The 72089-nt window shown below is 36.7% G+C and overlaps 6 protein-coding genes across 6 annotated transcripts in view; 3 read left to right on the plus strand and 3 right to left on the minus strand.

Moving 5' to 3' along the window:
* The first annotated feature begins 4798 nt into the window (after window positions 1-4798).
* On the plus strand, window positions 4799-7460 carry LOC139974076 (uncharacterized). The gene has a single exon (XM_071980995.1). The coding sequence runs from the start codon at window positions 4847-4849 to the stop codon at window positions 6737-6739; it is 1893 nt and encodes a 630-aa protein (XP_071837096.1). The 5' UTR covers window positions 4799-4846; the 3' UTR covers window positions 6740-7460.
* A 12232-nt stretch (window positions 7461-19692) lies between these two features.
* Window positions 19693-26418, minus strand: LOC139973016 (fibrinogen-like protein A). The gene is made up of 5 exons (XM_071979361.1): window positions 26215-26418; window positions 25567-25612; window positions 24529-24692; window positions 23832-24099; window positions 19693-22622 (listed from the first exon to the last, which is right to left on the minus strand). Exons 1-5 carry the CDS (start codon window positions 26293-26295, stop codon window positions 22369-22371), a joined length of 813 nt encoding a protein of 270 aa, XP_071835462.1. The 5' UTR covers window positions 26296-26418; the 3' UTR covers window positions 19693-22368.
* A 3907-nt stretch (window positions 26419-30325) lies between these two features.
* LOC139973018 (ficolin-2-like) lies at window positions 30326-32847 on the minus strand. The gene is made up of 3 exons (XM_071979363.1): window positions 32668-32847; window positions 31423-31690; window positions 30326-31011 (listed from the first exon to the last, which is right to left on the minus strand). The coding sequence occupies exons 1-3, from the start codon at window positions 32785-32787 to the stop codon at window positions 30758-30760; spliced, it is 642 nt and encodes a 213-aa protein (XP_071835464.1). The 5' UTR covers window positions 32788-32847; the 3' UTR covers window positions 30326-30757.
* A 5232-nt stretch (window positions 32848-38079) lies between these two features.
* LOC139973012 (uncharacterized) lies at window positions 38080-47206 on the plus strand. Its single transcript, XM_071979358.1, has 10 exons — window positions 38080-38251; window positions 39554-39682; window positions 40940-41047; window positions 41504-41611; window positions 42111-42218; window positions 42624-42725; window positions 44090-44304; window positions 44419-44727; window positions 45091-45352; window positions 46614-47206. Exons 1-10 carry the CDS (start codon window positions 38185-38187, stop codon window positions 46919-46921), a joined length of 1716 nt encoding a protein of 571 aa, XP_071835459.1. The 5' UTR covers window positions 38080-38184; the 3' UTR covers window positions 46922-47206.
* Window positions 47207-57773: 10567 nt separating this feature from the next.
* Window positions 57774-64864, plus strand: LOC139973022 (uncharacterized). Its single transcript, XM_071979368.1, has one exon. It carries the CDS (start codon window positions 59594-59596, stop codon window positions 62696-62698), a length of 3105 nt encoding a protein of 1034 aa, XP_071835469.1. The 5' UTR covers window positions 57774-59593; the 3' UTR covers window positions 62699-64864.
* A 6637-nt stretch (window positions 64865-71501) lies between these two features.
* LOC139973023 (fibrinogen-like protein A) overlaps window positions 71502-72089 on the minus strand; it is a 5910-nt gene continuing 5322 nt past the window's right edge. The window contains exon 5 of the mRNA XM_071979369.1: window positions 71502-72089. This exon is cut by the window's right edge and continues 1258 nt beyond it. The gene's annotated coding sequence lies outside the window, so the exon portion shown is untranslated.

The raw sequence follows: 72089 nt of genomic DNA on the forward strand, positions 1-72089 counted from the left end.
AATAATGAGATTACGTTATCCGTCGTCGTTTTTGGTCTTGATGCACAAGATCACTGTTCACATGGTCCTGTCGAGCATGTGCATTTGGAACCATCAGGAGAATGAGTATAGCTTATGACGGTTTTAAAAACAAAAAATTAAATTTACCGATTTTAAAATTTGTACCAGGTGATGAACGTAAGCTATGAGGAAACAGAGATCAAGCGCCGTACCCAATTCGCTCCGGTATCACTATGTACATGAAACTGGGTTTTAACATGCATGCCTGGCGAGAGGAGGGTGATAATCAAGGTAAAATATGGGAACCGGGAGAGTATGGAGGGGCCCGGTAAAACATGGGATGAAGAATAATATATTCTCCTTTTCATATATGCTATGAAGTTAAAAGGGGGGGGGGACAGGTGGCATAATAATGTTTCCATGGGCCCGCGATCTGACTTCCAACCCCCTGACCATCAAGTGTACACTTAAAGAACTAAGGCTGTGTTAAAAATGTTTCCATCGATATCTCTGTCTGTAAAGACTGTTTAATACTGCACGAAGTTTAAATTCTTCCTGAATGAAGTGTCTCAGTACGTCGCTACTTTTGAAAGTGGTGGCGGTATATATAAAGAGTCGTGACAAACTGTATTCATATCCAACAAACCCAAGATATATCCTATACGGTACCGTACAGTGCACTTACAGTAACAGCCTCTCTACGTAACATCGTGATCAGAGACGGCGGAAAAGGGGGTGGGAGATAGGGTGGGCGATGAATTTAGCCACAACACCTATGTCATTTGTATTTTTTTAAATCAATATATTTTAGTTGAAATTTTCAAGAATAAACAAAAAACATCGAACGTTGAAGAATGTAGACGAAAGTTTGAAATAAAGTAGTCGCCATTCTGAGATAAGCGCTGCCAAAATAATAGTTTCTTTTTGTAAGAAATCAAGCAAAAAGTCGTAAAACGTGACAAATATTGAACCATTTTGAAAAGCAAAGCCAGAAATTTCGGTTTGTTACAGGTTGAACTTTCAAGAAGAGAGTGAGGTTAAGAAAAAATAGTAGACATTTTGAGATAAAATATAGAAGTTTCCATGTTTCCATCTGAGCTACCGTAGCATATACAAAAGTAAAATTCGTCTGGCAAAGATATCGAAACTGACCACCGGTTACATTTTCCCTACAACCCCCCCCCGCACCCTTACCCCCACCCTAGCACTTTTCGATAGCTTCTACTTACCCCCCAGTTTAGTTGTTGCTCCAGTTATCTCTTGACTGCGAGAATATTGGTCTCTACCACTTCCACCCTTCCCCCTCCCCCTTCCTGCTCCATCGTCCAGGGTCAAGTTCATATGGCTACATTGTTCATGTAAGCACTGGTTATGGTGTCACACCCACACACCAAAGTGTGCACAATTCAAACAATCCATTCTGGGGCATTACAGTGTACCACATCGCCCCTGGAGGACTTCACACAGGATGAATCCAAAACCGGTACTCGCCACTACATGTACTAGTTACCTCGTAGAGTCCACACTTATACACCCGTTTACAGTAACTTTTCATTTTTCATTACAAAATTTAAAACATTTCCTTAGGGGAATTCCAACATTCTTGGTGCAATTTGGTTGGAATCAAATAAAGGGAGTATCCGGAGTATATTTATGGATCAACCTGAGAGCTTTCCATAGGCCTTTTCAGTTGTCATCATTCTGGTCATGAAATTTCCTTAATTAAGTTGTATTTCCAAGACAATTCGATGAAAATCACTTGTATTGCAATCGTGATAATCCCTATACACTTCCCGTGTAAAGATGCTGATTGTCAAATACAAATTTAGTACATCATGGGTAATATAAACTCCATTGGCAAAGAAAACATGTTAGACAGCATCACCGGACGCGGAAGGATATTCTTGCTGTGGAAAGAATAAACCGCATTTGAGTGATATTCTGCTGTAACCCGCTTTAATATGACTCACTGTAACGCTTCTATATAGATACACATCTGTACAATGCAGCTTCGCAGTCCATTTCAGAAATGCAGCTCTTCGAATCAACCAACACATGTGATAAAATATGGTCTATAAAATATTACCTCGGAAATATGGTAAACAACCAAACCAAGGGGCACAGTTTCTCGTCATGTCAGGTGAGATCGCAGGTGACCTTCCGAAAGTCTCGTCACCATGCTAACACACAGGTGGTTGTGTAACTGCCAACCGTTGAACTACAGTGATTGGTGATTTCATACGTAATTCCTCGTAGCAATTTCCCGTGTCGTAGCGTAGGCCTACTTGGCAGGAACAGAAATGACTCTTCAAGTTACTAACATCCATCAGAGAGCGAGATCAAAGGTCGAATACCGAAAGAGCTGTTGTTAACCGTTGTGGAGCCAAAACGCTATTGTTGAAGAAGGCCAGAATATTCTATTCGACTATCCAGTTCAATATCTGTGCTGTAAACTTACTACCTGTGGCAGAGGTTTTCATCGGTGTGTAATAAACTCGCAATTAAGAAATAACACAGGCATATAGCCAACAGGCACAATGGTCATTGTTTCGAGAATCTTCCTAGAACTAGGTTACAGACTTGAAAAACTGAAGAAGAGGATATACCTGGCTGATGACTAGGGCAAAAGGAAAAAGCCCAGAATTATCCAAGCATGTGTATTGTTTGTGATTTGTTGCGGTTCGGTATGGGCTAACGTGTCCACTGGATATCATACAGGATGCAGCCGTATAATTTATTCAATCAACACAAATCTCGTTCTTCGCGTCTTTACAGTGGGTTGATATTTAAAGTCACTAAATGGAAGTATACTATGCATGTATGTGGAAGCTGTGAACCGGTTATGGGTTACTTGATGTTTAACATGTAATAATATAATCGTTTAAGGAGTTGTTTGAAATGTTCTCGGAATAAACTACAGTTTGGTTTAGCTGTAATCATCAACTCAGTATTTGGAGCAAACCGTGACAGAATGTTTCACTGCTATCACCACGCAGTTTAATGGAATTTAATGGTCATTAACGCTCCGACTGGACCGCTAGGCCTGCTAGTAAATTCACGAGCGTCATAGATTCCAATTCCTCCTTCCGTTTTGTAACTATACAGAGTATAAACCTACAAGAAATCAGTTCATTGGAGGCAAAAAAAAACAGAACTTTGGAATCATAAGACTACCAGTGTTTACTTATCATTGTATAACGTTCCCGGTTAGTGCCAAATGAAGCTTAATTGCTTACTTAAGGTTTAAGACTTTGAGAGGAACACTGCTTTGCTTTTATCTCTACTGATATAACTTCCTATAAATTGTGTGACTTATTGTTACTTATACACAGAAGTTATAGTTCCGCGGTTAAGTACGTGTGGGTGTATCCAGTATCGTCTGCTGTCTTTCTGTTCGAATTATGGATTATTACATCAACTTATTTTGTCAATTTTGGATACTGTTGTTTGAATGATTTCACGTTTTAACAATACATATTTCCCAAGTTGCAAGTTCCAACGAAAACTGGGAGGTTATAGTTAATGAGTGGTAACGATAACGATATAAAGCATACCATACGCATCATATTTCAGTGTATCAAAGTGGATATATAGTAAAGTGTTTTTCTTATAAATATGAAGTCGATTTCGCTTCATTGGCATTGCAATGTTACCATTCTGTTCCTTTTGTTGAATATATTCTCGTTCGGTGGATGCATGGTCAACGAAACGATTTGTCTACAGCAGTGGGACTGTAAATGGCGAACTGATTTTCCATATACCCGCACGGAGGGGCAATGTTCATACCTTCTGCCCGGATATTACCCTATAGACGGGCCCTCTTCTTCAGCCCCGGAAGGAAGCAGATGTAATTTAAATGTCGATTGCAAAAGGGGAGACGTTAACTCCACTGAGATGTTTGAATGTATACATCTCCTTACTGCACAGTCGCTTGTGGAATCTCTGCGTCTTTACCGTTGTAACAATTTGGAACTTAAAAATGGAGATCTCGAATTTTTAACATCTATGATAGAATTTAATATATCATACGCTGTCATAAAGGAGATGCAAGATGAAGTATTTTACAAAACAACCAACCTTGTTACCGTAGACGTCTATCAGGACTACGAAGCAGGAGTTAGCATATCGGAATATCCCCGGGCATTTATAGGTCCTGTGCCTCAAAGCACGAGCGAAATTAACAACACTTTCCTGCCAAATTTGAGACATTTGATACTTTCTAGCTTTAATTTTTCAACGGGGATTCCAGAGAATGCTTTTCAACACCTTGGTGCTTTGGAAACTTTAGAATTTGAGTTTGTTACCCTCCAAAACAGCGATTTTCAAAGTATGCAAAATTTGACAGAACTTGCACACCTTAAAATTTACGACAGTCAAAATATAGACTCGCTGCCACCACGTATCTCGACTTTCATGTCGAATCTCCAACATTTTGAATTCTCTATGACTAATATTTCTAATATAACTGTTCAACAGTTAGAATCATTCCATAAGCTGGAAACACTCATATTGGACAATAACTTGCTTGTAGATATAGACTTGTTGGCATTTCAACATTTGACAAATCTGAGGAGTCTATCTTTAGCTGGAAACCGACAACTACAGATAATTCCTTTCTTTGATAGACTAACCCAACTTGAAAAAACTTGATCTCAGCAACTGTGCAGTATCTAATCTTTCTCTTGAAGTATTTTCAAATCTCGACAATTTAAAACATTTGAGTTTAAAGAAGAACAAACTAAAGCAAATTCCACCCCTTTTCACGAATTTTCCAAGTATAACCGGAACTATTACATTAAAAAATGTTGAAATCGTTGATTTATCAGACAATGAGATCAGCAGCATTATGACATACACATTCAGTAACTTAGAAAATCTGAAATCTATAAATTTGTATAAAAATTACATTACGGAAGTCCATTATAGGACATTTTATAATTTAAAATCACTCGAAAAAGTGTCTCTGGAATTCAATGCCATTCAAAATATTCATAGAGAAGCATTTTACGGAATAAGTACCTTGAAATACTTGAATTTAGAGGGTAATATGTTAAGAAATTTCCCAAAGCTTTCCAATGTTAATTGGGAGGTTGACCTTCATCATAACCTTCCACGAGATCCCTTTTCAACGGACATACGAAGTAATCCACTCCAATGTAACTGTGACATGTTTAAGGATGTGTTTACTCGTGTTGGTCGAGATAAGTGGGAATTGCAATATTACTACGATATTATCTGGCCTGGCAATTACTTTTTGACAAACCAACTTTTCGTTCAAGCGAAATTTCTCGAATGCCAGACAAAACGATACGGAAAGGATAAAATAGACCTAATGCTACATGATCCAGAGAGGTGGTTCTCCTATGTTTCGTCAATTGATTTATGTCCCCATCTTTGCCGGTGCCTCAGCCAATGTTCAAACGGTCATTTCTATGCTGTGTGTCAACATGCTAATCTGACTTCAATACCAAACGGATTAGGCTCGTGGGTCAATACTCTCTCTCTTGAAGGAAATATGATTACCCAATTAGATTCGACATCATTTTCCAATATGCCTGACCTTATCAACGTTGACTTGGGAGACAATCGAATTTCTTCCATAGAGGACGGCACCTTTCATAACTTGCATAGTTTACACGAAGTATCTCTACGTGGTAATAACCTTACTGTGATTCGTTCCAATACGTTCAACATCTCCTCGTCTCGGTTGAAACACCTTGATATATCGTCAAACAATATTGCTGACATCGATCGTGACAGTTTTCTAAGCGTTTCTTCTTTGGAAGATTTAAAACTTGACAATAACAAATTAGAGACAATTTCTCAAGGAGTCTTTGATAATCTACACAATTTATCGATGTTAACGATTAGCGACAACCCATTCAACTGCACTTGTGATTTGCTGTATTTAACAGATTGGTATGTAAAAGTAGCGTTTGTTCCCGAAAGGAGTTTCTCTAGCGATATTGCAGAAATAGGATGTGCTCCATTTTTGAACGAAACTGAACTTTACGATTGGATGCAAAAGCAAACGGTGACCTGTAACCCGGTGATTCCCCCTTCTGACAGACCGAAACCAGTCCAACATCCTGGAGCAAGCTCGGTTATAGTTATTCTTGTTGGGGTTTGTGCTGCTGCAATTACTTCACTTGTTTTAGGTTTCATCTACAAGTTTCGGTTGGAAATATTAGTCCTCATATACACAAAGACAGGTGTGAAAATATTTGACAGAAATGATAGTAACGGGGAAGAAGAGAAAACATTTGACGCTTTTATATCTTTCAGTAGCATGGATAGGCAGTTTGTTCTAGAAGAATTCATCCCGAGACTGGAAAGTGAAGAAAACAAACGAAAACTTTGTATTCATCATAGAGATTTCGTCGTAGGTGAATGTATCGCAACCAATATTATTAATGCTATAGAGAATAGTAACAAGATTTTAATACTGTGTTCTAAAAATTACTTGGAGAGTGAGTGGTGTTCTTATGAGTTTAAGACATCACACCATCAGGCATTGAGTGATCGCAGTCGTAGAGTTGTTCTCATCATGGAAGATGTCAAGAAATCAACATTGGATAAGGAAATCAAAGCTTACATTTCAACTAATACTTATTTAGAAAAGAAAGATCCATTATTTTGGTCAAAATTACTATATTCTGTGCCAGCAGCTAAGCGTGGCAATATCGACACATCGAAAGAAATTAATGCGAATAATGTCTCTTCTGAAACATGTGTTTAGACCGATTACTGAGTATTTATTCCTTTCAGATATGATATGAGAAGTGAGAAGAAAATGCCACATATTATAATTGAAGGGTGGCTCAGTTGGTAAACCGTAGGGCTTGTAAACCAGCCTAGGTCACTGATTCGAATCCGATTCTAGCTACAACTATCTCTGCTCATTTCCATTGTATTATCCGTTGTTAATTTACTTGACATGTGCATGAAAATATAAATATCCATATAATGTAGATTGAGTTTAGTTATAGTCTAACCAACATCGAATATGGTGTTTCAGCTTTGCGTTCTCATATGACAAAACATGAAGGACTTATCAATGGCAACAGGTTTCAGATTTCTTCCTTGTCAACCAAACCTGGATATGGATCAGATACAATATTTATGATAGGAATTATTAAACAATGGAAGTGACGTAAAATTTAGAGGAACTGCTTTCGTTATCACATTTGTGGTAAGGAACCATATATGGCGCAATCAACACTTTAAAGTATACTTTATCTGTTTATTATCGTTTTGTCTGCAATTTTGTCTAAACTTATCGAGTAGTGCTCAGAATGTTAAAGATTAGATATTCTATCACATTCCAACAAATGAAGGTAAATCAAATTTTCAATAATTGTTCATGGACATTTCGTAGCTCCGACACGTAATTCAGTATAAATGACATATGCAAAGCAAATTGTTAATATATAGATTTTGTTTGGGTTTGCTAATTAATACCTTATAAGTAGTAATCTTATAATCTAATATTATAATCTAATCTTATAATCTTATAGCAGCCCGTATATATATATATATATATATATATATATACCAAGCAGTTGCCATCCACGTCACTGTACCAGAAATATTCCGTACAGTCAAGCGTTGCGCATCCGACGCATTTGCTCCTCTGAAGTCGATTTTGATTCACGCACTAAAGAACTGTCACAACACCTCCTAAACAGACAGTATTTTCGGGGTACTATTGAAAATGCCATCAAAAAGGCTAAAAGCAAACCCCGTACCGAAACATTGACGTACAAAACCCGTCAAACTAGTTCCAAAAGGGTACCATTGGTTACTGAATTCCACCCTGGTCTCCCACCACTGGCTAATATCATTCAGAAGACTTTTCACCTACTTCAAGGCACCGAACGCCTGAAATCAGTATTCCCAGAGTTACCTGTCATCGCTTTTAAAAGACCCAGCAACCTACGGGATATCTTAGTTCGGGCATCCTTTCGGGATGACACCCCATTAGGGGAAATCAAAACAGAAACTACAGGATCATCGCCCTGTACACAAAATTGCAAAACGTGCCTACTTGTCGATTCGACCGGGGCCTTTCAGAGCAACCAAACCAAACGCACGTTCCAAATTCGGCACAAAATTAACTGCCTATCCAAAAATGTCATTTACCTCATCTACTGCAATATTTGTAACTTACAATACATTGGAGAGTCAAAAAACACTCTTAGAATGAGAATGACACAACATAGATCGGCGATCAAAACTAAAAAGATCTACCAACCTGTTGCAAATCACTTCAATCTCCAAAATCATTCAATTGAGAATTTGCGTGTTATTGCCATTGACCAGAACGATTCTTGGACAGATAAATCTAGGAAAGCGAAAGAAAATTTCTGGGAACTAAACTTAAAGACCACGGCACCATTCGGTTTAAACATCAGAATCGATTTGCCGTCCCAGATAAACCAAAACAATTCCTTTACAATTACGACGGAATCGGATTAAAATAATCCGACGCGGATTAAAATAATCCGAATTTCTAAAACTTCTGCTCAATTCAGCAGAAATCAGTAAGTCGCTTTGCCTTTACAACTATGCCGACATCTTCTCTATAAAATAGTTTCAATTCCTGCTACTCCTTGTCACTTTCGGTGATCATGCACTGAAGAAGAGCTAGTTTTGCTCGAAAGCTCTGCAAAAACCAAACATTGGCTGTTTTACTTCCAATCACTTACCTAATTCAATTATTGTATCTCACTCGAGATCCAGCCTTTCTCTAAATGCAGCATAGTTGTTTAACAGTTTTTCCCGTTATTCCTATATATATATATATATATATATATATATATATATATGTATATATACATATATATATAAATATATATATATATATATATATATATATATATATATATATATATATATATATATATATTACGCACCTGCGCACCTGCGTGTAAGCTATATTCACGAAGAGATTGATATACTCCAACTAGACATTATATAAGGTCAAATTGGCTTTTTCTCTTTATGGATTGGCTGTGGTTTAATCGAATATATATATATATATATATATATATATATATATATATAGCCTGATATGTCGAAATATAATATTTTAGTAAATATAAACTTTAGTAAATATGAATATACATGTTTGTACGTTAACAGTGTACAAACCTTTCGTAAGTGGTATCGTGTCAAACAGTTTTCTGTTCATTCTCGGCTTTGATTGGTAAATTATTTAGTAGTCCTAGCCTAAGTCTAAATTAAAGGAGATTGGCAAACCATAACAGATTGTTTCAAAATCTAGTCGCTACGGATCAAATCCGTATCGTTTATCTCGATTTTAACAGCTAACCACATGTACATAATTCATGAAATTTACCATAAGATCCTGACCATCTTCCCACTGTAAAAAAAAAACCGCACTCTCAGGTTGAGCTGTAAGGTAGATCCAATTCATTTTTACGAACCATGTAAGCAGTGGCGTAGCTAGAGTGCGGGTAGGGGTATAGGGGTGGGATGGGGTCGTCTATAGCAATATTCAGGGACGAAACGGGAACGCCTAAAAAGTTGCACATGCACAAAAAGCATATACTCTGGCAATTGTAGTTAAACTAATGGAAATGATAGTAACATTTTGCATCTATATTTTGCATTTTACATTTTGGCAAAAATTATGATATGGGAGAGTTCTTTTCATCTTCTTAGAACGAGCCCCAACAGGAACGTCGGCAAAGTTGCATACCCATCCACCCCCCCCCCCTCACCTTGCCCCTCTAAATTCCAACTTGAAACAAAGGGTAGAACCTATAATGGTGTTATAAAAATAACATATCAATGTAAGTGCTAATTAATCTTAATTTCTCTAACTCTTAAAAAGGGGACACATATTTTGCTTTGCCCCCTCACACCATGAAGACTGTCAACGCACCTGCGTGTAAGCTATATTCACGAGGAGATTGATATACTCCAACTAGACATTATATAAGGTCAAATTGGCTTTTTCTCTTTATGGATTGGCTGTGGTTTAATCGAATCACAGAAATTTATGTTCACGACGCATGTACATATTTTAATTTCATATTAAGTTTTATTTTAATTTATCAATCGTGGATCTTTCTTCTACTTGTGAACGTAATATGGTGCCAAAGGAATATTATAATTCAATCATACTATGCAACTGCTTTAACATGTCATGCCATGTGTTATAAACAAGAAAACCTACATTGTTAAACACACATTTTTTCATCATTTACCACAGTTACCTCTTTTTATTGTGGTTCCTAATGTTTCACCAACACATGTTTTAACTTAATGTTTACTACGTTGTCTAAATTGTAATATTATTACAACATTAACAAATGGGGAGTTTGAGTTACGGATGAGGGGGGGGGGCTGGGTATTGAAGTTGCTTAGGTTTCGTTGTGGTTTAGATTTTCGTGAAACATTGCAGTTGCATAAAACGTTGCAGTTGCATAATTCAAAATGGTGTCTAGATGAAAGAGTTGGTGTCAGACGCAGTAAATAACCTATTCCCCAACCGTTCAATCCATCGGCCCCCTCTGCCACCCCCACCCCCTTGTTCATCCACAAATGGTATACCACCGATATTAGCATTCTACATATTTCACTGTTGTCAGAACTACAAACAGAATTACGTATCTACTTTTAACACTGTGATGACGCTTTAGGAGTGAAGTGACCGTTACCAAAGGGGGTTTTATGTCAGATACTCTGTAGTATAATAGAGCGATAAAATTCAGTCTATAAGTAGACCTAAATTTGTAAGAATTGACTCTGAGGCAAGCACCGAATTCATATCTCGAACTAGAGATAGTTTTGTTAGTGTGTGGTGAGTATTGTGAGTGTATTGTAACTTGTCGGGAATTAAGTAGTCTAATGTCACGGTGCATAACTATTGCAATGTGTTTCTGTATGGAGCACACCAATTCCTTACTTCTGTCGGCGTGAAAAGTGTTGAGGGTTTTGAGAGGATGTGTCACGGCATGTTAAGTATCCGCTGGTAAATATAGACCTGACATAAACACTCATCTATTGGTGAGTAACTGAACAGGAAAATCTCACGGAAGAAGGTCTACATGTCTTCCTACACCGCAAAGGAAATTGAGTAAGATAATGAAAAGAACAGAACTGAGACACGACGTCTGTCACGTATGATATATGTCCATATAGAATACCACTGTTTCTATACTCGCAAAACGACTCGCATACATTTCTTGTAATCGTCATGTGCTGGGCTTGAAATTTATTCCCGTTCAGAGTTGTTGGTTGACTCAATGTATGATAATGGATAATGAATTGACAGCACCTCATATCAGCAATGAGAGGGCGAATATCCTTCATAAATGAACCACAAGGTACCGGTAAGTTTTAAACTTGCAATAGCCAACCACCCTATTTTAACGTTTTCAATGGAATACCTTCATTTCCCGTGTTATATATAAGTTATAGCTTAATGTACGATAGATCTCCCCGAGAGGGCCAACCAATTAATTTCTACAGGTTTGGAATGGGTTAAAATACTTTATTAATAGGAATGCATTGGATACCGTGTTCGACGTGGGTAAACTTGTACGACCGATGTATAATTATACTAAACGTATACTTCAAATGTCCGGTAAAAATACTACAAGATTACATGTTCAATGCATACTATGGGACGTACACATTTTCGCCTGGATTATTTAAGAAACGAGAATAAAAAACAAATCGTGTGGTTCTACTCCCTTTCCAAGTGATTCGCTAAACTCACATGACGTAACATCATCAGGATTGTACGAGCTCATTCTCAATTTAAGGGGTGGGGGTGGGTGGGGTGGTTGGCTTTGTGAATTGATTAAATTGTTTGGTTTTCGTACCGACGCTCTTTCTTGGGTAACTTTTCATAAAAGATAGTATCATATACAGTTTACAACATAGGCTACCCCTAGTAACTTCGATATGTTATTACCTGTCAATTATACATTTTAAATGTGGTAATGGAAAAGTTTGCATATTATTACCTTTTCAACTGTGTGGATAGATCCAATCGCTTCGAATATATTTGTAGATATATATTATGCGTGACTATCTGGACGAAACGTCTGCGTACCGTAAAAAAGTACTTATCCAGGTACCGCACTCAGCTCCTCCCGATTCAGAAAATAGTGTTTTGACACTAAATAGTATAGCTATAAGTTTGAGCAAGTATGAAAATCAGCAATGGAAATAGGAAGCGTGAGTCGCACGTGGTCAATCCTTACGTTTTGTTTATGTTTTCTTATGCGATGCTTTATTGGTACCGTGCCGTTATATGGTAATATATTACTGTAGGTATTTCCCCGATGCTAGCACCCCCCCCCCACATCCCAACACCCTCCTCCGCAAACCCATGTAACCGTTAACGAATTCTGGTTGCCTTATCGTAATAATACTCGACAGCAATGACGACCTTATTGGCATGCTTGTTTCCATGATAAAGTGGTTGTCAAATGTTTAATATGTAGTTTATGAACTCAAGCCGTCTACAAACATTTGATATAGTTTAATTGTCCATTTGACAAGGTTTATGAACTTCCTTAGTTTTATAGTACTATAGAAATGTCAGCATTAATAATCATTAACAGTCTCCCATCAAACGTACAGGGCATATAATGAATGATAAGTTAAATTAAATGGAATTTATCATAATAGATGTCTGTGTATGACATACACAATTCTATTTATTTAATGCCATGACGTCACTCAAGTGATCGTGAGGCACAGCCATGTTTACTTACACTATTAAAAAGAAGAATATTTTTCTTTATCAAAATTTCCAGTGGACGCAGATTTGACCCAGGGCTGTACCGCTGTGAATCCCTCACCCATGCACAATCCATTACAATCTAAAACAGAGTGAATTAAATTCATAATGACAATAACTTTTATCATAAACTATCATGTTATACACGCCCGACAGCTGCTTGTTAATTGGAAAATTCATAGCATATATTAACAAGTTTTGTAGTTTCGCACATATCTTTCTGGCTTCAGATTTGCAGTCGTTTCTCCAATTATCCTTCAAGTTTTGTTTAATTATGATGTGATTGCATATCCAAGGAATATGAAGTTTGTTATTAGCAAGTGGCTGATTTATTAAGAAAATATCTGTGACAGTCATGAAGTGTATACGTCGCCTTTTTGACAGCATAGTTTTACAGCTTTATATCGGCCATTTGCATTACTTCTATATACTGTGAACTCTTCAAGGGAGGAATGACCCTTTAAACATCTGAAGCACATCAATGACATTGGCTGGACTACTTATTCTAAGAAATCGTTTCATCAGGTACAACACAACATTCAACCGAAATACATAAGAACTTATACGAATTAAACGGCTACTTTGCATTACACTATTGTCAAGGACAAATGATGTAGAATGATATTCAAGGGTGCTCTGCTATTTGAATCTAAGAGAACATGTTTTGGCTTAATTAACACAATTTACCATGTAACACAATGAAGTAGGATTTAGGTTGGGATGAGGAGCCGACATCATAATCTATTTATAATAGCGTTAAAGGAGCATTATGGAGGTTTAACATATTTTACAGCTGAATATCTTGAAAAACGGAACATCAATATAGAAACATTACTAGCACTCATTTCTCTTTGTGTATTAGAATATGGCGTATGAAAATTAAAATTATGACTAAAGATATACCCTTGCAGCGATAGCATACCACATTAATGGAGTACACATCTGCACAAAAGGTTAACCTTTTCTTTAAGGTAATGCATAAAACTAAGTTTTGTAGCAACTGTGTTGGTACGTGTTCAGACATTATCGTTATCTTCCTTTGATTTGAAGTTAAACTGGTGTGAAATATAAGAATTGGAGATGTAAAGATCGTTAGAAATGAATGATTAAAAGAGATTAATCGCCGGGGAAGGTTGTTAGAGTGAGTGCTTGATAGGGTTCCAACCCAACATCATGTCAATTGAACCACCAAAGTGCGATATGGAATATGATGATATAACCGGACCCAGCATAGCTAACACATGTCATGTGTTTGTTATATACCGGTAGGCCTATGCATACTCTTGCTGTAGTATCAACTGCATTTTGCGGTCTCTTTCAAGACCTTGGCTAACTTACGTAAAGCGAGGCCTATACGCTCGTGCTGTGAAATTAGTCCTGCGCCCTCACGTCCTCTGAAGTTCATACCGAGGAAAACTGGTAGTATCTGTTCCCTTCCTCGGCACCTGATACTCAAAGCTAGTACAGTAACTACTGGTGCCAACTGTAACACGTGTTACCGTGTTATGAACACAAAGTAAACATTACTGATACACGATTGTGGGACATTGACAGTAGTTGTTGTACCAACCATTTAGTGGCCTTTTTCGTTCTCGGCATGACGAACTGGAGTAATATAAAGAGAGGTGTGAACTGGAATCAAGCGGTACGGTACCTCACTTACTTCATCTCGTAGGCCTTTTCATCTTAAAATAAAATAAAACTGTTAGCAAACTGCTTATCCACTAGAGAGCCTGTGTAATAGAATGTGTAAAAGTAAGTTGGCCTGACGTTTCGATCCTAGCAGGATCTTCTTCAGAGGCTAAATGACAAGTTACAGTAACAGAGGGGACAAAAACACGCACAGAATACAGACAGGTTAATGAGCACGGTGAACACAATGAGATGGATGAAAGGGGATTATAAGTAGAAAGCAACAGGAGAAGAGGAGAGGAAGGAGATAAACTGTGGAGGGACAAAGAGAGGATTAAAGGCACAGGGTAAGGAATAAACTGGAAAGGGACAAAGACAGAAAGGTGTGAAGAAAAATGGAGGGGAAGAGAGCTGTGAGAAGAAGAGTGAAAGGGGGGGGGGGAGGGAGAAAGGGGAGAAGGAGTAGGGAACAGAGGAAAGTTAGTCATGTCCTTCCTGAATGTTCAGCCCATGAGGTTGAATGGTACGAAGGCGTTGCATCCAGAGCCTCTCTCTGCTGATTCGTACTGGGTCAGGACGGCTACCTAAGGATTCAATCCCCTGTAGGGACATGTCGTTAATGGTATGGTTGGGAAGGTTAAAATGTTCTCCAACTGGGGTCTCAGTCTTTATGGTGTTGACTGTGGATCTGTGACCGTAGAATCGCTTCTTGAGGGTGGTTTTGGTTTCGCCAACATACTGGATGCCGCAAACTCTACAAGAGATCAGATAGATGACATTGGTGGTAGTGCAAGTGATGTGACCCTTAGTCTTGTGTGTGAGTTGCATGCTGTGGCTGGTGATGGAATTGGATTCAACAATGTGGTGGCTGCAGACGATGCATCTCGAAGTACGATCACATTTGAAGGTACCATGCTGAATGGGTGTGGGGTTAGAAGTTAGAGGTGGAACAGCAGCACGTACAAGAAGGTCTCGTAGGTTGCGTGGTCGTCTGTAGGCGATGATGGGTTTTTCAGGGACGGCTCGTTGGAGTCTATCTGAAGTGAGGAGAATGTTGTGGTTGTTAGAGGTGATTTTCTGAAGGGGAGGAAGATTTGGGTGGAAAGTAACAACCAGGGGCAGCTTGTTGTCGCAATCTCGTCCCTTTTTGTCCTTCACTGCCAAAGTAGATGATCTGGAAAGGGAGCGGACTCTCTGAATGGCTTCACGCACCCTTCTGGCACTATGGCCCCTGGCAATAAGGTGTTTTTCCAAAGCATCTGTATGGCGAATGAAAGAGGAATTGTTAGAGCAAATGCGACGAAGACGAAGGGCTTGACTGTAGGCAATTCCAGACTTGCAGTGACGGGGATGGCAGCTTGAAGAATGGAGATACTGGTGTGTGTCTGTGGGCTTGGTGTATAAGTCTGTAGAGAGAGAACCGTGTTCCTTGCGAACAGTCACATCGAGAAAGTTAACCTGTTGGTGAGAGTAATCAGAGGTGAATTTGATGGTGCTGTGGAAAGAATTGATGTGATGGATGAAGGTGAGCAGGCTATCCTCATCACTGGTCCAAATGAAGAAGATGTCATCAATGTAGCGCCACCAGATAAGGGGACGGCAGGGAGCCGTACTGAGCATGCGTTCTTCAAGGCTAGACATAAACAGACATGCAAAGGAAGGAGCCATCCTGGTTCCCATGGCAGTCCCGTGTCTTTGAAGGTAATGCTTGTCCATGAACGTGAAGTTGTTTTTGGTGAGAACCTGTTGCATGAGAGCTTTGATGTCAGAGATGGGTGGACAAGGGTGGACCTTCTTAGACAGGGCTGCACACGTGGCTGCGATACCTTCAGCATGAGGGATGTTAGTGTACAGAGAAGTGACGTCGAAAGTACCGATGATGGCTGTACTGGGGATTTGGTTTTTGATATCAGTGCAGACCTTAGGCTTCTCTCCAAAGGACTCAACTTCTGTCCTACTCCTCCAGCATTTGACCAAGCGGAACTGAGTCAAGATCTTACTCATTTCTTTCGCAGAATTCGCCTTCGTGAGTTTTTCCTAGATGATCCTCCAACTGAACGGGAACTCTTCTGCAAGAAAAGTTCTTGGATGCCTCCTAAGAACAGAGTCCCTGTTTTAGAAGCCTACACACAGGTCGTCAGCTCTGAGACTAACCAGTCAAACTCTCCTCTCTGCAGAACACACGACAACCTTCCAAGAGATGAGCGTACAGCACTCTCCTCACTGATGTCTCGCAGTGACATTATCATCAAGCCAGCCGACAAAGGTTCTGCAGTTGTCATCCAGGATCGACAGGATTACATCAAGGAAGCCATGCGTCATCTCTCCAACAGTGATATTTACACTCTTCTTGATTCTGATCCCACAGATATTTTCTCCCAGCAGATAAAACAGACCATCACTGATATGTACCAGCGGAACCAGATCTCTAAGAAGGCTTTTTCTTTCCTTTCTCCCACAGACTGTAAGGCAGCCAGGTTTTATCTCCTGCCCAAAATTCACAAGCCTGGTAACCCTGGTAGGCCTATCATCTCGGGCAATGGGTCCCCCACAGAGAAGATATCCTTGTTTGTGGACCACTTCATTAAACCTCTTGTTCCTCAGATTAATTCTTATATCCATGACACTCCAGATTTCCTCAGGAAACTTGAAGATATCAAAAACCAAATCCCCAGTACAGCCATCATCGGTACTTTCGACGTCACTTCTCTGTACACTAACATCCCTCATGCTGAAGGTATCGCAGCCACGTGTGCAGCCCTGTCTAAGAAGGTCCACCCTTGTCCACCCATCTCTGACATCAAAGCTCTCATGCAACAGGTTCTCACCAAAAACAACTTCACGTTCATGGACAAGCATTACCTTCAAAGACACGGGACTGCCATGGGAACCAGGATGGCTCCTTCCTTTGCATGTCTGTTTATGTCTAGCCTTGAAGAACGCATGCCCAGTACGGCTCCCTGCCGTCCCCTTATCTGGTGGCGCTACATTGATGACATCTTCTTCATTTGGACCAGTGATGAGGATAGCCTGCTCACCTTCATCCATCACATCAATTCTTTCCACAGCACCATCAAATTCACCTCTGATTACTCTCACCAACAGGTTAACTTTCTCGATGTGACTGTTCGCAAGGAACACGGTTCTCTCTCTACAGACTTATACACCAAGCCCACAGACACACACCAGTATCTCCATTCTTCAAGCTGCCATCCCCGTCACTGCAAGTCTGGAATTGCCTACAGTCAAGCCCTTCGTCTTCGTCGCATTTGCTCTAACAATTCCTCTTTCATTCGCCATACAGATGCTTTGGAAAAACACCTTATTGCCAGGGGCCATAGTGCCAGAAGGGTGCGTGAAGCCATTCAGAGAGTCCGCTCCCTTTCCAGATCATCTACTTTGGCAGTGAAGGACAAAAAGGGACGAGATTGCGACAACAAGCTGCCCCTGGTTGTTACTTTCCACCCAAATCTTCCTCCCCTTCAGAAAATCACCTCTAACAACCACAACATTCTCCTCACTTCAGATAGACTCCAACGAGCCGTCCCTGAAAAACCCATCATCGCCTACAGACGACCACGCAACCTACGAGACCTTCTTGTACGTGCTGCTGTTCCACCTCTAACTTCTAACCCCACACCCATTCAGCATGGTACCTTCAAATGTGATCGTACTTCGAGATGCATCGTCTGCAGCCACCACATTGTTGAATCCAATTCCATCACCAGCCACAGCATGCAACTCACACACAAGACTAAGGGTCACATCACTTGCACTACCACCAATGTCATCTATCTGATCTCTTGTAGAGTTTGCGGCATCCAGTATGTTGGCGAAACCAAAACCACCCTCAAGAAGCGATTCTACGGTCACAGATCCACAGTCAACACCATAAAGACTGAGACCCCAGTTGGAGAACATTTTAACCTTCCCAACCATACCATTAACGACATGTCCCTACAGGGGATTGAATCCTTAGGTAGCCGTCCTGACCCAGTACGAATCAGCAGAGAGAGGCTCTGGATGCAACGCCTTCGTACCATTCAACCTCATGGGCTGAACATTCAGGAAGGACATGACTAACTTTCCTCTGTTCCCTACTCCTTCTCCCCTTTCTCCCTCCCCCCCCCCTTTCACTCTTCTTCTCACAGCTCTCTTCCCCTCCATTTTTCTTCACACCTTTCTGTCTTTGTCCCTTTCCAGTTTATTCCTTACCCTGTGCCTTTAATCCTCTCTTTGTCCCTCCACAGTTTATCTCCTTCCTCTCCTCTTCTCCTGTTGCTTTCTACTTATAATCCCCTTTCATCCATCTCATTGTGTTCACCGTGCTCATTAACCTGTCTGTATTCTGTGCGTGTTTTTGTCCCCTCTGTTACTGTAACTTGTCATTTAGCCTCTGAAGAAGATCCTGCTAGGATCGAAACGTCAGGCCAACTTACTTTTACACAGCCTTTTCATCTTGTTAGACTCCATGTCTAGACGCGCAGTTCTTTGCCTTACATGGGAACAAGTTAACAGCTTTGCAGTTGTTACTGTAGCACCTATCTCACATGTTACCGTGTTACGAACACAACGTAGTCATTACTGATGCACGGTTGTGGGACATGAACAGTAGTTGCTGTACCAGGTATGAGTATCCGCTGTTCTAGGGGACTCGTCTTTCAACATATGACAATGATCACACAGTCACAGTCTCGATGTAAAGGGGACTGGGGTTGAGAGTGAATCAATAAAGTAGTTTCGTTTTTCGTGCTCAGGTTCTTTCTTGGCTGACTTTTCTTTGGAATGCATAGCTCAATGTAAACACGCCCTCGCTAAATAGTTGTAGAGCAATTGGATTATTTAACGTTAAGGACATAATCGAAATTCATGTAGTAGGATATTAGCAACGTCTTGACCAATATTATATCTTGAGTTGTGATGTTACTTGTATGACACTGACCAAGCCATGTATTTGGATCAAACGCAGTCTAAAAAACTGGACATAGAGTTAACTTAGTAATTATCTTCTTATCAACTGTCTTATTCAGGTAAGGAAAAACGTGTGTTATTCACTAATTAAATGCTAAGTTTCAGTTGCCAGTTGATAATTTCAAGTGTATTCCTAACTCAGCCGATTCTCATGGCTCGTGGCTAATCGGTTAAAACTGGTAAAGGTGTGTACCAATTAATCAGTTAAATCTGATGTGGGTTATAATTCTTAACATGTGTTACATTTATGACCAGTTACCACTGAGTAGGACTCACAAACAGAAAATACTAAACACACAATCCTATGCATAATGATTGACTATAATTTCGCCAATAATTTCGTCCAAATATATCATATGAAATATATCAGAATAAAATGCAGGTTTAAATCATAATTTGAACACTTATCTCTCTTCATAGATCGATATATCATGTACATAGTTATAAAACAAAATATCTTTTATCCCAAAAAGTGTAAATTTACAATGAAAATATGCTGATGCCACCACTTATTTCATAGATTCTCAAATTATCAGTCATTTTGCCAACATAAAAATCCTTTCTCAATGTACGAAACTTCCTGTATTACCTTGACATGAGATAAGTTTCTTCTACAAGACACTTAAAATATCCGCTTATATATATACTTAAACCAACAGAAATCAAGATAAAAGTTTCCTTAACAAGTATAACCTAGTTTGGGAGGAAATGAAGCCTTCACTCAACTCAGGACAGATCGTTTCCTCATTAATTCTTTCCAATTGCCTTTCAATTTCCTTTGTATGGAACACTGTCTCAATTCACAAAAGAGTTAACTTCTAAGAATATGCCGAGAGTTTTCCTGGATTTAGAAAAAAATGTCTGAAACGCAAAGATTCCTGAAAAGTTACGGTTGGTGTAATAAACGAATGGAATTAAGTGAAAGAGCAAAGTTTCCTCAATAGGTACTGAAGGATCAGAGAGAGTGCAATTTGGGGTGGGAGGGGGGGGGGGGGTGTAGGGCGGATTCGGTAGTTGTTTCTTGAGGAGACAAGTCTCAAGATAACTTGAACTCTCCCAACAATTTCGTGTAACAACTGTCTTAATTTCGTAATAAAAGGTAAATTTAAATAACAAAATGGCACTTTTCCATCATCAAAATGTATGGGGAAAGGTACTTTTCGTTACCAAACAAACAGCACTCCTAATGTATGGAAAGGGGTACTTTTTAGACTTTGCCGCTGTGAACTGGTGCAGGGCCAAAAGTAATCGAGTGTGTTGTCGTACACTGTGAAACGACAACGTACTGCATATTTCTTATATGAAACTAAACCTCTAATAAAAATAAGATATTAAATAATTAAGTCTTCCCGTGTTAACAATTTATTCTAGCAATTTACGAATCAAATATATCATGACCTTAACACCAAATGTTTTTTTTTTCAAAAACTCTGAGATAAATGTTTCAACCTCGAGTCCATCTTTGTGTCAACAGAACATAAGTACGGTCTCATTTTAATTTAAGTCATTCTACATACATTTGTTTCTATCAAATGTAATATTTAACAAACACTCATATACAATCCATAATACGTTTTCTTATATCAAAATTGTTAGCAATAGGTGTAGGTGGAACAAAATAATTGTACTAAACAAAATTGATAAAATGATATTTATGAAGTCATTGATCCTGAGGCAATATTTCCACAAAGTGCAAAAAAGATCGTAGTCTTATTTGCTTCTACAATTTAATACGCAATCTTATATCCAGAATGGGCACGAGTTAAGGCCAGGCGAGAGGGGATAATAGGTGACCCAGGGCTCGGGGTCAATGAGGATATCCACGGGACGAATTTGAAAATGGATCAAAGTTTATGAAAAATAATGTATGCTGATTGTCATAATATAATCTCGGGAATATGATGGTGCAAGTAAACTAGCTGTAATTAAATCAGCGCGTTCCTCCGCTGGGGAATGAAGTTCGATTACAAAACAAACTATTAATATACTTATAAAACTAAATGCATAACGGAAAACACTGCAATTTTAGATAACGATAAAGGGCAAATAATATGTTATGTCTACTAGAAACGGGGTTCAAACAAGTGGCCACTGGGTTACAAGCACATCGCTTCACAAATTCAGCTATCCAGCCATTAGATGGTGACTCCCTAATATAGCATGATATATTTAAACAGAATTTCTAATGTAATATCTCCCCTGCATCTTTTCGCATGAATCCGACAGAAACTTAGGCGTGATGCCTTGTTAAACGGTAGCAATGTACTGTGGCTCCTGACTTGCACCCACATCAAAGAACTGGCTGTGGGGATTTCAAACAACTAAGGGTTGGATAGCCCAGTTGGTTGTGCGCTGTGTCTGTTATCCAAACGCCACTGGTTCGAATCCAGTTCTAGCAATAAAAATTTCTTTGCTTCTTTGTAATATTTGTTTTAATGATTTCAATATTTCGGTTATTATTGCTTGTATAAGCCCTATAGACGTTTACGCTCATAAATCAGTTTAGCAGCGTACAGCATCAGCATACTACGTGTTTGTCAAGCAGGAATGATAAGAGGGGAGGCTGGGGTAAAGAAGAGATCATGGTATGTTTCGTTAACTTAGTGAGTAAGCACCGGATTAGGGGTGGGGAAGTGAGTGTAGAAGATACCCCATGGCCTAACGATACTAACTTAAGCATGCCGAATATTAATTGGATCATTGCAATCATAATATCAACAGTACAGTATTATTAACCACATATAGTGCTACTAGATTTATTCAGAATGAGAAATGAAAACGAAATATAAATATTGATTACGTTGATTAAGGGCAACGTTGTGATATATATGAAGGAAAAATGCACCAGAGATTTGGTAATGTACCATATGTGAGGAGAAGCCCGAGTATTGCTAGTTAATAACATAAAGGACATCAGGTACAAATCAATATCGCAATTAAAAGGGATCGAAGAAAGAAAAGGGGCGGTGGTGGGGTGAAGTTTAAAGAGGTCTAACTTTCATTTCGGTGAATTTCAGATTACAGTTTCCCCCCGGAAGGCCAGTCCATTCAATACAAGCATCCCACCAGTCACCAGTGCGAAAGAAATAGCGAGAGTTGAGATCACATTCGTCGCATCGGTTGTACCACCAGGCACTACCCTGCGACAAGGCACAAGGACCACTAAGGTCATTGTCATTATCATTATCGTACGTTGTGAAGGACATATTTCTGTGAATTGCAAATGAGTCTGCGCCTGTACAAAAACCAAATATGAAAACCAAATTAATAAGAATTAATAAAGTAAATAAAACTAGGTATAATTAAGTTAGTAAGAAACGTGATCAATCTATGTACAGAGAGACGTGCAAATGTATTCAAAGTATATTTGCCAAATTCAATCTAATAAAATGGTAAATTGTATAACTTTCTGCAAATTGTTATTCCGGTGGCAGAAACTAATATGGAAAAGAGAAATATGCCACACTGATAATTGAAAACTACATTTCAATTGTTTTGGTCCCAAACTCAAGATATGGTTAATTGAATGAAACCTGTTTCGCCTGGCAAAACCCTCGATTCTTCTCCGGAGTTTATCGAAGTTTGAAGGTTTGTGATGTCATCATTGCAAATGTGCTTCAAAATATTTACTTTTTTGTTTTATCGTATTTTTCTTGATTTGTCCTTGAAAAGTGATTCATTTAAAGAATGTGTTTGGCTGTTAATATTCTCTGTATTTAGAATTTCATTAAAATGCAACTTTTTTTTGTAACATTATTTTCCTCTGTGAATTAGTGAGTTAATGATTGTAAAAGGGAAAAAGACATTTCAGCTGAATTGCCGTGGTGACATCATGTACTCTGTTGATGCCAGTTTTATCCACAAAATATCACCAAAGTCGAAAACAAAAATCGTATCTTCGTCACAAAATGTGCTACATGGATCTGGTTTTTACCTAAAGAGGCAGACAATGTCAATAGTTGTATTACTCAATCAACATAAGCCACTGAAATAACCCAAGAACATCATTCCAAATAAAGTTCACCTGTCCGAATATTAATATAAATGAACCTGTATTGCAGATTTGCTTCTTAAAGGATGCGCGAGTCGGCTAAATTTTCTATTGTTTTCAGTCTAACCAATCATGTTGAGTTGTTGACCAGTAATAACTAAACAATCCAGATTGTCAAGTAGTATAGATTATTTCATAAGACTTATACAATTGAACGAACACAATTTATTTCTCTGCAGTAATCTTACTCCCTGTGATCAAATAAGCATATAAGTATTTAAATAATTCGAAACTAGGAGTACAAATCAAAGCAATTAATTTCTTATATTCGATAAAACTAGTTTGTTGAAACTTTTAACATATTATGAAATGATATAACGTTAGGGTCATGGTGAAGGGGTTTCCTATCATTGTTTGAGTTAATAAATTCTATAAGAAGCACAAAATACTAACATGTACTTTCAGGTAAGTGTTGTCCGAGCTCAACCAGTCTGTATTTACTGCTCTCGTCACTGATTCGGAATCGATCGTACTTTGCAAAGTAAGGAACGCCGTGTTGGTTATTCATATCAATCCGAATCTCATATATCTTTTGATTCGTCAAGAGAGAGATTTTGTCGTTACCTAACCAAAATTCCCCGTTCAGAAAACCGAATCCATGTTTGTAATCGTACCACTTACGGAAGAAATCTACGGATCCGTCTACTCGACGCTGGATTACCTGTCAAATGGGATTCATTGAGAAGGCGGTTGAATAAAAGTGAAACTTTAAGCTACATTTTAAGTACAGTTGTTATTTTGCATCATTGCCTGTCACCCGATATAAAGTCAGACATCAGTAAGGTCACCAACAGCTGACTGCTCCTCAAACTCTTTATTCCACAGGGTATTAAATCCAGCCTGGGGGTGAACAATCTTTTAGGAGTGAATCCCACCTCTTCCCATAAGCTCCCGACTCCTCTGCAATACCCACCAAAACCTTTAAAGTTTATAGCCGTAAGATAAACACATGTTTTACGTTAACTATCACGATATATACACTGTCAAATCTTTGGTTGAAATTACATGAATTGTATAACTACATATATTGCTGGTTCCGCTAGCGGTATTGACAAACAAAATAGAAAAAAATTCTCAAACTGGAACTTACAGTCCAACCCCCTCCATCTATCGAGTTGTTACAAAATACACGGAAAGGTTCTAGAGCATCGTCCGGCTGAATAAGATAAACTCCAGACTTCATAGTATAAAATCTTGATGAGAACTTCATGAGATAGTCACGGACTTCAGAACAATCTCTCGGGTAATCGCTTCCTGGTTGGTGAGAATTTAATGTGATTGCGTCAGCTGATCAAAGACTGAAGTGAGTAATTCACAAATACCCTTTGTTTATTAACATTATTGAATGAAATTCGACGTAAATATACCACGGATTTTATATTCAGTTTTTACATTTTATTGTGTCCTCTAATTTATAGACTATTCATGAGGTTTTAATCTATCTTCGTGTCGACTGGTTTTTCTACTTCTTCGAAAATGACAAAATTTATAAACACTATACTAGCATTGTTTGAATTATTATTATTCACCATGTTAACCTGTGGTACAATAGCTTCAAATAGGTTCTATATTGACTCAAATGCCTACCGCATATAATAAAATAAGCACAAAAGTTGAACAAAAGACAACTTTTATTCAGAGTTCCTAGTTAGTTTCTGAATACCGGTGTAAGGTACATGCTGTCTTCATAGTTTTGTTGCATTACAGTGTTCAAAGTTTCATTATACTGTGTCACCGGGTGGATTTCATTGAATTTTGGTAACAATAAATCACCCTTGTTTTGTATTCAAATTAAGCCCAAATAATATGTTTCTTGTAAGTCGGTGGATCGCTAATGTTGCTACAACTTTCAAATGACGTAACCATAATTAAACGAGAGTATAAAATGTAAACATTTTCATTAAATATTACCTAATCTTGGTCTGGTGGTTGTTAGGAATGAAAAACGTTTATGACTTAATTATGACTTAATTAGAAACAAAACAAGATATCTCATTTGCACATTATACGCAGGAAGGAAGAATATGATTTTCTGATTCATTTCTCGTTTTCGGTAAAGGATGTGATTCAGAATAAAACTCATTATAACCAACGAAATACTTAATATAGATTTAATCACAATACTAACCAGTACTGACAGTTAGATCCCCATCTTCAGCCATTTCCACATTTCTCTATATGCATGGAATTCAACAGTGAAAAACAAAACTAATATTAATCAAAAATGTTCGTCAGTAAATGTTAGTTTCCAAAAACATAAACCAAAAAATGTTCAGCTTCTAGTCAAATTTGTTTTCTTGATATCAGCCAAATGAAAGCTTCTCTCTAATGGCATGGTGACTTTACTCTATGACTTGTAATGTTTCAGACAACTTCTGATGTGTCCTAGGATAGTATAACTAATCGGGTCGAGAATTACTCAGAAGAAGATTGGAATTTAATCAAAATAACCATTTTCCTGCATTTTGTTCTACCAATTAAAGGTTGATAAGGAATCACAAAAGAATTTCATTCAAACCTTTAATCGCCGAGACAGATTTTCAAATTAATATCAATCACAAGTTGTCAGAACTTAGCATCACCGTTGCGGTTATTGATCTATCAGCCAATTGGGTTGTTGTTTACAGCTTTTAACTCTAAGCTATAGAATACGTCCATCACCTCCTACGCCCCCTTCCGTTCCTCCCTATTTACTTTTTCCCGCCCCACATCCCCTCTTTCCCACAAAACGCAATTGAGTAAATTGTTTTTCACCCTTAAGACTTATTTGACTTACCCTTTGCCGTTGGCACTCGCAACTAGTATTATGAATCAGCAAAATGCCCAAAACGTAAACGAAAACTCGATGAAACGCCATGATTGTAGTCAGCTATCTTCTAGCAATCCAAATGCTATAGGGATTCTAAGAGCATCGAATTTAAATACCGTAGCTTTAATTGTAGGGATTACTTCTAATGTCTTTAACAGAGAACTGTCTTTCCATGAAAATGGTATTATATCTATTGATTGTAGTAAAAACTGCTGACCTGTTTAAACGGAACATTTAAAAAAAAAACAAGGAATGACAGGAAATTACACGCGGACGGATATAGTTGTAATAGAGAGAGTTGGAGAAACATAAACTAGACAACTCTGTTAGTGGTCGAAAACAGACAAAGAGAGGGCGCCACCCAGAGAAGTTGATACAGTAATTCTAAGCTGACAGCAGAGCATTTCAGTAATTAGCTCAAAACAGCAGATAATATTGAAACCTGGCAAACAAGAAGGGGAAATATTGGGCATCTTATCCATTATTCAATCTGTGTTACAATGTATTAAGATGAGTGACTATAGGAGAGATTTATATTTAAAGTTGTAATTCTCGAAAACAATATCAATTTACCTATAGTCATGCTTGAGGGGTATATGGTACGTACGAGTGAGAGAGGGAGGAACATGAATTATTTTTGGGATTCGTCTTCTCTACCAATGGCCACAATAGTGACGTTAATGGGAATAAAATGATTTTTTTGCTACGTATAAAACAATTATCTTTCTTTCACGCTTAGCTAGCCAGATGAACAATTCGTTAGCAAGGAAACAGACAACATACTTGGTGATATCATAGAAACTCAAGTTTGGAGAAAATGTCCTTGAAAACGTGAAACATCTATCAAATTTTGAAGATGACATTCAGATGATACGATTCCATGACTTCATCATTTCGTCTAAAGTAGTCGTGTTGTTTGAAAGAGTGACGCCCTAAACTAATTCGAATCGCAGCTATAATGTAGCAGTGCTTATTGGATGAGATTCGGGACCGAATTTGTCCCCTTTCAGTGGTTCTTGTTTATAATCAAAATTATAATGTAAACGCCATTGGATGTGAGTAAGAAGCTAGATCTGATATCTCAATTGCAGGAACTTTGAACGACTTCCTGAACCCCATCAATCGGAAGTTGTCTGATCATTTACAGATATATTCGTAATAACAAATATAACAAAGAGCCCTCCATAAAGTACAGTTAATAATAAGAAAAGCACCTGAAGGATTACAAAGAAAAAGTGATTGAGATAAAGATCGTTTCCTCATAGAAATGATTATAGATATGGATCATAATTGACAAATAAATAGTATTGTTTTAGAAAAAAAATATTGGAATCTTCGTGTGCAATACTTGGCAGTGGAATGAAAAGTACAAAATTCTGATCATGTCATTTACATATTCTACTGTGTACTTTGCAAAGAGGGTAATTATGTAGGTGAAACAGGTTCTCTGTTCGGCTTACGTTTTCAATAATCACAAAAAAAAAGTTCATTTGTGATAATTTTGCAGGATGTCCGAAAATTTCAATCTTCATTTACATTCTTTTAGAACCTAAAATGTATTTTAATTGTCTCTAACTAGAAATCCATAACTGAACGTAAATCTCTCGTATTAAGTTACACACCACCGGCCTCAACAAAGACTTGGTACCCCTAAATAACTACCAGTTCCACTAACGTTTGTAATCCATTCTTCCTATTCTTTGCTTCTTAATCCGCTTCCTGTATAGCCATGGGTTATTTGGTTATATTTCCAGCAATGTTACTTTCACTTATCTTGCGTCATACTTTCATTGTGTTAGTTTATTAATAATTATTATTATTATTTAGCCTAATGTTTGGGAGGAAATGAAGCCTTCACTCAACTCAGGACAGTTCGTTCCCTTATCAATTCGTTCCACTTGCCTTTAAATTTCTTGTTGTGGAACGCTGTCTCAAACCATCCAAGAGTTAACTTCTAATAATGTGCAGCGGAGAGGTTTTCCTGGATTTATAAAAAAATATCTGGACCGCATAGCTTCCTGAAAAGTTACGATATGTGTAATAAGTGCGCATCAGTGTGTGGAATTAAGTGAAGGAGCAAAGTTTCCTTAATAGATACTCAAAGATCAGAGAGGACTAGAGATGGGTGCAATCTGGGGAGGGAGGGGGGCGGAATCGAAAGTCTTAAGATTACCTTAATTCTGTTATTAAAATGGACCCTCTGTACATTCTGTACGACAAATTTCACTATTTGGATGTATTGTAATCAGGCGGCGTGACTGTCTACTTTTTTATTTAGCATTTCACCGATTTTAAAAGGACAATTTCGTGTTACAACTGTTTGAATTTCGTAACGAAAGGTCAATTTAATAACACAAAGGCACTTTTTCATTAAGAAAATGTATGGGGAAAGATACTTTTCGTTAAAAAATACAGCACTCCTAATTTATGAAAAGGGGTACTTTTGAGACTTTGCCGTTGTGAACTGGTGAATGGTCAAAAGTAATTGAGTGTGTTGCCGTACCTGAAGTCGATTCACACAGAGATTACAGTAACTACTGTAAATCTTAAAACTTTGTACCACAGTAGAAACTGGATCGTGCTGATAAATATGATAAATCGGTAGTATGTGCTAGTAGATTAACAGCAAGAACTGAGGATAAGTGTAATCCCAACAAATGATTCAAAATGGATTGGTTGGGACTACACATATCCTTAGTTCTTACTGTAATATGAATAACACATGCTATCGTGTTATAGTAGATCAAGTTTATACTTTGGTACAAAACATTAAGATTTACAGTAGGTAGCTGTGTTCTATGTGTGTACCGGGTGCCTGGATATGTATTATATGGAAATAAACCTCTTATAACAATAAGGAATTAAAGAATGAACTTTTCCCATGTTAACAATTTATTCTAGCAATTGGAAAATCAAATAAATCATGAGCTTAACACAAAATGTTTGTCGAAAAATTCGGAGGTAAATGATTCAATCTTCATGTTTGTGTTAATAGAACATAAATATGGTCTCATTTTGATATAAGTTATTCTACATGCTTTTTGTCTATCAAATATAATATTTAACAGACACTCATATCCAATCAACGATTCCAAAATAAGTTATTTTATATCAAAATTGTTAGCAATAGGAGTCGGTGGAACCACATAATTGTACTAAACAAAACTGATGAAATGATATTTATGAAGTCATTGATCCTAAGGTAATATTTCCACAAAGTGCAAAGAGGATGGTAGTCTCAGTTTTTTTTTTACAATTTGAAACGCAATCTTATACCCTGAATAAGCACGAGATAAGACCTGACGAGAGGGGATAATTGGTTTCCCCAAGGCACGGAGTCAATGAGGAGATCCACTGAGAAGGATTTGGAAATTTACCGAAGAAATTTAGAAAGTATAATGTATTGTGATTTTTCATAGTAAAATCAAGGGGAAAATGAAATGTGCAAGCAAACTATCTGTAATTATGTAGCCACTTTCCTACTCTAGGGAATGATTTATTTTATAAAACATATTTATAAAAGACAAACTGACTGAAATTTTAGACAATGGATATGCAAAGAATGTTTGTATGGCTACTAGGAACGGGGTTGTGGCCGCTGGATTACAAGCACACCGCTTCAAAAATTCAGTTTCCAGCCCTTAGATGGTGAGCTCCCTATATGACCATGCAATATATACAATTACTATATATTTAAAGCCGAATTTCTCTTGAAATATCTCCCTTGCCTCTTTTTCGGTCGTGTCCGACAGAAACTTAGGCGTGATCCCTTGTTAAACGGTAGCAACATACTGCGGCTTCTGACTGGCACCCACATCAAAGAACTGGCTGTGGGCATTTCAAACAACTAAGGGCTGGATAGCCCAGTTGGTACTGCGCTGTGTCTGTTATCCAAACGCCACTGGTTCGAAGCCAGTTCTAGCCATGACAATTTCTTTGCTCCTTTTTAATATTTTGTTGTAGTGATTCAGTACTTATAAACGATTATCCTTGCTTGTATAAGCTCTATAGTTGATTACTGTAATAAGTTTAGCAGCGTACAACAACATCAGACTTATTGGTGTTTGCCAAGCAGAACAGAAATGACACAGGGAGGAGGTAGAGAAGAGACCATGGTATGTTTCGTTACCTTAATGAGAAAGCACCGGATTAGGGGTGGGGAAGTGGGTGTAGAAGATACCCCATGGCCTCACGAAACTTAAGCATGCCGTATATTGGTTGGATCTTTGCAATCATAATATCAACTTCAGTATAGTATTATTGATCACAGTGCTACTAAATTAATACAGAAAGAAAACCAATATGCAATGTAAAATATTAAAGTTGATCCATGTATTTGTTTTGATATATATGGAGAAAAAGAAAGAGAAAGGCACCACAGAGTTTGGTGAAGTACCATATGTGAGAAGAAGCCCGAGTATTGCTCGGTAGTAGCATAAAGAACACTGTCAGGTACAATCAATTTTTAGCCCAAAAAGGAATGAAAAAAGGGGCCGTGGTGGGGTGTAGTTTAAAGAGGTCTAACTTTCATTTCGGTAAATTTCAGATTACAGTTTCCCCCAGGAAGGCCAGTCCATTCAATACAAGCATCCACAAAGTCACCAGTGCGAAAGAAATAGCGAGAGTTGAGATCACATTCGTCGCATCGGTTGTACCACCAGGCACTGCCCTGTGACAAGGCACAATTACCAGTACCGTGTTTGTCATTATCGTTGTCGGTAGTTGTGAAGGACATATTTCTGTGAATTGCAAATGAGTCTGTGCCTGTAACCAAATATGAAAAAAAGAATTAAACCGATAACCAAACAAGGTATAGGTACGTGATCAATCTGTGTGCAGAGAGAATTGCATATATTTATTGAAAATATATATTTAAGTTTAATCTTATACAAAAATTAATTGTAAAATATTCTTTATATTGTTATTCCTGTGCCAGAAATCAATATGGAAAAGAGAAATATGCCACACTGGTAGTTGAAAACCACCTCTTAGTTTTTGTTGTCCCAACCTCAATTCTATAAGACATTGTTTCATTCTTATTGTTTACCGATTTCTCAATTCCTATTCTTATCGATATATTAATTATTCCGTCGTTCTCAATTGCATATTTAAATAAAACGAAAATACTTAAGCATATATATTTTGAAAAGGTATTGAGTAGAACAAAATACTAACATGTACTTTCCGGCAAGTATTGTCCGAGCTCAACCAGTCTGTATTTACTGCTCTCGTCACTGATTCGGAATCGATCATATATGGCAAAGTAAGGAACGTCGTGTTGGTTATTCATATCAATCCGAATCTCATACTTCTTTTGATTCGTCAAGAGAGAGATTTTGTCGTTACCTAACCAAAATTCCCCGTTCAGAAAACCAAATCCATGTTTGTAATCGTACCACTCACGGAAGAAATCTACGGACCCGTCAACGCGACGCTGGATTATCTGTCGAATGCGATTTATTTGAGAAGGCGGTTGAATAAAAGTGAAAACTTAAAGCTGCAATTTAAGTATACGGTTGCAACTTTGCATCACTTTTACTCGTTGTTGAAATAAATAACTTATGTATAAATTCTTGCGTACTTTAAACGGGTTTACAGCATAGGAAAATGTTTTGCCGTCTGACCCGTGCTTTCGTTTGAGTTTAGTCTGACCAGTGCTTTAGTTTGAGTTGTTCTTACATTTTCCTACTTATGGTTTACATTTGTAAGGAGTTTTTTCTTGATTCGCTCCTTGAGATCATTAATCGTTATGGCATACACTCTCAAGGGATAGAGGCAGTGGTTGGTCAGAGACTACAGCCATGGAGCGCGGGTCAATGAGGAAGCCTTATTTTCAGAATGGAATGGAATCATCAGCTATTTAGGAAATGACGTCATCAGCAAGTTTCATGAAAGGAGCATTCTCTGCGGGAATTTAGCATATTTATTCAAAAAGTCAATATCTTAAATGGAAAGGCGCAGGTGAGGTGGTTTATACAAACAGCCTTCTGATAAAAACTATGTTCCCTATCTTCCCCAAAATCCTATTCACAAGGACTCATTTTGTTTAATCCACGTTAGTACTTGTCAATGTCCCGTAGATAACTCTTTCTGAGTTTAGCAGATTATCACAAATGAATATATGAAATATTTAAATGCAGAAACTCACATTTCGACGGGTTAACAGAGTTTTTAGGGACATAGACAGGGATTCTAACTGTAGACTTCACAGACCCACTCACAGACCCACACACAGACCCACTCTCAGACCCACACACAAACCCACTCTCAGACCCACTCTCTCTCATGTCAGCATGTGGCTTGATCAAACTAATTTTGATAAAACTATATCAGTTTAACTGCATATATTGCTGGTTCCGCTAGTGTGATTTCCTTCTAATTGACGAACAAAATATAGAGAAATTCTTCAACTTAACTTACAGTCCAACCCCCTCCATCAATCGAGTTGTTACAATATACACGGAAAGGTTCTAGAGCATCGTCCGGCTGAATAAGATAAACTCCAGACTTCTTAGTAGAAAATCTTGATGAGAACTTCATGAGATAGTCACGGACTTCAGAACAATCTCTCGGGTACTCGCTTCCTGGTAATTGAAAAATGACGTGATTGCGTAAGCTGATCAATGACTGAAATGAGTAATTCACGAATAATCTTTGTTTATATTAACATTATTGAGTCAAATTTGACATAAATACTCCTTGGATTTTATATTCAGTTTTTATATATAATACACAGACTATTATAGACTATAAAGACTAGTTTCTGAATACCTGTATAAGGTACATGCTGTATACATATGCATATGTTCGTTGCATTACATTGTTCAATGTCTCATATACTGTGTCACTGGGTAGATATCATTGAATTTTGGTAACATTAAATAACATTAAATGTTTTTGCCTTGAAATTATTGTTGTGATTTTCTTTTATAAAACACTACTTCGATAGGGGTAACAATCTCTGCCTACCTACCCATATACATCCCCATGTCTTTCCCAGTCCTACATTAATGTGTGTTGAACCCGTTTAGTATACGATCAAAGCATTGACCACAGATCTCGTTAAAATTATATTCATCTAAAATTATATCGAATCCACAATTACTGACTTCTCAAAATCTCAGTGTAGCCAAAAATATATGTGTCTTGTAAGTCGGTGGATCGCTAAAGATGATACAACTCTCTTCTAGCAATTCAAATGCTATAGCGATTCTAAGAGCATCGAATTTAAATACGTTAAGCGGCCTTTCAGCTGTATTCGAATACCGTAGCTTTAATTGTAGGGATTACTTCTGTCTTTAACAGACACTGTCTTTCTATGAAAATGTTATCATATCTATTGATTGAAGTAAAAACTGCTGACCTGTTTACAAGGGCATTTATAAAGAATGTAATGACAGGAAATCACGCGAAGACGGATTAGTTGTAAATAGTTGGGGGACTTAAACTACACAACTCTGTTAGCGGTCGAATGCAGACAAAGAGAGGGCGCCACGCGAACAAGTTTGTACGGTTATTTTAAGCTGACAAAAAATTGGGCATCTTATCCATTATTCAATCTGTGTTACAATTGTATTAAGATGAGTGACTAGGAGATTTTATATGAAAGGTTGTATTTCTCGAAAATAATATCAATTTACCAATAGTGTTGCTTGAGAGGGATATGGTACGTAAGTGTTAGAGAGGGAGGGACAGGACTTATTTGTGGGATTCATATTTTTTACCACTGGCCACAAAAGTGACGTTAATGGGAAGAAAAGGAACATGATGTTTTGCTACATACAAAACTATTTCTTGTTGGTTCACGTTACGATAATTAAAGTCTAACTTTGTACGGTCGACTAAATTTTACTACGCTACAATTTATTTATAATTGCTTCTTGTTATACTGTCAACCAGATATCTTGATTTGTATGTAGGTATGTATGTATTTTAGAACCTTCTGCTAGCAGAAACTCGCGTAGAAGCCTCATTGGCTTATCAAAGCCGCAAGCTGACCGACGTCAGTCTCTTAGATTCGTTCGTTTAACGTCCAATGATGATGAATTTTCAAATGTCAACAACTCTGTAACTGGACCACATACATTAATCTTGGAGTGACTCGAACCGGGGACCTTATGATTGGAAGGCACCGACGTTAACCACTGAGCTAACACTTTTAGTTTCGGCCCAAGGCCTCTTATCATTCGCTTTACCAGATAAAATTGTTCACGAGTTCTTACAAGCACCAGCTATCCTGAGGGAAACTTCGGAAGGAACCAGCTACTAAATGGTTCGATACAACTTTCGCCCCTATACTCAGGTCGGCTGATCGATTTGCACGTCACAACCGCTGCGGACATCTACCAGAGTTTCCTCTTGCCTCTTCCTGTCCAAGAATATATAGTTCACCATTATTCGGGTTTTGGCATTCTTGTTCTTCCTCTGCTCCACCGGACGAGCCGCTTTCGAGGCGCTTCACCGAGCCACTCCACGAGCCGCTCCATCGGACGAGCCGATTTCACGCGTAGCTTGCCAGATGAAACAGTTCATTAGCAATGAAATAGACAACATACTTGGTAATATCATCATAACGCATGTTTGGGTAAATGTCATTGATGACATTTAGATGATATGATTTAATGACTTTATCCTTTCTACAGTAGTCGTGTTTTTTTTGAAGGATAACGCTCTATATTAATTCAAATAGAAATGTTATAATGTTGCAGTGCTTATTGGATGTCATATCGAGTGAGATTTTGGGAGCGGATTCCCCCCCCCCCTCCAGTGGTAGTATCTATATATATATATATATATCTATATATATATATATATATCTTTATATATATATAGAGATATATATATATATATATATATATATCTCGAACTCGATAATCTTGTTCATATACGGTACTTTTCTTTCTACATCTAGAGATCAACATGATATATATATATATATATATATATATATATATATATATATATATATATATATATATATATATATATATAGGTCAATTGTTATATTGACAATTGGACATATTCTTCTAGGAGCAGGGATACGGTGGAGTGTGGGGCGTCACCGTTTGAAAATGTGATCATAAAGACCTATAAATGCAATTATGATAAAGCATACAGTTTACTGATTTAACTTTGGACACTCACTCACCCTTTGTCACCCTCGCGCACCCCTCACCCCCTTCTCCTCCTATTACATCTCCTCTCCCCTTCTCACCCTCTTACATTTCCCTCTTCCTCGAACTCGATAATCTTGTTCATATACGGTACTTTTATTTCTACATCTTCTACTATACGTATAAGCAATAATACAACCGTCATCTTGTATGCAATTCAGAAAAGGTTATATAAGAAAGCCTGTCGTTAAACACTGGCAGCAATAATTGATTTATTAAACGTAACGTTAAGTTTGACTTGACAAGACTCTTCGACCGATGAGCCGAGAATTATGTCGTCTTATATGTTTACAAGAGGAACAATTAAAAATCAGTAATCGCACAAAATGAACTAAATTCAGGCTATGATTTTTATGAGGTCGTAATAACCTTGAAGCGAGCGACCCTTTTTTTTTTAATAATGTAGAATTTTGAAGCCGTGGTTGCTTCTAGCAAGATAATGATAATTTGATAATGATAATTTGTACACAATGAACAGTTTAAAGACACACTTCTCAGAAATGTTTGTTTCAATTGGCCATTCAAGTGATTCAACAAGCAATTCATAAACTCAACATGATACGGTATAAAACGGGGGAGGTTTCCTGTATCTCTTTACATTATTACATTTTTTCAATATTATTATTATTATCACCACAATCATGGTAAATCTACTTTGAGGTAAATATATCTATTCTTAGAATTTTGTTATTATGTTTCCATATTGATATTTTAATCGTCATATGGCTTTATCAATGCTTTCATATAGGCCTATTATTAATAAAAATGAGCAAGGTTCAGTCGTGTTAATTATGGCCTATACACGGTATAGAAAGCGAATTTGGAAGGAAAATGTAAAGAGTTCTTTCAGAGACAAAATAATCTTTCTTGATGATTAATTTTGAAAGTGTCTAAATGGTTGTATTATAGGACTAATGATTTCACTTTTTAATGTAATATTTCCTCGTAGACGTGTATATTCCAGAAAATATTATTAAAAGTTATCGTGTCCTCATATACTTGTAACGGACATACTTTATTATGTGCAAATCAAGATTTATTTTCAATATTTTATCCCGTCACTGAACATTTATGTTAATTATATTGTTTACAATGTTATCTACATAAAAAGAACAGCGAATCAAATTTTATGAGATGCAGGTCCATTTACAGATTTACATGTATAAATTGAAGGTAACAGTGTACATTGCGCATATAGGGAATGGTTAACCACCCACCCCACCACCACGGACTCCCATGGGGTTTATGCGAGACCTGGATATGAGTATAAAAATTAATTAGTAGACAGAATACTGCCTTAATGGAAAACACTTTCTTCACCTTTTCCTTAGCTTATTCTTATACGCGGAGCTTTGCTCCATAATCGTTGTAAAACCGACATCATTGGTTGCGTATACCGTATAGTTTGTAGGTTATGATGTACATACATGAATATTGTCCTATACTTGCGTATCTGTCTCGACGCTTGAGATTAGTCTTAGGAGGAATCGTCCTATCTTTAATGGAACACAAACCCACAAACATTATCTTAAGTCTGTAATGCTTTCATAGGACAGAAAGCATATGCAATGAACCACTTCTGAACCACTGGGTCCGGGCGTACCGATTTACCGCTGCAGCATTGGTCCTGTGCGCCGGAAGCATTAGGCCCAGAAGGCGCCGATTTCCTCTTGATTGCGAAAGGTGAGTACGAGGCGCCAAGTGTGCCACATCTTTAAAGCAAACCTCCCCCCCCCCCCCCTGTCTGGTAGATCACTGAAAATGTAGCAGTATTGTGTATGGGAGGGATATCGTGGTTTAAATATCGTATCAATTCGGAATATATAAACATTTATTTATATATATATATATATATATATATATATATGTATGTATATATATATATACATATATATATATATATATATATATATATATATATATATATGTGTGTGTAGAAAAACCAGAGAAATAATAGAGAAATAAAATATATATATATATATATATATGTATATATATTATAACGAAAATCCATGTTTACTCCTAAAGAAAATATATTTAGAGAAAACCAGAGAAATAAGATATGACGCATCATTGACAAATAAGGAGTAACGTTTTAGAAACTATATTTACCTACGTCAGCAATACTTGGCAGTCGAATGAAAAGTACAAAATGTAACACAATGAAAGTATGATGCTAATTAAGTGAAATTTGCATTGATGGAATTAGAACGAATTAAAATAAAATTATATTATTTTCTTCATTGGTGGCGATTTGTAGTAGCTGGTAAACAGCAAAAGGGTAAACGAAAAAGGGCGAAACGAAATAAAAACTAACGCTGTCACTAAACTGCATTTGTGTGGGACTACCAATATAACTATAATATACTGAAATCTAAAGATTCAAACTTATAAACCTTGTACCAAAACGCATGGCGCTAACTTCCAGTTTTTATTTTCTCTGTAACATTTTCAAAATAAAAATAAGATATTATATTTCTAACATTTATAAGTAAGTGTTACATTTTAATAATGATAAACGTATATTTGTATCACTCAATATTCATATATATCCATCGTAACTATAAAACATTATGCATATTCATCGCTTTGGCGGCCATATTTGAAACGTAACCTAATGGTTCTGGGTTGCTATGAGTTACAGGTATACATAAAGTATATTCACACTTGACAATCAGTTCAGTTGTCTTGATGTGATTCTTAGCTTGCATCGTCTGTTTTCCAACTATTTACTTCGTAGATTTGAGACGTCTCGGAAGGAATCATGAAGCCGTTCACAATAATTGCCGCCGTGGTTTGCGGAATTTATTTACTGCTCGAATGGACCGAGGGTAAGCTACATCTATTAACGTTTCAACTCCATCTTTTCCCAACAAAACAGGCTGTTTCAAAGATTAATTCAGGATGATGCGTAACATGATTATTTTATTTTTTTAATAGATCTGTCATAAAATATGTACAAAAAGTATGATGGCAATAACACTAGCAAAGTTGATGACGATTAGACTTTTCTTATCTTGGAACTCTAAATAAATAAGTGTCTTTTACAAGTTGTTATCGGTTCAGTGAAATCAAAATTAAGTTATCCATTGTATGCCATGTTGTTATTGACGTAATTTCGATATATATTATATTTCTGTTTTTGAGTAATGCTGCAACAAAATGGAGGTTTAGAATTCTATGAAGGAGTAGATGATACATTTCTGTCGCTGTTTAGTCGCTGTATACTGAACATAGCAATTGTAAATTGTAAAATAAATCCCGCTACATTATTTCCACATCAATTTCAGAAAATTGTCATAATTTTCAAGCATTTGGGGGTTTGATATTGACGTCAAATGTTCACCTAAGGCAATAAACAACAGCATGAAACATTAAACATAGACATAACTTTTCAAAAATCATCATATTTGCTAAGCCTTTCAATGTGTTTCTTTCAAGACACAAATATATATCTAATCGACAGTTTAAGCAACATGTGATATAATACGTTACCTCATATGCTAAACGTGACTAGATGCGCTTATTTGTGACAGTAGGTTATTAATCGTAACCAAGCTATACCGTTTTGTTAGTGTGAAAGCATTAAGTTTAGTTTGTTTTAGAAGTCTACAATATAGTTCTAAATAATTCAGCGATCTGAACAAACTAAGATCTCTGAAATTTATTAAATTTACTCGTGTTTATAAAATACAGATTATTTTAATAAATATCTTCAAAAATGCTTTGACTTAAAAAAAATGAATTTATTGACGTAAAAGAAGGTTAATATGTTTCACAATCATTCATACATGGGAGGCTAAACATATCGTTTTAACAAATTTACTGAATGTCACTCATAGCAATATATGCTAGCGTCAAAAAATACACCATAAATTTTGCAAACAGCAAGAACTTTTATAATCAACTAGCATATTTTCTCAGGACAATACCTATCGAGAAAAATAAATATAGGTAACAAGGAGGAAAGGAATCATATCTTTCATGAATTTATCCCTTGTGTTATATATATATATATATATATATATATATATATATATATATATATATATATATATATATATATATATATATATATATATATATATATATATATATATATTCTAAATACGTCATTATTATTCCTCTTCAAGGAAAGACTTGCTATTACACAACAACAATTGACGAGAATGGCGCTGTAAAGTGGATCAAAGACAAAGGAGATTGTGATGTCATCAAATTTGGGGGTGTTAAGACAACCGCAACACCAAAATCATTCACAGGTGAGGGTGTTTATCTGAGCATAAATATTAAACTATTTTATGATGACTGGGAGCCATGGCAGAGTTGAAACTGTACATATATGATATTATATTTACTTTTATTGTCAAGTAAAAGCATCAAGTATATAGATGTTAACATTCATTGGATTCTGTTATTCTTTCATGTTAAAGATGGCATTTTTATAATCGGTAAGTGACACCCTAGACATAACAGACGAGTTGTGTGGAATGATTTTAATAAACCTGCCCAAAATACCATATTAACATTTTTCTATAATTTCACTTAATACGCTTACATCTTAGGACTCATCTCTGAACACAGAACAAAGCTTTAATTTCCTACCAATGAACAAAAGGCTTCTATAACGATTCAGCAGTATTGAAAGGAAGTTGTATGGTTCTTAAAGCATAAATAACATAAATATATCATAAGAAATGAGCCGAACTTAATAAAGTTAAGATTCAATGCATTATAAGGCTTCCCGGATTTATATGAATATCGGCATTTCATGTATAAATGTAATGCGCTTATACCTTTAGCAATCTCTCTTTAACTTTTGAACAATTATCGTGTTCATACACAACAATTGTCCTTCAAATATTGTTTGCTTTCTGACGAACAAGTTTTTAAACTTTTCAAACAAACATTATTGAATGAACAAATTAAATATATATAGTAAGCTACTTTATAGTTTCAAATCAAATATTTTTATTGGTTCCATATTACTGTGTTGCTTCAATTTGCTAATTATCAGCCAGCATGTATTATCTGAAGGTAAATTGAAATACTTTTTTTTTAGTAACCAATGCGATGGTTGTTCTACTGTGAAATAAACATGCGTATGAATAGAAAGATGATGCCAGAAAGGTTTACATTTTTAAGTCAGGCAAACATATTTCCAAAATGATTCTTACGAAAATTATTTGATAACATTTCTTGTACCGGGTTGCGCGTCATAAACTAGTTTTACTAAATTATATTTCAAGCGAATTACAGCAAGGATTCTGAGGATGGGAGCTGAGTAGGATGTACTCCGATAAACATAAATTCAGCCAAATATCAATTAAAGAGGGAAAAAGTACAAATGTGCAGGTTTATCTAAAGAATGCTCATTTCTTATTGACCCAAATTATTCTTAAAAGGCTCTTGATAGAAATATATAGTTATACAACAGTCTACTTGACTACGGTCAAATAAGGTACTAACCAAATGAAATCAAACGTAGATCATATATTTGTCTTCAACACATTCTTCAGGCAAAGGAATTTCACCAACTACTGAGGATATCTTGACCTCTTCAACTGCACAAACATCAGAGGATATGCCATCCACAGAAGCTGTTGGCAGCACAAGCAATCCACCAGGTGGGTATACATACTTTTCCATATTAGGAGTTTATCTGTTGTAATCATGTATGCATACATGTACCATCCATGGAAGCTGTTGGTAGTTAAAATACACTACCAAGTGGGTAAACGTACATTTCCATATTAGAAGTCAATCTGTTGTAACCATGCATGCATACATATACCATCTACAGAAACTGTTGGTACCACTAATGCAAAGTACTTTATTGAGGAGAGGAGGGGTGTGGGATGTACTCCGAAGAACATTAATTAAGACAAAATTTTAGATAAAAAGGGAATAAAGTACAAACTTTTAGGGTTATCCCAAAGAAATCTCATTCCTTATTGACCCAAATTATTCTTAAAAAGATCTAGTTAGTAAGATATTGTGATGTATCTTGACTCCGTCAAATAAGGTACTAACCAAATGAAATCAAACTTAGATCATATATTTGTCTTCAACATATTCTTCAGACAAAGGAATTTCACCAACTACTGAGAATATCTTGACATCTTCTACTGCACAAACATCAGAGGAAACATCATCCACAGAAGCTGTTGGTAGCACTAATAATCCACCAGGTGGGTATACGTACTTTTACTAATTACGAGGTTATCTGCTGTAACCATGTATGCATACATATACCATCTACAGAAGCTGTTGGTAGCACTAATACACTACCGAGTGGGTATATTTACTTTAGCATATTAGGAGGTTATCTGTTGTAATCATGTATGCATACATTTACCATTTACTGAAGCTGTTGGTAGTACTAATGCAAAGTACTTGCTCTTAATTAGATTTTCAAGTGAATTACAACAAGGGTATTGAGGAGGGGAGGGTGTGGGATGTACTCCGATAAACATAAATTAAGCCAAATTTCAGATAAAAAGGGAACAAAGTACAAACTTTTAGTGTTATCCCAAAGAAATCCCATTCCTTATTGACCCAAATTATTCTTAAAAGGATCTAGTTAGTAAGATATAGTTATGTATCAGTCTACTTGACTACGGTCAAATAAGGTAGTAACCAAATGAAATCAAACTTAGATCATATATTTGTCTTAAGCATATTCTTCAGGCAAAGGAATTTCACCAACTACTGAGAATATCTTGACCTCTTCTAATGCACAAACATCAGAGGATACATCATCCACAGAAGCTGTTGGTAGCACTAATAATCCACCAGGTGGGTTATCGTACATTTGTATATTTATAAGTTATCTGTTGTAACCATGCATGCATACATATACCATCTACAGAAACTGTTGGTAGCACTTATGCAAATGTACTTGTCCTTAATTAGATTTTCAAGTGAAATATAACAAGAGTATTGAGGAGGGGTGGGGTGTGGGATGTACTCCGATAAACATAAATTAAGCCAACATTTTAACTAAAGAGGGAACAAAGTACAAACTTTAAGGGCTATCCCAAAGAAATATCATTTCTTATTGACCCAAATTATTCTTAAAAAGCTCTTGTTAGAAAGATATTGTTATATAATAGTCTACTTGACTACGGTCAAATAAGTTACAAACCTAATGAACACAAACTTAGATCATATATTTCTCTTCAACATATTCCTCATGCAAAGGAATTACAACAACTACTGAGGATATCTTGGCCTCTTCAACTGCACAAACATCAGAGGATATACCTTCCACAGAAGCTGTTGGTAGCACTAATAATCCACCAGGTGGGTATACGTACTTTTGCATATTTGTAAGTTATCTGTTGTAACCATGCATGCAAGCCATACATATATCATCCACAGAAGCTGTTGGTAGCACTAATAATCCACCAGGTGGGTATATTTTCTATTGCGTATTAGAAGGTTATATGTTGTAACCATGCATGCATACATATACCATCTACATAAGCTGTTGGTAGCCCTAATACACTACCAAGTGGGTATATGTACTTAAGTATATTAGGAGGTACTAGCTTGTAAACATGCATATATACAAACGTCCATGCCCATAAGAGTGGTATTGCTTTAAGAATTCGTTTCGTCCGACAACATAGTTTAGTTTAGTAGAAAAAAGGGATGTTTAATAACCACCTTGCATAACATTTAACTTGTAAAGCGCTATCTTGTATTTTGTTCATATAAAACTTACATCGAATATTTGATCAGTAGTATTTTTTTTTTGGAGATTGCATACAACCGCAACTTATTATAAAGAATAAGCATTTAACAATAACAACTGGATTTCTCATTTGGCATAGGAACGGGAGAATCTACTGAGACTACTTTGATCTCTCCCTACCTTTGTTACAGACGTTCTAAAAAGCAATAATAAAAATGGGTCAGACTTACCATCTTCGGTATTGGCGACAAAAAGATTTGTATATATGTGGTGTAACAATCAAATGTCGGCGTGGACGCAGAAGCTTTCCATAAGTTATGACGTTATGAGTCCAAATAGCTGTATTTTGTGATGTTTGTTCTTCTATTGTTCCCATAAATCCCATACCATTGGAGCAAATAAAACTCTCAACAAATACTTAAATAGTGATAATTAATCCAAAAAATCCGTAGACTGTCAATAGACTTCTATCACAGTTTGGTAATTCGTTGGGAATGTGTATTTGCTGTTGGTTGTTCAGGCAAAATCATACCAATAATTACTACAGTAAAAATATGGGCAAACCAAATGGCAATCACCTACATCATAGAAGACAAAGCCCCATAGACATCACTAAATGTTACAAACCATGGTTGTGATAACACAGACTCAAAACTGTGTAAGTAGCAAGTAATGGTTGGGCATTTACGCTACAACTGAATATTTAATTTGTTTTAAATTTTATTTGTAATTTTGCCCCAAATTATTCAGGCAACTTGCCAAAACTTTTAACTGTTAAACTATGAGTGAATTTGTTACATTGTAGGTCTATACCACTGTGTCCTTTTCAGTAATCTTAATAATATTTGAAATAATATCGTTGTTACTATTTTTATGTAAATCTTACCACATTTCTGATAGGGAATAACACATGAATTGCAATTCAAAATTAAAATTGTATTTAAAGATAGTCTACGTTTGTGCTGCCTAGGTACATCGATCCCTACATGTCCTAAGAACATGATCAACGCAACCTGCAGTTGCCAGGGAACATGTGAAGATCCCAACGGACAATCAGCTTGTAACAGACACTGTTTGGGTAGTGAGGGTTGCACCTGTCCAGTTGGTTTCTTACAGCAAGGAAGTGACTGTACCAATGCGAGTGAATGCGTGTGTATCGTTACAGAGGCCAACTTGTTTATAACAGTGAGTATTTGCATGACTGATCTCAATATCACGTGACTATTCAAACGAAGCCACAGAAACAAATTATCGTTTGATATAAATGCCTTGTTTCTTTTTGCATCAATTCAATGCTAGAATGGAGAAGCATCCGTTAACAATGACTGCACACGAAAGTGCTCTTGTAGCAATAACCAACTGACCTGTGCAGACTACATATGTATTACCAATGCTGTGTGTGATGTCAGAGATGGAGTACGAAAGTGTTATTGTAATGAGGGATACGAAGGTGACGGTGAAACTTGTGTATCCTTGTCGTATAAAGACTGCCAGGATGTTTATGACGCTGGATATAGACAAGATGGCGTTTATACAATCATGCCTACTGGATGGCATGGTTTACCGTTCAACGTATCTTGTAAAATGGAAAACGGTGGAGGATGGACCGTAAGTCTTGATTTACAAAATAGGAATGTTTCAACTACGTTTCTGTGAGATATTATGATTTAGTCTATTGTAGACGGTAATGGAAGTTCGAGTTTCTGTTTTCGGTTTGGTTGCACTTTATAATTCCTTACCAGGAAATGAATATATTAAAAATACTTTTGTAGATGCAAATTTTGACAATCCTAAAAATGTCCTCCCCTGTAAAGAAAAACTAAACAAAGAAAGTCTTAAGTTTGTCATACTGAAACATTATTTTATAAAAATATAGTCTTGCGGTTTTTCTTGAATTGTGTGTGTGTTGGCATGCTTTAACTACTCCAATAACTATCTTTATTTCATTATTTTTATCCGCTATCTTTTCAGGTGCTTCAACGACGTACCGATGGCTCTACTAGTTTTTATCAAAACTGGACTGCGTACAAAGAAGGGTTTGGTGACAGCAAGAACTTATGGTTAGGAAATGAAAAGCTTCATTACTTGACGAACCAAAGGAACTACAAGCTTCGCTTTGACATCACTACTTCTAGTGGATCGGCTAAATATGCTGAATATGCGGAATTTCAAATCGAGTCTGAAAGCAACAACTACAAAATGAATAAACTGGGCAGTCACAGTGGATATACAGGTTTGTTGGAAGTTGGATATTTGCGTCTTGCCTAGTATAATATGTCAAGTTAAAGTTACTGGTATGTTCACAATAAACTTCCTGAGAAAATGGTCGTCACAGTTATAGCACTTCTTATTACCTACAAAATATGTACGAAGTACACTTCATCAGAAACCCTCAAAAAGAGGGTTGGGTGTAACATCCCCCCACCCCCCCCCCCCACACACACACACACTTAACATGTTCTCCGGTTGTATCGACGAGATTATGATATTGTTTAAAATCGATTTCAGGTTATGTAGGATCATTCGCACGCATTAATTAGAAGGCAAAAAAGCGATGGAAACAGAACAAGTGATGAAGTAATACAAAATACCATATTGCTGTTTATTTGTCTCTCCCTATCAATCATCTCAATTTAGTGGCAATTGATATGAAGAAACCTTTTTATGTTTGCCAATTTGGTTTTATAATCTTGAAAGAGCAAATAAGGTGTTGCCTCTCCCAGGCTGGACCGTTTCCTTAACCTCCCATTGGATACTGTTGGTATCTTTGACAAAATATTGAAGTAGTCTGACTAGTCGATGAACAAGAATGTATTCTGAATGAGAAAGCATCAATCTAAGAACAGGAAATATTACGGAAGAGAAATACGACCATATATCTTCACAGAACTAGTAAAAGAGAAATAAATTATTGAGGGCTTGCAGTGAACATATTCCACTAGCAGAATAAATATTTCTTATAACATATGTGAAATAATTATAGCAAGAAGAGCCGTACACCGTGTTTCAAGACAAGAACAACCTGAGACATAGAATGAAATTTAAAAATGTGAATATAATAACTAAAAACTATTTAATAGAAAGCCCATGATTTAGGTCTCCGTTCGGACCAAATACCATATTTACTCATTTAATCATAATATTTAATATCAATAGACAATAGTTTCATTTAATATGCAAGATTACAGAATTTATATTAATATACATCAGTTAATTTCAATCAAGATCAATGATCCTCTTACAGTCACATCCATTTAGAGGGTAAACTAATACAACAGTGCATGAGATATCTATTGATCGCGAAATTATCCCATTAACTATAAGAAACATTTCAATTCAATATGCATACCCCACCCCCTCCCCCCTTCATTCTAGTTTACTATATTACTCATTTCATGACCCAACAAAATTTTCTGCAATTTATTACGATACTTACGCTATTGTTTAATGGCCAAGTATTAACCACTGATGGTTCTTGCTGTTTTTCTTCACAGGTTATTATTTCAATCATAGCAGAGGAAAACAATTCAGCACGCATGACCGAGACAATGACGGATGTGGTAAATTCAACTGCGCAGAGAAGCACATAAGTGGCTGGTGGCACTCGAATAAGTGGTGCTCTTCTTGTCGTAGTAATGGCTGTTGCCATCAATTCCAGTACAGCAGCCGATGCAAGTCAACTTGTACGGCTCACAACCTCAACGGTGTATACAATGGAGGCAACGGGGAAGGAATCTTCTCTAGTTGTAAAACTTACTGCAACATCCAATATGTTGAGATGAAAATTCTACCATCCTCTTGAGTTGATGACGGATAGTCTTTCTTGTGATTTCTCTCGAAACCATTGTAAAATGAACAGATATTATTCGTTATGAGAAAGACAAAGCAACTGGACGAAACGAGCCATTGGTAGTATCCATGGAAAACAAATGTATCATCTTCGAGGATTGAAACCTCTCAAGAAAACTTTAATTAGGAGATTAAATGTTCAAATATGAGTGTCAGATTTAAAAAAAATAATAGTATTCTTTTATCTTCAGACACATTGCTGAATATTCCTTTATTTGAAATAATTTCCTAAACTGATCATGTTTTTCAATTGTTTTTTTTTCTTCTTTTCATTGTATTTATTTACAATACCGTAACAGATAATACAAAAGAATCAGCAAAAAGACTTACATAAAAAAGCTTACATAAAGAAATCATAAGAGTCGTTAAGGTTACACAAATTGTTGTTTTGCTTAGAAATGAAATAGTGAAGGTCAAGTCGAAAGCGAAACTTAAAATAAAATTCGTGCGTATCTGGGATTTTGTTATTCAACCTACAAGTGTAAATATATTTTTAGCATGCAAAATTAAAAAGTTCACAGCATTAGCCATATCATCAAAATCACCAAAACAAATATTGGTTAAGTTCAAAGTATAATTAATTTTAATGCAATTTGAATTCACTGCCTCCAGAAGCACTCAACGTGACTACAATTATGTAACAAATGTATTAGTGTTTTCATCGGCATTCTTGCAAAATGAAGAGAGTGGAGAATTGACCATTTTCAGTTTATAAAGCAAGCTATTTATGCCTTAAATACGATGTAGGAAACGCAATTGTAAATATGATACTTTGGGGTCATTCACAGCCGTATACGGAAGCCTAAAAATCTTATTCCAATCTATTTCAATGGAAAATTTATAGCTTGCCATTTCATACAAGACGACGGGGGCGTGCAGAGACCGGTAGTTAGCTTCCCTATTATAAACATTTGTGGTTATTTTATGTGTGCGAATGCACATATAAAAGTTATTTTCACTCATTGGGAGCAAATAAGAATCATGGTACCCCCTCCCATGACCAGGAATGGCGTGAACAATCCCAAAGTATGAAGTAAAAGGAAAATTTCTTATATTTATTTTCGCTTGAAACGTGTTACATGGAATTACCGAGCCATCGTTTTAATGACATCTTTCAAATGAATTTGTCTGTGATTTAAAAGATTATAATGGAAATCACTTCCTTGTTAACCAATATATGAATGTTGTTTAAAATGATTTCATTGCCGTAATTACTATCTGGATGATAAAAATTAAACTCAGCCCAAGCCTCACACACTTCTCTGCAAAAAAAAGAAATACGTGAAACTGCCTCCTTATTGAAATAAAATTTGAAAAGAAAAGCACCACCGAACTGTTTTAGGTACAAATTAACAAATATTTTCCAGTTTCCTATTTGTTCCTATTTGTGGGTGGGGGGGGGGGCTAAATACCGTTTTACCCAGCTACATGGAGTTTAGATTTTTAATGAAAGATTCAATATCTGTTATATCAAAGCCACCATTAACTTTCTTATTAATAAGGGTGCTACGTTTCATCTAATAAGGTTTATTGTTCCAAATAAAAGTATACACAATTATATTAACCTCTTAAATGAAACTAAGAGGAGGATAAGGTAGAACACTAAAAAGAAAAACAAGTTGCGAAATGGCCAAACTCTTAATTACAGTTATTTTACCAGTTGTCATGTTTTGACAACATTCCAAGTAAATGTTTTAGCCTGGATAATTTGGGAAGATAATTCAACGAAAAGAAATCTTCGTTGTTTGTAGTAAATGTGACATCAACATATTTCACGGGACCAGGATTAACATTAAAACCATACTCAAGAAAATAACGGGGAAACCTTGAAACCAAAGCACCCAATGCAAAAAGAATGATTTGCTCAACTTAACTTTTAAACCCGAAGCGACAGACAAATTATTAAGAATGTTAACAACCTCTACAAGAGAAGCGCGAGAACCATCGAAAAATAAAACAGTATCATCGGCATATTGTAAAATTCTAATTTCAGAGTTATTAATATAGATATGCCTTTGATAGGACAGCTGGTTTTAACCATGAACGTGAGAAATTCTGAACATAAAATAAAGAGGTAAGGACTGAGTAAACAACCTGTCTTACACCTCGAGAAATACTAAAATACTGAGAGAGATGACCATTGTTAATAACACAAGATGTAACGTTCCCACAATAGGTTCTAACCCACCTAATACATTTTGGACCAAAATTGAAGAATTTTAAACTTTGATAAAGAAACTCCCATGTCCAAACAATCAAAAGCCTTTTCCAAATCTAGAAAAAGAAGAGTACCTGAAATATTGTTAGAATAACAATGATCAATGAGGTATAAAACTAGTCTAATGTTCTCACCAATGAAACGTCCCTTTAAGAATCCAGTTTGCTCCTCACTAATAATGTAATTTAAAATACGCTTCATGCGGGTTGCCAGAAATTTTGCATCGATCTTGTAGTCAGTATTTAAAATTGCTATAGGCCTCCAATTTTCAAAAATTGTAAATCTTTTGAAGGCTTTGGAATAAAAGAGATTATTGCCCTGTCCTGTTCATCGGCTAAGTGTGTATACAACTGAAAACAAAATTAAGAGAATTAACAACAAAATCACCTAAAATATCCCAAAAATGTACATAAAATTCAACTGATAATCCATCAGAACCAGGGGTTTTATTCTTTTGCATGGACCCAATAGCCTCTTTACATTCATTGATGGTAAAAAGACCCTCGCACAAACAACTCTAATCATCGGTAAGACTGTTGTGATCAATACAAACATCATCAAAATACGAGACAGGAGAAATATTAGGACACTTAGTTTAAAGTTTACGATAAAAGCTAACAGCTTCACTTTAAATATCCTGACAATTTGAAACAATACGACCATCTTCATTGTAAAGCTCTAATAGGTTATTATTTACCATGTTGTCACGTTCAAGATTAAGATAATACTTTGAATTTTTAGCACCATATTCACACCATCTAGCACTAGAACAAATAACCATACCCTGAAATTTATAATCATATAAAATATCTTAATTGTTTCGCAGATCTGCTAGAGTCATATTTAAACGTTCAGATGGACATATAGTGATTAAATTTTCAAACCTGGCAATCTCATTTACGAGATAGTATTCATACCTGTTACGCTCTTTCGCACGAATGGAAAAATAACGCATACTAAAAGAACGGATGTTCACCTTAACAGCTTCCCAGAGAAGGGAATCATTCAAATAGGATATGAAGTAGTTTTGTTAATAATATCAATAATAGAATTAAAATGGCACAAATCTGCTAAAAGTGAAACATTTAACTTCCAGTAGCCACGGCCCCTTGGCTCGATTTTACAATTAATAGTAAGAGTAACGCTAGAATGGTCGGACCTAAAAATAGAAACAATGTCAGCTGCACTCACAGATTGAACAATGTGTCGAGAACACCAAAATAAATCGAGTCGACAGTGAATAGAATTATCAACAGAAGAATGCTAGTTGAAAAGACGGGCGTTAGGATTACGATCACGCCAAACATCAACAAGATCATGATTTTCTGCTATCTGAAGCATAGTTTGACGGGCATTAAAATGAGTTCTTTGCAACCCTCCAAATTTATCATGAGTTAAATTACCTACCAAATTAAAATCACCGCCCAAATAATCGATGTACAATCAAATGCTGTCGAATGTTGTGCAATATTACTAACTTAAAATGGGTCATCCTTGTTTGGAACATAAACATTAATTACAGAATAAATCTGATCGTAAACATTTAAATCAATTATAATATACCTTCCATTTTCATCGACCCTAGTTCTTATAATAATAATATTGAGTTTCGGGTTGAAAAATAAACCAACACCTCTACTGTTATTATCCCCATGGGAAAGATAAAGATTACCACCCCATTCTTTTGACCAAGAGTTAACATCACAAGGGACAGAGTGACTCTCTTGTGGTAAAATAACGTCAAAACGACGTAAATAAATAAATAACTTTTTTTTCTATCCATATAGTTACGTAACCTACGAGCATTAAACGAAACCAATTTTACTTCAACCATTATGTACGTCTACTTATAAGATAAAGTTAAACTAATTTTGCTGGCCACAAAAATTATAAAGTTACGACAGATACAGCGGTATAAAGCAAAGAGAAAAAGAAGAGTTCTAAACCCCAAACAGCCATCAGATCTGACCTTGAGATAAAGGCTGGCTTGGAGCAGGGGCGGGTCAACGTCGAAAAACAGCAGAGTACTGAGATTACCAGGAAGATACATCGGGCCCATAGTGCTGGAGAAAACTAGACAACTACATCCTGGCAATTAGGAGAAGTTAAATGGTTTACCATTTTGATCACGCTATTGTCCTAACAAGAAATCGAAGTTTAATGCCTTCCGAGTATAATTGCGAAACACGATCACTCCATTTCCGCTTCTCCAGTATATCAGCATGGGTGAGATCGTCGGTGATAAAATAATCCATATCGATGAGCGAGGTTCTCTGCTTCCGTAGAATAGTAAGTTTATCTTGGAATGTGGTAAGTCGCACCAAAATATATCTAGGTCGTTGCTGGTTTAGGACGGGAAGCACCATCACGATGAGCTCTAAGAACTTCAGCATCTTGAAGGCCGGCAGTACGAAATACTCCCTTATTAGAAATAGCAACACAATCCTCAACCTCAGAATATGGATAGCCAACTATGCGAAGATTACACTTTCGAGAAAAGCGCTCTTGTTTATTCACAGCTACCAATAAGTTTTCGTTAGCTTTCTCAAAATCGCAAACTTTAGTTTCCAAGGCAGTGATATGTCGTTGAGTTTCTGCATCTTTTGTCTCGAGCACTTCAACCCGGGTGCTAAGCAAAGCCAAAGCTCTGTTGAATTCCCGATCAATACGATTCAGGTCATCTTTAATACGATGCATGGATTCCCGAATAGACTTGCCCAAGTCGTCTATCTGCTCCTGGTTATGGTCATCGTCTGAGGAGTTGTATAGGCTATCTCGCCTAACAAAATCTAACGTACGTTGTGAAGGCGTTGTCTGCTGATTCTTATTTTTAGCCATTTTAGTTGCTCTTCAAGTACGGGAGGAGGGACTCATGATGACAAACAATTGAGAATAGTGATTATGATTATTTACTTACTCTCATATGAGTAGTAAGTTAATGTCCCGATGTAGTTAATAAGGATGAATTCTGTGGAGCCCAAATAACGTGGAGAACTCTACTACACCGCCATATTGCATAATGAATATGAATAAACAAAATGAACAGGATCATATATGTGTATGTAGTTGGGTCATTGAGTTTATATTCCTAAAGAAGAGAAGCGTAACCAGCGGGAAAAGTAGGCTGGACATCCACCCCCCCTAGTCAAATGTATCCCCCCCCCAATGAAAAATGTGGGAAAGAAAAATATTGGACGCACATGACAAAATGCATTTAAAGGCTCAGTTAAACCAGTTCGCGGTTGACGTTCATCCTTAATTGACGGGAATTCTCAAATTTTATACCAGCCAATTGCGTCTAATGTAAAATATTATCCTATCATGTTGCTTTCTGTTATCGCTACGAGGTCCCCATCCCCCATTCGAAGCCCCCATCCCTGTCAAACATGCTACCAAACGAGATAACCTGCTACCATGCTTGTTATATTAAGTGTATGTTTATAACTTTTTGTCCATCGTTAGTTATATTGACCGTCCGTCACTCCGAACTAAGTCTTGTTACTTGGAAGCTGCAGCATGATATATTACGTAATTCGTAGACAATGAGGTCTTTAATGTTGAAGAAATATTCCAAACCAAAGGGAAAACTTCATATAAAACAATTAAAAGTACTAAAAACTGAACCAAATTGTCAAAACCCCATCTCTGTTTGACCTTTTTTAATTGATCCAAATTCTAAATTTGTTTCGGTGAATAAAACATTTTACTGAAAAAATTAACCATCCAATAAAAAATACACATGCATTTGTAGACAAAGTCCGAGAGATTCTCCAAGTACTGTAAATAGTACAGGAACAGAGCACACAGGGTTATCAGCTAAGAGTGTAGTGAGTTTATCCAAATGCGTTGCCAGGGGGCCAATGGGGCAGTCGCTCCGCACTCCCCCCCCCCCCAAGAAAAATCTTTGAGACACTCACACACGCATATGGCAAGCCAAGTGGGACAAACTCCGCATAATATATCCGCGTATTAATTCGAATTTGGATATATAATCATATAAATTCGTATTTTATAACACGTATTAAATCATGTTGTTGTCAACAACTCATTTATTGCCCTGGAGAGGCTGCTTTGTGATAACTCTCGAAACACGTTTGTGAAAGCTATAAGACATGCCAGTTATTGTCTGATTTAATACGCGTTTATATTCGAATTACTACGCGTATATATTCGTATTAATATGTTTTATGGATGTTCACGTCAGATGCTAGATCATCAAATGACAGCTGCCCTTTATTTAATTTTGCTGATGATACTACATAATTAATTACAAAGTTTGATTACAAAGGATGACGATAATGCTTATGTAGTTTAAATAAATCGTTTTTTTTTATCGTGAAGAAGAAAAATTAAATGGTAATTGATTTTAAGAAAGTCATAATCTAACCCACGGATTATCAGCTTGCTTGGCACGACCACATTGATTATTTGGTTCAAAGGATCAACCTGAGATTGCATTGCCTCCGTAAGTTAAAGCAATTTAATATCAATACTCGAGTTCTTTCTAGTTTTTGTTCTATAATCCCGTGATTTGCAGTGTGTGGCTGTATTGTATTGAGGTGGAAATGCTGACGGTACAGATAAATAAAACGTATTGATTTCATTATTAGACAAGCTATAGCCGTACGTTAGGAGATAATCAGCTTACTCATCATTTCTCATCATTTCAACGTTATCTTGAGGCTAGGCTTAACACCGTACTTGACGATAACAACCACCCCACATAAGTGTAGATCTTAATAGTGCAATAATCCCTCGTTGTGCGAGGTTGAGACTACCATATGCTCTTACAAATCAACACAAATCATCATTTATACCTCGTTGTATTAAACTTTATAACAATCTATTTAATCGCTAGGTTTCTGGTATTTTACTATTTTACTATTTTACTTTCCTACTTAAACTTCGTTGTCTCTTCCTCCTAGCACAATTATATATTATTACTCTCTTGCTTTTTCCTTCTTTTTTTGCATTATTAGGGCCTATGTATTTATCATGTTTTTATTGCGAGCACGCGATTGCCCTTTGGGGATACATACAGTTGAACTTGAATCTGTTATGGAAGCAATGTTTACTTTGTGATGTTATATAACACACATACGTCGAGCTGCAGGTTCAAGCATAAATTGGTTCGAATATATCACAGGTGCAGTAAAAATGTCCACAGCATGGGTAACATAAAGTAAAGTATATGCATCAACGGAGTTTTTCGTGAAAGTAGTACATGCAGTTAATACAGCCGAAAAGTGTATACTAATTAGTCACAAATTATTTCTCGTCAAAGGCCATCTCTTGCTCTAGTGACAAAAATTGTTGTCCGAAGAATCGAATTCAGATCCTTTCTTTCGGATAACTTACAATCGGAGACTCCCGTATGTCTCATTTTGCAGTTTGCATTTTTTCAGCCAACTGCCCGCTGCGGATAACATCAAACTGTATCATGCCAACTTCAACCCGTAACAACGATAGCTTAGAGAGCAATGCATTTACTTCACAAACCTTTAACTTCGATAACCTTGATATCATTATTTATTGCTCGATTGGCATTCCATAAATTTAGCGTGCAATTCAGGTAAGCACGTATACGTAGGCGGGATATCATCCTGACACGTAACGATGGGCGTTGCTCAATGGTATGAAGGACTCAACATTTATCAGATGCCAAATCATGGAGTTTGGTTCCCTTTGCTGTCACTTTTAAATGACTTAAATGACATGTTATATGTTACCAAAGAAAACTGACAGGTACGGAAGCGTATAAAAGACATGTAAATTGGCGTTTAGATGCAACGACTCGTCAACACGACAAGAAGTTGAAAATTCACGTTTTGACGACATATTCTAAATTGTCAAAATGTCGAAAATCTGTTAATTTAAATGTTGTCGAGAAGCATCTTATCGTCATGATGACAAAGTGAGAAAATTCACGTTTTTGACGAGATCATACCAAATCGTTAAAATGTAAAAAATCTGAAAAATTATATATGTTTTGTCGGGATGAATCTGGCCAAAACGTAAATTTTCCATTTTTTTTATCATCCAGAAGAGTTCATACCTCTCGACAAAACGTCAACGTTCGGGGTTTTTTTTGACGAATTGTTACATATTTCATCAAAACGTCACTCAGCATGTTCAGAGCCGTGTACGGCTCATGGCATGGTTCTTATACGCTTCCGTACCTCATAGATATCTTTGTAACATGCACATGTGTAGTGGGGAGAAAAAGAAAGGACAATCTACGGAGAAACGTAACGGCAGGTTGTACAGTCTGACAGTATACAACAGAAAAATGATCGAAAATGTGGTGTTTTTTTTTTTTTAAATTGCAATGACAACATAACCAAACACTACATCAACTCTTTCTCTCGGTTTCCAGAGATAGCGAGGGGTAACATTCTATTCCTTTATAAAAACATATATGGCCCCGGGATCGTTAAAAGCCCATGCTGAAGGGGGGGGGGTGGGGTGGTCCAAATTAATTCTGAGGCATATTTAAACTACAAAAAAAGTTTATAATAAGATAATAAGGTATACATGGTGTTGAAAAAACACTGTGCTTAAAATAATTCATACGTACATGGATTTGAGAAGGGTACTAGGGGAATGTGCACTCACTCACTGGATCCAAGCCCGTAGTTGCTCATTATGAAGCATAGCAAATGAACAGTTTCTCAGTAAACATATGCGTTCGTTCGTCCGTCCTTCTGTTCGAACGTCCGTTCGTTCGTTCATCTCTCGATTTTAGTATATACACTTAGAGGTTGTATGTTGTAGTAACATCGGGTAACCTACTCACTAAGTGAGGGCTCCCTTTCCCATGGACCGAAATGTGACATCATGCTGTAACATTCCTTGCTGTACAAAACGGAGCGAGTGTAACTTTTTCTCTTAAATTGATTCTGTGGTGTAACGTTACTGAGTAAAAAGAAAGGCAACTATTCTTTACAAACAAAAAACAAACAAACAAAAAACAGCCCATTATGCAAGACATACAGAACAATGAGAGTACGTTATCCGTCGTCGCTTTTGATCATGATGCACAAGATCTAAACCAAACTTTGTACCGGCCGGTGATGAACGTAAACTATGAGGAAACAGAGATTTCAAGCGCCGTACCCATTTCTCTCCGGTATCACTGTGCACAAGAAATTGGGTTTTAACATGCATGCCTGGCGAGAGGATGGTGGTACTCAATGTAAGATTTGGGGATCGGGAGACTATGAAGGGGCCCGGTAAAACATTGGGTGAAGAAAAATATATTCCCCTTTTCAAATATGCTATGAAGTTAAAAGGGGGGTCAGGTGGCATTATATGTTTCTATGGGCCCGCGATCTGACTTCCAACCCCCTGACCATCAAGTTTACACTTAAAAAACTTAGGATGTGCTAAAAATGTTTTCCATCTATATCACTGTCACTAAATTTTATACTGCGCGATGTTTACATTCTTCCTGAATGAACTGTCTGAGTCCGTCGCTACATTTGAAAGTGGTGGCGGTATCTATAAAGAGTCGCGACAAACTGTATTCATATCCAACAAACCCAAGATATATCCTATACGGTACCGTACAGTGCACTGACTCACAGTTACAGTCTCTGCGTAACATCTTCATCAGAGACGGCGGAAAAGGGGTAGGGATGTGGTAGGGGATGAATTTAGCCACCGCACCTTTGTCATTTGTATTTCTAAAAATCAATATTGTAGTTGAAATTTTCAAGAAAAAACCAAAAACATCGAACGTTGAAGAATGTAGACGAAAGTTTGAAATAAAGTAGTCTCCATTCTGAGATAAGCTCTGGCAAAATAATAGTTTCTTTTTGTATGTAATCAAGCAAAAAGTCGTAAAACCTGACAAATATTGAACCATTTTGAAAAGCAAAGCCAGAAATTTCGGTTTGTTACAGGTTGAACTTTCCAGAAGAGAGTCAAGTGAGATTAAGAATAAATAGTAGAAATTTAGAGATAAAATGTAGAAGTTTCCATGTTTCCATCTGAGCTACCGTAGCATAAACAAAAGAAAAATTCGTCTGGCAAAGATATCGAAACTGACCACCGGTTACATTTTCCCTACAACCGCCCCCACATCCTTACCCCCACCACAGCACTTTTCGATAGCTTTCTACTTACCCCCCCCCCCCCCAATTTAGTTGTTGCTCCAGTTATCTTCTGACTTGTGCGAGAATATTGGTCTCACCACTTCCACCCCTCCGCTTGCCCTTCCCGCTCCACCGTCCAGGGTTAAGGTCATATGGCTACATTGTTCATGTTAGGGGACTGAAAATGAACATTTACTAGTCACCTCGTAGAGTCCCCACTTAACACCCGTTTACATTAACTTTTCATTTTTCGTTACAAAATTGAGAACATTTCCTTAGGGAAATTCCAACATTCTTGGTGCAATTAGGCTGGAATCAAGTACAGGGGTTACCCGGTATATATTAAAGGATCAATCTGGAAGCTTTCCAGAGGCCTTTCCAGTTGTCATCATTCTGGTCATGAAATTTCCTTCACTCGTATTTCCAAGACAATTTGATGAAAATCAATTGTATTGCAATTGTGAATAACCCTATACACTTCCCGTGTAAAGGTGCTGATTGTCAAATACAAATGTAGTACATCATGGGTAACATAAACTCCATAGGCAATGAAAACATGTTAGACAGCATCACCGGACGCGGAAGGACATTGTTGCTGTGAAAAGAATAAACCGCATTTGAGTGATATTCTGCTGTTACCAGCTTTAATATGACTCACTACAACGCTTCTAAATAGATACACATATATACAATGCAGCTCCGCAGTCCATTTCAGAAATGCAGCTCTTCGAATCAACCAACACATGTGATAAAATATGGTCTATAAAATATTGTCTCGGAAATATGGTAAACAACCAAACCAAGGGGCACAGTTTCTCGTCATGTCAGGTGAGATCGCAGGTCACATTCCGTAAGTTTCGTCACCATGCTAACACACAAGTGGTTGTGTAACTGCCAACCGTTGAACTACAGTGATTGATGATTTCATACGTAGTTCCTCGTAGCAATTTCCCGTGTAGTAGTGGTAGGCCTACTTGGCAGGAACAGAAATGACTCTTCGAGTGACTAACATACATCAGAGAGCGAGATCAAAGGTCGATACCGAGAGAGCTGTTGTTAACCGTTGTGGAGCCAAAACGCTATTGTTGAAGAAGGCCAGAATATTCTATTCGACTATCCAGTTCCATATCTGTGCTGTGAACCTACTAACTGTGGCAGAGGTTTTCATCGGTGTGTAATAAACTCGCAATTAAGAAACAACACAGGCATATAGCCAACAGGCACAATGATCATTTTTTCGAGAATCTTCCTAGAAATAGGTTACTGACTTGAAAAACTGAAGAAGCGGATATACCTGGCTGATGACTAGGGCAAAAGGAAGAAGCCCAGAATTATCCAAGCACGTGTATTGTTTGTGATTTGTTGTGGTACGCTATGGGCTAACGTGTCTACTGGATGTCATACAGGATGCAGCCATATACAGTAATGTATTCAATCAACACAAATCTCGTTCTTCGCGTCTTTACAGTGGGTTGATATTTAAAGTTACTAAATGGAAGTATACTATTCATGTATGTTGTAGCAGTGAACCGGTTATGAGTTACAATGGTGTTTAACATGTAATACCATAATCATGTAAGGAGTTGTTTGAAATTATTCTCGGAATAAACTACAGTTTGGTTTAGCTGTAATCATCAACTCAGTATTTGGAGCAAACCGTGACAGAATATTTCACTGCTATCACCACGCAGTTTAATGGAATGTATTGGCCATAAACGCACTGACTGGACCGCTACTAGTAAATTCACGAGCGTCATAGATTCAAATTCCTCCGTCCGTGTTGCAACTATACAGAGTATTAACCTACAAGAAATCAGTTCATTGGAGGCAAACAACGGAACTTTGGAATCATTAGACTACCACTGTTTACTTATCATTGTATAACGTGTCCGGTTAGTGCCAAATGAAGCATAATTGTTTACTTAAGTTTTTGGACTTTGAGAGGCACACTGCTTTGCTTTTATATATATCTACTGATGTAACTTCCTAGAAATTGTGTGACCTATTGTTACTTATGCACAGAAGTTATTGTTCCGTGCAGTACGTGTAGGTGTATCCAGTATCGTCTGCCGTCTTTCTGTTCGAATTGTGGATTATTACATCAACTTATTTCGTCAATTTTGGATGCTGTTGTTTAACTTGTTTGAATGATTTCACGTTTTAAAGATACACATTTCCCAAGTTGCAAGCTCAAACGAAAACTGGGAGGTTATAGTTAATTAGTGGTAACGATAACGATATAAAGCATACTATACGCATCATCTTTCAGTGTATCAAAGTGGATGTATAGTACAGTGTTTTTCTTATAAATATGAAGTCGAGTCTGCTTCATTGGCATTGCAATGTTACCATTCTGTTCCTTTTGTTGAATATAATCTCGTTCGGTGGCTGCATGGTCAACGAAACGATTTGCCTACAGCAGTGGGACTGCAAATGGCGAACTGACTTTCCATATACCCGCACGGAGGGGCAATGTTCATACCTTCTGCCCGGATATTACCCTATAGACGGCCCCTCTTCTTCAGCCCCGGAAGGAAGCAGATGTAATTTAAATGTCGATTGCAAAAGGGGAGACGTTAACTCCACTGAGATGTTCGAATGTATACAGGTCCTTACTTCACAGTCGCTTGTGGAATCTCTGCGTCTTTACCGTTGTAACAATTTGGAACTTAAAAATGGAGATCTCGAGTTTTTAACATCTATGATAGAATTTAATATATCATACACTGTCATAAAGGAGATGCAAGATGAAGTATTTTACAAAACAACCAACCTTGTTACCGTAGACGTCTATCAGGACTACGAAGCAGGAGTTAGCATATCGGAATATCCCCGGGCATTTATAGGTCCTGTGCCTCAAAGCACGAGCGAAATTAGCAACACTTTCCTGCCAAATTTGAGACATTTGATACTTTCTAGTTTTAATTTTTCAACGGGGATTCCAGAGAATGCTTTTCAACACCTTGGTGCTTTGGAAACTTTAGAATTTGAGTTTGTTACCCTCCAAAACAGCGATTTTCAAAGTATGCGAAATTTGACAGAACTTGCACACCTTAAAATTTACGACAGTCAAAATATAGACTTGCTGCCACCACGTATCTCGACTTTCATGCCAAATCTCCAACATTTTGAAATCTCTATGACTAATATTTCTAATATAACTGTTCAACAGTTAGAATCATTCCATAAGCTGGAAACACTCATATTGGACAATAACTTGCTTGTAGATATTGACTTGTTGGCATTTCAACATTTGACAAATCTGAGGAGTCTATCTTTAGCTGGAAACCGACAACTACAAATAATTCCTTTCTTTGACAGACTAACCCAACTTGAAAAACTTGATCTCAGCAACTGTGCAGTATCTAATCTTTCTCTTGAAGTATTTTCAAATCTCAACAATTTAAAACATTTGAGTTTAAAGAAGAACAAACTAAAGCAAATTCCACCCCTTTTCACGAAATTTCCAAGTATAACCGGATCTATTACATTAAAAAAAGTTGAAATCGTTGATTTATCAGACAATGAGATCAGTAGCATTATGGCGTACACATTCAGTAACTTAGAAAACCTGAAATCTATAGATTTGTATAAAAATTACATTACGGAAGTCCATTATATGACTTTTTTTAATTTAAAATCACTCGAAAAAGTGTCTCTGGAATTCAATGCCATTCAAAATATTCACAGAGACGCATTTTACGGAATAAGTACCTTGAAAAACTTGAATTTAGAGGGTAATATGTTAACAAATTTCCCCAAGCTTTCAAATGTTAATTGGGAGGTTGACCATCATAACCTTCCACGAGATCCCTTTTCAACGGACATACGGGGTAATCCACTCCAATGTAACTGTGACATGTTTAAGGATGTGTTTATTCGTGTTGGTCGAGACATATGGCAATTGCAATATTACTACGATATTATCTGGCCTGGCAATTACTTTTTGACAAACCAACTTTTCGTTCAAGCGAAATTTCTCGAATGCCAGACAGAACTATACGGCAAGAATAAAATAGACCTAATGCTACATGATCCAGAGAGGTGGTTCTCCCATGTTTCGTCAATAGATTTATGTCCCCATCCTTGCCGGTGCCTCAGCCAATGTTCAAACGGTCATTTCTATGCTGTCTGCCGGCATGCTAATCTGACTTCAATACCAAACGGATTAGGATCGTGGGTCAATACTCTCTATCTTGAAGGAAATATGATTACCCAATTAGATTCGACATCACTTTCCAATATGCCTGACCTTACCAACGTTGACTTGGGAGACAATCGAATTTCTTCCATAGAGGACGGCACCTTTCATAACTTGCATAGTTTACGCGAAGTATCTCTACGTGGTAATAACCTTACTGTGATTCGTTCCAATACGTTCAACATCTCCTCGTCTCAGTTGAAATACCTTGATATATCGTCAAACAATATTGCTGACATCGATCGTGACAGTTTTCTAAGCGTTTCTTCTTTGGAAGTTTTAAAACTTGACCAAAACAAATTAGAGACAATTTCTCAAGGAGTCTTTGATAATCTACACAATTTATCGCTGTTAACGATTAGCGACAACCCATTCAACTGCACTTGTGATTTGCTGTATTTAACAGATTGGTATGTAAAAGTAGCGTTTGTTCCCGAAAGGAGTTTCTCTAGCGATATTGCAGAAATAGGATGTGCTCCATTTTTGAACGAAACTGAACTTTACGATTGGATGCAAGAGCAAACAGTGACATGTAACCCGGTGATTCCCCCTTCTGACAGACCGAAACCAAGCTCGGTTATAGTTGTTCTTGTTGGGGTTTGTGCTGCTGCAATTACTTCACTTGTTTTAGGTTTCATCTACAAGTTTCGGTTGGAAATATTAGTCCTCATATACACAAAGACAGGTGTGAAAATATTTGACAGAAATGCTAGTAACGAAGAAGAAGAGAAAACATTTGACGCTTTTATATCTTTCAGTAGCATGGATAGGCAGTTTGTTCTAGAAGAATTCATCCCGAGACTGGAAAGTGGAGAAAACAAACGAAAACTTTGTATTCATCATAGAGATTTCGTCGTAGGTGAATGTATCGCAACCAATATTATTAATGCTATAGAGAATAGTAACAAGATTTTAATACTGTGTTCTAAAAATTACTTGGAAAGTGAGTGGTGTTCTTATGAGTTTAAGACATCACACCATCAGGCATTGCGTGATCGCAGTCGTAGAATTGTTCTCATCATGATGGAAGATGTCAAGAAATCAACATTGGATAAGGAAATCAAAGCTTACATCTCAACTAATACTTATTTAGAAAAGAAAGATCCATTATTTTGGTCAAAACTACTATATTCTGTTCCAGCAGCTAAGCGTGGCAATATCGACACATTGAAAGAAACGAATGCAAACAATGTCTCTTCTGAAACATGTGTTTAGACCGATTATTGAGTATTTATCCCATTCAGATATGATATGAGAAGTGGGAAGAAAATGTCACCCATTATAAGGGCTGGGTGGCTCAGTTGGTAAACCGTAGGGCTTGTAAACCAGCCTAGGTCACTGGTTCAAATCCGATTCTAGCTTCAACTATATCTGCTCATTTTAGCCGGTTCACACAGAGATTACAGTAACTACTGTAAATCTTAAAGTTTTGAACCAACGTTAACACTGGATTATGCTGACAAATCTGATAAATCTGTAGCTTGTGCTACTAGGTTTACTATAAGAACTGAAAATATGTGTAATCCCAACGAATCCCAACAACTGGATTTGTTGGAATTACACATATCCTCAGTTCTTACTGTTATCCTAATAGCACATGCTACCGATTCATAGCACGATCCTGTCTTTACTTTGGTACAGAACTTAAAGATTTTTAGTAGTTACTGTGTTCTCTGTGTGTACCAGGTCCCCATTTCCATTGTATTATCCGTTGTTAATTCACTTGACATGTGTATAAAAATAGAAATATTCATGGAATGTAGATTGAATTTAGTTATAGTCTAACCACCATCGTGTATGGTGTTTCAGCTTTGCGTTCTCATTTGACAAAACATAAAGGACTTATTAATGGCAGCAGGTTTCAGATTTCTTCCTTGTCAACCAAACCTGGATATGAATCAGATACAATATTTATGATAGGAATTTTAAACAATGGGAAGTGACGTAAAATTTAGAGAAACTGATTCGTTATCACATTTGTGGTAAGGAACCATATACGGCGCAATGTACATTTTAAAGTACTTTATCTGTTTATTATCGTTTTGTCTGCAATTTTGTCTAAACTTATCGAGTAGTGCTCAGAATGTTAAAGATAAGATATTCTATCACATTCCAACAAATGAAGGTAAATCAAATATTCAATAATTGTTCATGGACATTTCGTAGCTCCGACACGTTATTCATACCTTATAACCTAATCATATAATCTATATGATATTATTATTATAATTATATATATATATATATAGCCTGATATGTCGAAATATAATATTTTATAAATATAAACTTTAGTAAATATGAATATACATGTTTATACGTTAACAGTGTACAAACCTTTCATAAGTGGTTTCGTGTCAAACAGTTTTATGTTCATTCTCGGCTTTGATTGGTAAATGATTTAGTAGTCCTAGCCTAAGTCTAAGTTAAAGGAGATTGGCAAACCATAACAGATTGTTTCAAAGCGGATCAACTCCGTATCGTTTATCTCGATTTAAACAGCTAACCACATGTACATAATTCATGAAATTTACCATAAGATCCTGACCATCTTCCCACTGTAAAAAAAAACGCACTCTCAGGTTGAGCTGTAAGGTAGATCCAATTCATTTTTACGAACCATTTAAGCAGTGGTGTAGCTAGAGTGCGGGTAGGGGTAGGGTGGGGATGGGGTCGTCTATAGCAATATTCAGGGACGAAACGGGAACGCCTAAAAAGTTGCACATGCACAAAAAGGATATACACTGGCAACTGTAGTTAAACTAATGGAAATGATAGTAACATTTTGCATCTATATTTTGCATTTTGGCAAAAATTATGATATGGGAGAGTTCTTTCATCTTCTTAGAACGAGCCCCAACAGGAACGTCGGCAAAGTTGCATACCCATCCACCCCCACCCCCCCCCCCCTCACCTTGCCCCTCTAAATTCCAACCTGAAACAAAGGGTAGAACCTATAATGGTGTCATAAAAATAACATATCAATGTAAGTGCTAATTAATCTTAATTTCTCTAACTCTTTAAAAGGGGACACATATTTTGCTTTGCCCCCTCACACCATGAAGACTGTCTACGCACCTGAGTGTAAGCTATATTCACGAGGAGATTGATATACTCCAACTAGACATTTAATCTGGTCAAATTGGCTTTTTCCCTTTATGGATTGGTTGTGGTTTAATCGAATCACAGAAATTTATGTTCACGACGCATGTATTTTAATTTCATATTAAGTTTCATTTTAATTTATCAATCATGGATCTTTCTTTCACTTGTGAACGACATATAGTGCCAAAGGAATATTATAATTCAAACATACTATGCAACTGCTTTAACATGTCATACCATGTGTTATATACAAAAGAAGAAAACCTATATTGTTAAACATACATTTTCTTCCTTCACTATCTTGAAGTGTAGGGTATGATTTGCCATTTTACATCATTTACCACAGTTACCTCTTTTTTATTGTGGTTCCTAATGTTTCACCAACACATGTTTTAACTTAATGTTTACTACGTTGTCTAAATTGTTATATTATTACAACATTAACAAATGGGGAGTTTGAGTTGCGGGTGAGGGGGGGGGTGGGGTTTGAAGTTGCTTAGGCTTTGTTGTGGTTTAGATTTTCTTGAAACATTACGTTGCAGTTGAATAATTCAAAATGGTGTCTAGATAAAAGAGATGGCGTCAGACGCAGAAACTAACCTATTCCCAACCGTTCAATCCATCGGCCCCCTCTGCCACCCCCACCCCCTTGTTCATCCACAAATGGTATACCATCGATATTAGCATTCTACATATTTCAATGTTGTCAGAACTACAAACAGAAATACGTATCTACTTTTAACACTGTGATGACGCTTTAGGAGTGAAGTGACCGTTACCAAAGGGGGTTTTATGCCAGATACTCTGTAGTATAATAGAGCGATACAATTCAGTCTATAAGTAGACCTAAATTTGTAAGAATTGACTCAGAGGCAAGCACCGAATTCATCTCTCGAACTAGAGATAGTTTTGTTAGTGTATTGTGAGTATTGTGAGTGTATTGTAACTTGCCAGGAATTAAGTAGTCTAATGTCACGGTGCATAACTATTGCAATGTGTTTCTGTATGGAGCACACCAATTCCTTACTTCTGTCGGCGTGAAAAGTGTTGAGGGTTTTGAGAGGAAGTGTCACGGCATGTTAAGTATCCGCTGGTAAATATAGACCTGACATAAACACTCATCTATCGGTGAGTAACTGAACAGGAAACTCTCGCGGAAGAAGGTCTGTATGTCTTCCTACACCGCAAAGGAAATTGAGTAAGATAATGAACATTACAGAACTGAGACATGACATCTGTCACGTATGATATATATCCATATAGGATACCACTGTTTCTATACTCGCAAAACGACTCGCATAAATGTCTTGTAAGCGTCATGTGCCTGGCTTGAAATTTATTCCCGTTCGAAGTTGTTGACTCAATGTATGATAATGGATAATGAATTGACAGAACCTCATATCAGCAATGAGAGGGCGAAAATCCTTCATAAATGAACCACAAGGTACCGGTAACGTTTTAAACTTGCAATAGCCAACCACCCTATTTTAACGTTTTCAATGGAATACCTTCATTTCCCGTGTTATATATAAGTTATAGCTTAATGTACGATAGATCTCCCCGAGAGGGCCAACCAATTAATTTCTACAGGTTTGGAATGGGTTAAAATACTTTATTAATAGGAATGCATTGGATACCGTGTTCGACGTGGGTAAACTTGTACGACCGATGTATAATTATACTAAACGTATACTTCAAATGTCCGGTAAAAATACTACAAGATTACATTTTCAATGCATACTATGGGACGTACACATTTTCGCCTGGATTATTTAAGAAACGAGAATAAAAAACAAATCGTGTGGTTCTACTCCCTTTCCAAGTGATTCGCTAAACTCACATGACGTAACATCATCAGGATTGTACGAGCTCATTCTCAATTTAAGGGGTGGGGGTGGGTGGGGTGGTTGGCTTTGTAAATTGATTAAATTGTTTGGTTTTCGTACCGACGATCTCTCTTGGGTAACTTTTCATAGAAGATAGTATCATATACAGTTTACAACATAGGCTACCCCCAGTAACTTCGATATTTTATTACTTGTCAATTATACATTTTAATCGTGGTAATGGAAAAGTTTGCATATTATTACCTTTTCAACTGTGTGGATAGATCCAATCGCTTCGAATATATTTGTAGATACATATTTTGCGTGACTATCTGGACAAAACGTCTGCGTACCGTAAAAAAAAGTACTTATCCAGGTACCGCACTCAGCTCCTCCCGATTCAGAAAATAGTGTTTTGACACTAAACAGTATAGCTATAAACAACATAGGTTTGATCAAGTATGAAAATCAGCAATGGAAATAGGAAGCGTGAGTCGCACGTGGTCAATCCTTACGTTTTGTTTATGTTTTCTTATGCGATGCTTTATTGTTACCGTACCGTTATATGGTAATATATTACTGTAGGTATTTCCCGATGCTAGCACCCCCCCCCCCCACCCCAACACCCTCCTCCGAAAACCCATGTAACCGTTAACGAATTCTGGTTGCCTTATCGTAATAATACTCGACAGCAATGACGACCTTATTGGCATGCTTGTTTCCATGATAAAGTGGTTGTCAAGTGTTTAATATGTAGTTTATGAACTCAAGCCGTCTACAAACATTTGATATAGTTTAATTGTCCATTTGACAAGGTTTATGAACTTCCTTAGTTTTATAGTACTATAGAAATGTCAGCATTAATAATCATTAACAGTCTCTCATCAAACGTACAGGGCATATAATGAATGATAAATTAAATGGAAATTATTATAATAGATGTCTGTGTATGACATACACAATTATATTTATTTAATGCCATGACGTCACTCAAGTGATCGTGAGGCACAGCCATGTTTACTTACACTATTAAAAAGAAGAATATTTTTCTTTATCAAAATTTCCAGTGGACGCAGATTTGACCCAGGGCTGTACCGCTGTGAATGCCTCACCCATGCACAATCCATTACAATCTAAAACAGAGTGAATTAAATTCATAATGACAATAACTTTTATCATAAACTATCATGTTATACACGCCCGACAGCTGCTTGTTAATTGGAAAATTCATAGCATATATTAACAAGTTTTGACATTGTAGTTTGGCACATATCTTTCTGGCTTCAGACTTGCAGTCGTTTCTCCAATTATCCTTCAAGTTTTGTTTAATTATGATGTGATTGCATATCCAAGGAATATGAAGTTTGTTATTAGCAAGTGGCTGATTTATTAAGAAAATATCTGTGACAGTCATGAAGTGTATACGTCGCCTTCTTGACAGCATAGTTTTACAGCTTTATATCGGCCATTTGCATTACTTCTATATACTGTGAACTCTTCAAGGGAGGAATGACCCTTTAAACATCTGAAGCACATCAATGAATTGGCTGGACTACTTATTCTAAGAAATCGTTTCATCAGGTACAACACAACATTCAACAGAAATATATAAGAACTTACGAATCAAACGGCTACTTTGCATTACACTATTCTCAAGGACAAATGATGTAGAATGATATTCAAGGGTGCTCTGCTATTTGAATCTAAGAGAAAATGTTTTGGCTCAATTATCACAATTTACCATGTAACACAATGAAGTAGGATTAGGCTCGGATGAAGAGCCGACTTAATAATCTATTTATTATAGTGTTAAAGGAGCATGATGGAGGTTTCACAAATTTTTAAGCTAAATATCTTGAAAAACGGAACAGCAATATATAAACATTACTAGCACTCATTTCTATTTGTGTCTTAGAATATGGCGTATGAAAATAAAATTAAAATTATGACTAAACATATATACAATATATACTGTGAACTCTTCAAGGGAGGAATGACCCTTTAAACATCTGAAGCACATCAATGAATTGGCTGGACTACTTATTCTAAGAAATCGTTTCATCAGGTACAACACAACATTCAACAGAAATATATAAGAACTTACGAATCAAACGGCTACTTTGCATTACACTATTCTCAAGGACAAATGATGTAGCATGATATTCAAGGGTGCTCTGCTATTTGAATCTAAGAGAAAATGTTTTGGCTCAATTATCACAATTTACCATGTAACACAATGAAGTAGGATTAGGCTCGGATGAAGAGCCGACTTAATAATCTATTTATTATAGTGTTAAAGGAGCATGATGGAGGTTTCACAAATTTTCAAGCTAAATATCTTGAAAAACGGAACAGCAATATATAAACATTACTAGCACTCATTTCTATTTGTGTCTTAGAATATGGTGTATGAAAATAAAATTAAAATTATGACTAAACATATAACGTATGCATAAAACTAAGTTTGTAGCAACTGTGTTGGTACGTGTTCAGACATTATCGTTATCTTCTTTTGATTTGAAGTTTAAATGGTGTGACATATCATAATTGGAGATATACAGAACTTTAGAAATGAATGATTAAAAATGGAGAGTGCCAGAGATTACTCGCCGGGAAGGTTGTTAGAGTGAGTGCTTGGTGGGGTTCCATGTCAATTGAACCACCAAAGCGCGATATTGAAGATGATGATATAAACGAACCCATCATAGCTAACACACGTTACGTGTTTGTTATATACCTGTAGGCTTGTAGGCTTACTCTTGCTGTAGTATCAACTGCATTTTGCGTAGTCTCGTTCAAGACCTTACTCAACTTACGTAAAGCGAGGCATATACGCTGGTGCTGTTAAAGTTAGTCCTGCGCCCTCACATCCTCTGAAGTTAATACTGAGGGAAACTGGTAGTATCTATTCCGTTCCTCGGCACCTGATACTCATGGCTTTAGTACATTAACTACTGGTGCCACCTGTAACACGTGTTACCGTGTTACGAACAAGAAAAAGGAAAACTTACTGATACACTGTTGTGGGACATGGACAGTTGTTGCTGTTTAGTCCTTTCTTTGTTCTCGGCATGACGAACTGGAGTAATTTAAAGAGAGGTGTGAACTGGAATCAAGCGGTACGGTACCTCATTTACTTCATCCCGTAGGCCTTTTCATCTTCTTAGACTCCTTGTCCAGTCGCGCAGTTCTTTGTCTTATATTCGAACAAGTGAACAGTTTTGCAGTTGTTACAGTGCCACTTGTAACACATGTTACCGTGTTACGAACACAAAGTAGTAATTACTGATGTACGGTTGTGGGACATGAACGGTAGTTGCTGTACCAGCTATGAGTATCGGATGTCCTAGAGGACTCGTCTTTCAACATATGACAATGATCACACAGTCACAGTCTCGATGTAAAGGGGACTGGGGTTGAGAGTGAATCAATAAAGTAGTTTCGTTTTTCGTGCTCAGGTTCTTTCTTGGCTGACTTTTCTTTGGAATGCATAGCTCAATGTAAATACGCCCTCGCTGAATAATTGAAGAACAATTGGATTATTTACCGTTAAGGACATAATCGAAATTCGTGTAGTAGGATATTAGCAACGTCTTGACCAATATTACGTCTTGAGTTGTGATGTTACTTGTATCACACTGACCAAGCCATGTATTTGGATCATACGCAGTCTAACAAAGTGGACATAAGGTAACTTAGTAATTATCATCTTATCAACTCTCTTATTCAGTTAATTCACTAATTAAATGCTAAGTTTCAGTTTGCCAGTTGATAATTTCAAGTGTTTGCCTAACTCAGCCGATTCTCAGGGCTCTATCGGTTAAAACTGGTAAAGGTGTGTACCAATTAATCAGTTAAATCTGATGTGTGTTATAATTCTTAACATGTGTTACATTTATGACCAGTTACTACTGAGTAGGACTCACGAACTGAAAATACTAAACATACAATCCTATGAATAATGATTGACTAGACTAATCAGACTACTTTAAAGGTTTCGCCAATAATTTCGTCCAAACATATCATATGAAATATATCAGAATAAAATACAGGTTTAAAATCATTCGTCCTCTGATTCTGATGTTACCATCCAAATTTTAACAAATATCTCTCTTCATAGATCGATATATCAAGTACATAGTTATAAAACAAAATATCTTTTACCCCCAAAAAGTGTAAATTTACAATGAAAATATGCTGATGCCACCTCGTGTAACTTATTTCATAGATTCTCAAATTATCAGTCATTTTGCCCACATAAAAATCCTTTCCCAATGTACTAAACTTCCTGTATTACCTTGACATGAGATACGTTTCTTCTACAAGACACTTAAAATATCCTCTTATATATATACTTAGAACAACAGAAATCAAGGTAAAAGTTTCCTTAACAAATATAACCTAGTTTGGGAGGAAATGAAGCCTTCACTCAACTCAGGACAGATCGTTTCCTCATTAATTCGTTCCGATTGCCTTTCAATTTCCTTTTTATGGAACACTGTCTCAATTAACCCAAGAGTTAACTTCTAAGAATATGCCGAGAGGTTTCCTGGATTTTAAAAAAAAATGTCTGAAACGCATAGATTCCTGAAAAGTTACGGTTGGTGTAATAAATGAATGGAATTAGGTGAAGGAGCAAAGTTTACTCAATAGGTACTCAAGGATCAGAGAGAGTGCAATCTGGGGTGTGAGAGGGTGTAGGGCGGCTTCGGTAGTTGTTTCTTGAGGAGACAAGTCAAGATAACCTAAACTCTCCCAACAATTTCGTGTAACAACTGTCTTAATTTCGTAATAAAAGGTAAATTTAAATAACAAAATGCCACTTTTCCATCATCAAAATGTATGGGGAAAGGTACTTTTCGTTACCAAACAAACAGCACTCCTAATGTATGGAAAGGGGTACTTTTTAGACTTTGCCGCTGTGAACTGGTGCAGGGCCAAAAGTAATCGAGTGTGTTGTCGTACACTGTGAAACGACAACGTACTGCATATTTCTTATATGAAACTAAACCTCTAATAAAAATAAGATATTAAATAATTAAGTCTTCCCGTGTTAACAATTTATTCTAGCAATTTACGAATCAAATATATCATGACCTTAACACCAAATGTTTTTTTTTTTTTAAATTCTGAGATAAATGTTTCAACCTCGAGTCCATCTTTGTGTCAACAGAACATAAGTACGGTCTCATTTTAATTTAAGTCACTCTACATGCATTTGTTTCTATCAAATGTAATATTTAACAAACACTCATATACAATCCATAATACGTTTTCTTATATCAAAATTGTTAGCAATAGGTGTAGGTGGAACAAAATAATTGTACTAAACAAAATTGATAAAATGATATTTATGAAGTCATTGATCCTGAGGCAATATTTCCACAAAGTGAAAAAAAGATCGTAGTCTTATTTGCTTCTACAATTTAATACGCAATCTTATATCCAAAATGGGCACGAGTTAAGGCCAGGCGAGAGGGGATAATAGGTGACCCAGGGCTCGGGGTCAATGAGGATATCCACGGGGACGAATTTGAAAATGGATCAAAGTTTATAAAAAATAATGTATGCTGATTGTCATAATATAATCTCGGGAATATGATGGTGCAAGTAAACTAGCTGTAATTAAATCAGCGCGTTCCTCCGCTGGGGAATGAAGTTCGATTACAAAACAAACT

The sequence above is a fragment of the Apostichopus japonicus genome, chromosome 9 (assembly GCF_037975245.1).
Source record: "Apostichopus japonicus isolate 1M-3 chromosome 9, ASM3797524v1, whole genome shotgun sequence".
NCBI lineage: Eukaryota > Metazoa > Echinodermata > Holothuroidea > Aspidochirotida > Stichopodidae > Apostichopus > Apostichopus japonicus.

Coding starts and splice junctions, on each gene's coding strand:
- LOC139974076 (XM_071980995.1), top strand. CDS start 4,847: ATGACATACACATTCAGTAACTTAGAAAATCTGAAATCTATAAATTTG.
- LOC139973016 (XM_071979361.1), bottom strand. CDS start 26,295: ATGGCGTTTCATCGAGTTTTCGTTTACGTTTTGGGCATTTTGCTGATT. Junction 24,693..25,566: donor GGATCTAACTGTCAGTACTG/GTTAGTATTGTG, acceptor CTCACCAACCAG/GAAGCGATTACCCGAGAGAT. Junction 24,100..24,528: donor TAGATGGAGGGGGTTGGACT/GTAAGTTCCAGT, acceptor CCCATTTGACAG/GTAATCCAGCGTCGAGTAGA.
- LOC139973018 (XM_071979363.1), bottom strand. CDS start 32,787: ATGAAGTTCTCATCAAGATTTTCTACTAAGAAGTCTGGAGTTTATCTT. Junction 31,691..32,667: donor TTGATGGAGGGGGTTGGACT/GTAAGTTAAGTT, acceptor CGCATTCGACAG/ATAATCCAGCGTCGCGTTGA. Junction 31,012..31,422: donor ATACTTGCCGGAAAGTACAT/GTTAGTATTTTG, acceptor ATTTGGTTACAG/GCACAGACTCATTTGCAATT.
- LOC139973012 (XM_071979358.1), top strand. CDS start 38,185: ATGAAGCCGTTCACAATAATTGCCGCCGTGGTTTGCGGAATTTATTTA. Junction 39,683..40,939: donor AACACCAAAATCATTCACAG/GTGAGGGTGTTT, acceptor CACATTCTTCAG/GCAAAGGAATTTCACCAACT. Junction 41,048..41,503: donor CAGCACAAGCAATCCACCAG/GTGGGTATACAT, acceptor CATATTCTTCAG/ACAAAGGAATTTCACCAACT.
- LOC139973022 (XM_071979368.1), top strand. CDS start 59,594: ATGAAGTCGAGTCTGCTTCATTGGCATTGCAATGTTACCATTCTGTTC.